This window comes from Pygocentrus nattereri, chromosome 11 (assembly GCF_015220715.1).
Source record: "Pygocentrus nattereri isolate fPygNat1 chromosome 11, fPygNat1.pri, whole genome shotgun sequence".
NCBI classification, from domain to species: domain Eukaryota; kingdom Metazoa; phylum Chordata; class Actinopteri; order Characiformes; family Serrasalmidae; genus Pygocentrus; species Pygocentrus nattereri.
In genome coordinates, this window is record NC_051221.1 from 9,514,915 (window position 1) to 9,587,003 (window position 72,089).

General features: G+C 40.3%; 2 protein-coding genes across 5 annotated transcripts; one reads left to right on the forward strand and one right to left on the reverse strand.

Moving 5' to 3' along the window:
* Positions 1–6,843: 6,843 nt before the first annotated feature.
* eva1bb (eva-1 homolog Bb (C. elegans)) lies at positions 6,844–20,222 on the forward strand. The gene is made up of 4 exons (XM_017715920.2): positions 6,844–7,038; positions 14,401–14,553; positions 17,951–18,127; positions 18,754–20,222. The coding sequence occupies exons 2-4, from the start codon at positions 14,487–14,489 to the stop codon at positions 19,011–19,013; spliced, it is 504 nt and encodes a 167-aa protein (XP_017571409.1). The 5' UTR covers positions 6,844–7,038; positions 14,401–14,486; the 3' UTR covers positions 19,014–20,222.
* A 3,218-nt stretch (positions 20,223–23,440) lies between these two features.
* thrap3b (thyroid hormone receptor associated protein 3b) lies at positions 23,441–47,555 on the reverse strand. 4 transcript variants are annotated; one of them, XM_017715921.2, is made up of 11 exons: positions 47,217–47,544; positions 38,478–38,626; positions 33,935–34,699; positions 32,826–33,425; positions 31,602–31,777; positions 31,283–31,394; positions 31,070–31,145; positions 29,591–29,751; positions 27,350–27,647; positions 26,104–26,250; positions 23,442–24,169 (listed from the first exon to the last, which is right to left on the reverse strand). In XM_017715921.2, the coding sequence occupies exons 2-11, from the start codon at positions 38,600–38,602 to the stop codon at positions 23,927–23,929; spliced, it is 2,703 nt and encodes a 900-aa protein (XP_017571410.1). In that variant the 5' UTR covers positions 38,603–38,626; positions 47,217–47,544; the 3' UTR covers positions 23,442–23,926. The 4 variants fall into 4 exon arrangements, with proteins under 4 accessions (XP_017571413.1, XP_017571410.1, XP_017571411.1 ...); XM_017715922.2 differs by lacking the exon at positions 47,217–47,544 and adding an exon at positions 41,819–41,923 and having other exon boundaries at positions 23,927–24,169; XM_017715924.2 differs by lacking the exon at positions 26,104–26,250 and having other exon boundaries at positions 23,441–24,169; positions 47,217–47,555.
* Positions 47,556–72,089: the final 24,534 nt, after the last annotated feature.

The following is a 72,089-nucleotide window of genomic DNA, read 5'->3' on the forward strand; positions in this document are numbered from 1 at the left end:
TAAAAGGCTTTTCCGCTAGTTGGTAAGCTAGACGTCGTCTTTTTTGTAAGCTAAAAGGCTTTTCCACTAGTTGGTAAGCTAGACGTCATCCTTTTTGTTAGCTAAAAGGCTTTCCCACTAGTTGGGTAAGCTAAACGTCATCTTCTTTGTTAGATAAAAGGCTTTTCCGCTAGTTGATAAGCTAGACGCCGTCCTTTTTGTTAGCTAAAAGGCTTTCCCACTAGTTGGTAAGCTAGACGTCATCCTTTTGTTAGCTAAAAGGCTTTCCCACTAGTTGGGTAAGCTAAACGTCGTCTTCTTTGTTAGATAATAGGCTTTTCCGCTAGTTGATAAGCTAGACGTCATCTTTTTTGTAAGCTAAAAGGCTTTTCCGCTAGTTGATAAGCTAGACGTCATCTTTTTTGTAAGCTAAAAGGCTTTTCTGCTAGGTGATAAGCTAGACGTCATCTTTTTTGTAAGCTAAAAGGCTTTTCCGCTAGTTGATAAGCTAGACATCGTCTTTTTTGTTTGCTAAAAGGCCTTTACGCTACTTGATAAGCTAGACGCTGTCTTATTTGTTAGCTAAAAGGCTTTTCCGCTAGTTGGTAATCTAGACGTCGTCTTTTTTGTTAGCTAAAAGGCTTTTCTGCTAGTTGATAAGCTAGATGCTGTGTTTTTTGTAAGCTAAAAGGCTTTTCCACTAGTTGGTAAACTAGACGTCGTCTTTTTTGCTAGCTAAAAGGCCTTTCCGCTAGTTGGTAAGATAGATGCCGTCTTTTTTGTTAGCTAAAAGGCTTTCCCGCTAGTTGATAAGCTAGACATCGTCCTTTTTGTTAGCTAAAAGGCTTTTCTGCTAGTTGGTAAACTAGACATCATCTTTTTTTGTCCGCTAAAAGGCTTTTCCGCTAGTTTATAAGCTAGACATCGTCTTTTTTGTTTGCTAAAAGGCTTTCCCACTAGTTTATAAGCTAAACGCTGTCTTTTTTGTTTGCTAAAAGGCTTTTCCGCAAATTGGTAAGCTAGACGTCATCTTTTTTGTTAGCTAAAAGGCTTTTCCGCTAGTTGGTAAGCTAGACATCGTCTTTTTTGTTTGCTAAAAGGCTTTTACGCTACTTGATAAGCTAGACGCTGTCTTTTTTGTTAGCTAAAAGGCTTTTCCGCTAGTTGGTAAGCTAGACGTCATCTTTTTTGTTAGCTAAAAGGCTTTTCCGCTAGTTGGTAAGCTAGACATCGTCTTTTTTGTTTGCTAAAAGGCCTTTACGCTACTTGATAAGCTAGACGCTGTCTTATTTGTTAGCTAAAAGGCTTTTCCGCTAGTTGGTAATCTAGACGTCGTCTTTTTTGTTTACTAAAAGGCTTTTCCGCTAGTTGATAAGGTAGACGCTGTCTTTTTTGTTAGCTAAAAGGCTTTTTTGCTAGTTGGTAAACTAGACATCATCTTTTTTTGTCCGCTAAAAGGCTTTTCCGCTAGTTTATAAGCTAGACATCGTCTTTTTTGTTTGCTAAAAGGCTTTCCCACTAGTTTATAAGCTAAACGCTGTCTTTTTTGTTTGCTAAAAGGCTTTTCCGCTAGTTGGTAAGCTAGACGTCATCTTTTTTGTTAGCTAAAAGGCTTTTCCGCTAGTTGGTAAGCTAGACATCGTCTTTTTTGTTTGCTAAAAGGCCTTTACGCTACTTGATAAGCTAGACGCTGTCTTATTTGTTAGCTAAAAGGCTTTTCCGCTAGTTGGTAATCTAGACGTCGTCTTTTTTGTTTACTAAAAGGCTTTTCCGCTAGTTGATAAGGTAGACGCTGTCTTTTTTGTTAGCTAAAAGGCTTTTTTGCTAGTTGGTAAGCTAGACCGTCTTTTTTGTTAGCTAAAAGGCTTTTCTGCTAGTTGGTAAGCTAGACGTCATCTTTTTTGTTAGCTAAAAGGCTTTTCTGCTAGTTGGTAAGCTAGGCGCTGTCTTTTTTGTTAGCTAAAAGGCTTTTCCGCTAGTTGGTAAGCTAGACGCTGTCTTTTTTGTTAGCTGAAAGACTTTTCTACTAGTTGGTAAGCTAGACGTCGTCTTTTTTGTTAGCTAAAAGGCTTTTCCGCTAGTTTGTAAGCAAGATGCCGTCTTTTTTGCTAGCTAAAAGGCTTTTCCTTTAGTTGGTAAGCTAGACGTCGTCTTTCTTGTTTGCTAAAAGGCTTTTCTGCTAGTTGGTAAGCTAGACGTCATCTTTTTTGTTAGCTAAAGGCTTTTCCGCTAGTTGGTAAGCTAGACATTGTCTGTTTTGTTAGCTAAGTTAGACTAAGGTAATGAATTGGCAGCATTAAGCTGTTAAGAAAAAAATAGGCTATCAGTTTTAATCATAGACGGCCTTGGAAAACACGAGGCTCTAAAGTCACAGTTTAACCACTGGGTATGAGCTTCCACTGCTATATCAGCTAATATTAGCTTATTAGCATGTCAGGAACACCTTAAAATATATTACAGATTATTTACCAGGTTTGAGGTGAGTGTGTGATGGTTAGTCATGCACTTAGTGTGATGCTAACTAGTAGGGTGTAATATTTAATTTATTAGCTACATTAGCCTACATGTGGTAGCTACATTGGCCTTGTAGTTTCAGTGCAAAACTTGGGCAAAATTGGGAAATTGGATTCTTCACCAAAGTATTGTCGAGTACCGTAGGTAATGTAGGTTAGGATATTATTTTCTACAGCCGTTTTTAGACAGGCAGGTAGCAGAAGGACAGTTTCACTGCATTAGTGGACTCTCCTGATCCTGAAACAAACCTCAACACAAAGAGCCCTTTTTAAAGGCAGAGTCAGGCTCCGTGCCCACTGCGGCCCTCCGAAACTATTTCCTGCTCCACCCTCGCAGCTTTGGCTCACTTTCACTCCAGCTCAGCTGAATGTAGAGAGTGTAGATGATGGATCCTGTCTTCCTGTGGACACCTAACATTACTTCCAACCCAATGGGCTCCTTGTGCAGACTGCGATGGGTGACAGCAGCTCCAGTGAGATGGCTCCTGGGGCGGAAGCTGGTGCATTTGCGTCCAGATTGCAGTCATTTGTGTGAGCTTGGCTTGGTTCATCTCAGATATCATCTGAATGAGCAATTTAACATAGAAAAATGTAGAGTGCTTGTGTGGGGCTCGTGAATGGTAACCATGATCGCTGCTGATTGCATGCAGGTTTATGATAAAATCATCGTTAGTGAGGAGTCTGATATGGGTTGGTTGAATCATTCTTGGAAGAGGATAGTTTTCCAGCAGCTCGTTTTATGTATTTATTCTTCTTGTAATGAAGAGATGCTTCCTGTCATCCTTCCTACATTGTTTCTCCTTATTCAGTTATAATGCAGCATGGTAGTGCTTGATAATAGCCCTCTGAAGGTATTCAGATGAAAGCCCTCTCTGTGGTCTCTATCAAATCAAAATCAAATCATGTTTATCATCAACCCCATATAATGCTGTTTTTTTTTCTATGAGAAAAATGAATTGAAAATAGCTGCTTACCTATAATATATAGCTAAAAATAGCTAACCCTATGGTAAATAAAACATATGGGCATATTTTCCTATAAATTACAAGGTTGTTAAGAAGACAAAATATGAATCAAATCAAATCAAATCTTCACATTATGTACCAAAACATTTTAGTAGTAGTAATAGTAGTAATATAGTAAATAGTAAAATAAAATTAGTAAAAATTACATTTTATTAGAAGGGGAACATATAGAACTTTAAGTTAGCTTGACAAAGCAATTGCAATGGAGTCCCAGATGGTCCCAGAAGGCGTTACTAGTCTGTTGCTATGTTATCCCAGGTGGTTACTATGGTGTTACGAGGCCACTACTATAGTATCCCAGGTGGTTGCTAAGGTGTTGCTAGGCCATTGCTACAGTATCCCTGGTTATTATTATTATTATTAGTAGTAGTAAGTAGTAGTAGTAGTAGTATTGTTAATAACACAATGTACTTTTTTGATTACATTTGTAGTAGATATAAGAATTGTGGTTTCTGAATACCGACGAGCAATCTTGAAGCATGACGTTTGTCCTTTTTGAGGGGCCCTTATCATGGAAAATCAAATTACATAGTTTTTTTGCAAAAAAAGGTGTTTGTTTCAAAACATGCCGTTCAGTCCCCAGTTCATATGGTCCGTATGTGGAAAAAGCTTGTTTTAAATCCACTGTTTCTGTGATGTCACAAGAACCAACTCATACATCCACCTATTCAGCCGACAGCACTTAAGCCCAGCCCACTCACACTAAAGACAGCTAATCAGAGCAGAGCTTATTTACATAAAACTGTTAAAACTGTTTAATTCTAAGGGATAAAGAGAAATTGGAAAATATACATGTAAAATGTATCATTTTTGGTGCATAAAACCACATAAAATGTCTTAAGTGGAGCTCAAAGAGAAAATTAAAGTACAAGAAAATGTGGGATATGGGCCCTTTAATATATGTACTTTTGATCATTTTAATAGAAACCATGTAAGCAAGTCTACCCAGGATAAAGGGCCCATATCCTGCATTCTCCTTTTATTTGATTTCCCAGACAACCACATCTGTGGGTGTATGTAACAAAATTTGTTGTAAGTAATTTTCTGACCTTTCTTTATTGTTTAAATTAAACAGACTATTTTGGGTATTGGGCCTTTGAGACTGACCTATGTAAATAAGCACTGTCCTGATTGGTTGCTCTGTATTGTCCCTTGTTCAGAAAGCAGTCAACTCTTTATAACTTCAGTGTGAATGGACGGGGCTAAACTGGCACGGCTGAATAAATGTAGTGGTTTTAGTCACATCACAAATGATGTGGCTCAGTTTTCATATGCAAACTGTACAGATTAGCGAACAAACATTCATCTTAAAAAATGTATCATTAAAAATTTGAGGAAAATTCAGATTGAGATGAGCCTTTTAACTGTTTGATACAACTCAACTCTTCTATTACTTGTTAGCTATACAATGGTGCTTGAAAGTTTGTGAACCCTGTAGAATTGTCTATATTTCTACATAAATTTGACCTAAAGCTTCTTCACATTTTCACACGTCATAATTGTAGATAAAGAGAACCAGATTATTCAAATGAAATTAAATAAAATTAAATAAAATTAAATTTCCTAGATGGGGACCATTACAGACCATGACTTGATATAGCCATTGCCAAGGAATCCCAGGTGGTCCCACAAGGTGTTGCTAGGCTGTTGCTATCTTATCCCAGGTGGTTGCGAAGGTGTTACTAGGCCATTGCTATGGTATCCCTGGTGAATGCTAAGGTGTTGCCAGGGCATTGCTATGTTGTCCCATGTGTTTGCTAAAGTGTTACTAGGACATTGCTATGGTATCTCTGGTGGTTGCTAAGGTTTCGCAAGGCTGGCACTATGTATGTTATCCCAGGTGGTTACTATGGTGTTATGAGGCCACTAATATAGTATCCAAGGTGGTTGCTAAGGTGTTGCTGGGCCATTGCAATGTTATCACTGGCAGTTGCTAAGGTGTTGCTAGGCCATTGCTATGGTATCCCTGGTAGATGTTAAGTTGTCGCAAGGCTGTTGCTATGTCATCCCAGGTGGTTACTGTGGTGTTACTGGGCCACTGCTGTAGTATCCCAAGTTGTTACTAAAGTGTTCCTAGGCCATTGCTGTGTTATCTCTGGCAGTTGTTTAGATGTTGCTAGGCCATTGCTGTGTTATCCCGTGTGGTTGCTAAAGCGTTACTAGAACATTGCTATGGTATCTCTGGTGGTTGCTAAGGTGTCGCAAGGCTGGTGCTATGTATGTTATCCCAGGTGGTTACTATGGTGTTACAAGGCCCCTACTGTAGTATTCCAGGTGGTTGCTAAGGTGTTGCTGGGCCATTGCAGTGTTATCACTGGCAGTTACTAAGGTGTTGCTAGGCCATTGCTATGGTATCCCTGGTAGTTGCTAAGGTGTCACAAGGCTGTTGCTATGTTATTCCATGTGGTTACTATGGTGTTACTAGGTCACTGCTATAGTACCCCGTGTGCTTGCTAAAGTGTTCCTAGGCCATTGCTGTGTTATCTCTGGCAGTTGCTAAGGTGTTGCTAGGCCATTGCTACAGTATCCCAGGTGGTTATTAATGTGTTGCCAGGGCATTGCTATGTTATCCTAGGTGCTTTCTATGCTGTTACTTGGCAAGTGCTATAGTATCCCAGGTGGTTGCTAAATTGTTCCTAGGCCATTGCTGTGTTATCCCAGGTAGGTGCTAATATGTGTGTATATACCTGTGTGTTAGTACGTATCTGAGTATGTATGTAATGTCATTGAGGCTCAGTGGAGAAATTTCTTTTGTGATATTATTTGTGGCAATTATATTTGAATTTTATTAGCTTTCGCTACGATCCTGCAAAGTGATTCTGGCTAAAAAACTGCAACCTGTGAAAACAGCACAAAAACGATAGAACAAGATAAAGAAGAACATTTAAGTTGGTCTTGTCGAGCCAACTTAATTAAGATCAAAGTGCCTACAAGGGCTAGTTAAACGTCCCATAAAGTTTGTTGAGTAGAACAAGATCAGAGTATGGAACCAAGTGGTGAAGGAAGGAACTTAAAGAAGGTGTTAAAGGTTGTTCTCAGCAGTGCAGTGACCTGGCCTGGCTGTCGTTGCTGTGTGGGTGGAAACTGCAGTGGATTCCTGAGAGCTACACCATTCCTCCTTTCTTTTTTTCTTCTTAACTGACAGAAAACAACCTCCTTCTGTTCCGAACTCGGTTTGCATCCAATGTGCTTGTGTAGGGGGGGAGAGAGAGAGAGAGAGAGAGAGAGAGAGAGAGGGAGGGAGAGGGGGTGGAGGGAGGCTCAGTGCTGCCGTTTTTGTTCTTTGGAAAGGAAAGGCGTGTTTGTGTTGTCTGACTTCACCCTCGTAAGAAAAAGCACCTCCCAGACTCCTCTCTGTCCCTCCTTTCACTCTTTCCGCTTCTTGTTCCTCTTCTCCTCCTCAGAACAGCATGCTTCACTGTCCTCACCAGCCACTCTGGGTGCGTACACTGATGCGGTGATGACTTTGAGAAGCTTCTTGTGACGCGACTGTAGAAAATGATGCTTTGTCATCAACAAAGGTGAGTGGACAAAGTGCTACTTGTTGTTTTATTCTTTTTTTCCTGTATTAAACATGTACGTTAGTATAAAAATGCTACTGTAGCATGGTTTATTCTTTAATTTTGGTATTAAGTATTAAGATTGAGCATCAAGTGTTATATTTACTGCTCATATGCTTATAAAGAAACCGAATGCAGCTCAAGTCCCCAATTGTTCAGTGAGTTCACAACGTTTATGGGAACAGAATAAAAACTTACTTCATGTTTCATTTAGAGAAGTGTGGATCAAACACAATGTTGGAGAAACCTAAAACAGAAACACTTTAATGAGCTGCAGTGACTCATGCTGATTACTTAATTAGTTTACTTAATTTTTACACTGTGCAAAAGCCATTAAAACTTTTTTAAAACTGTTTTCTCAGCGGGAAGTTTTTTTTTTTACACTAAAACCTTAAATAATTTATGATGTTAGTTAGAAGAACACAGTTATAAGAGTGCAGGTATAGTTCCTGACCTCTAATTGCACTGTCATTTGTTCAATTTCTTCTGCAAAACATCTAATGTAATTTACTGAAGGATTAATTAGCATTAGAAACAGTCAAGATAACACTCACACACATCAAATCACAATATTTTATTACTAAATAAATTAAAGCAGTTAATAGTTGAATCGTTTTAGTAGTTACTGAATAATTCATAATAATTACTGAATAGTTTATAATAGTTACTGAATAATTCATAATAGTTACTGTATTGTTTATAGTAGTTACTGAATAATGCATAATAGTTAATAGTTTATAATAGTTACTGAATAATTCATAATAGTTACTGAATTGTTTATAGTAGTTACTGAATAATGCATAATAGTTACTGAATTGTTTATAGTAGTTACTGAATAATGCATAATAGTTAATAGTTTATAATAGTTACTGAATAATTCATAATAGTTACTGAATTGTTTATAGTAGTTACTGAATAATGCATAATAGTTAATAGTTTATAATAGTTTCTGAATAATTCATAATAGTTACTGAATTGTTTATAGTAGTTACTGAATAATGCATAATAGTTAATAGTTTATAATAGTTACTGAATAATTCATAATAGTTACTGAATTGTTTATAGTAGTTACTGAATAATTCACAATAGTTCCTGAATAGTTTATAGTAGTTACAGTTAGAAAAGTCTGTAGTAGTTACAGAATAAATCATGGTAGTTCTTGAGTAGTTTATAGTAGTTACTGAATCACAGTTCAGACCTCCTTATCATAAATGAGAACTTCTAGGGAAACTGAGTTTCTAGGGTAGACTGATAATGAGATGTTTTAAGACCTGAGAAACAGTGAGTGTGTGTGTGCTGGTAGTCTTTACGAATGACAGATGGTTGCTGCAGGTTCATGGTGCTGTAGGAAATGCTGTGGTTGTGGTGTGTGTGTGTGTGTGTGTGTGTGTGTGTGTGTGTGTGTGTGGGTGTGTGGGTGTGTAGGGGGGTTTGTGTGAATGCTGTTTTTTCTGAGTTTGTGATTTACAGTGGTGTAAACATGGAGTCATGTCTGAGGCTGGTGGCTGTTTGCTCTGATTGAGGTATTTTGAGCTGCTGTGGCTGGCTTCCTAAACAAACACCATACTGACATGGCCCATCTCTCTCTCTCTCTCTCTTTCTCTCTCTCTCTCTCTCACTCTCTCTCTCTCTTTCTCTCTCTCACTGTCTCTCATTCTCTCTCCCTCTTTCTCTCTCTCTCTCTCTCTCTCACTGTCTCTCATTCTCTCTCCCTCTTTCTCTCTCTCTCTCTCTCTCTCTCACTGTCAGTCATTCTCTCTCCCTCTTTCTCTCTCTCTCTCCCTCACTCTCTCTCTCTCATTCTCTCTTCCTCTTTCCTTCTCTCTATGTGTTTGGCTGAGAGCAGCTTTTATGAGCTCTTACTGGGTCCTGTTATTACACTGTTTTTACACTCCTGGTATGTGTTTGTTGTGTGGGCATTTCATTTGCGTGTGTTTGTGTGCTCTTCTAGGGGCAGAGTGTGTTTTAGAGATACGTAGGGACTGTAAAGATTCTGCAATTTCAGCTGACGACTGATGATGAGTTCACAATTTTTATAAATTATTTTTTCACTCATTCCAGATAATATCAATCAAACTGCTGTTAGGCTGTTTTGATTAAGTAAAAATAACTCAATAAAACGACATAACTCCAATGATTATTTCACGTTTCAGAGTTAAACAAAGCCATTAAATGGATACAAGTTTCCTTCAAGTGTAGTATTTAAACAAGCAGATAAAGAGCTGAAAACTGCAGCAAAAATTATTTCCCATTAGTATTAAACATCTATAAGATCAGACCTTGGAAAAGCCTAGGGCTGAATCCCAAATGCCTTGTGTACACATGGCTGAATCCTACGTGGTTCTTGTTGGACACCCTGTGCTCTGTTTAGAGGCAGTAGCCATTATTTTATGACCTACTTGGTGCAGTTTCTAGGGAGAAGGGAGCTGATTCAGATTCTGTCTAAAACAATTTGTGGCGTTGTTGTGTCACCTGACTCAAATACTGTATGCTGATTGGCTGATTGGTTTTATCAGGTTCTGCTCAAGAACAATGCTGGAGTTGAACTGTTTCTGCTGTCAAATGTGAACTTGCAGTGCCTTGACAATGGACAGTAATGGGTTATAATAATTTAGGGTATTCAGAATGTGCTGTGTGTTAAGAATAACTTACCACAGTCAGCTCATTTTTTAAAGGATGGTGTTTGTCGTTTTTTGCAAAGGAACCCTTCACTTGCCCTAAAAATAATTGTGATTAATAATCACAATTCTACAACTTAAGAAAAGTTCAACCAGTTTGCAGATAGTTGCTGAATAATAAATATCAGTAGGTAATACGCCTGGGCGTTTAAGAGTGTTAAGGTTTCCTTGTGATGAACATTCCATATAAATTTATATAAACATATAAACATTGCTACACAGTGTGATGGATGCATCTCTATTCCTGTGGCAGCCAAATCTTCCTGTTGGTCCTTGGCAGTGATGTGGGGATTTTGCTTTGCATACATGAGCACACTGTTAATTACTGCCAGGATGTTACAATATTTAACATGACTTTGTCCACAGTAAAATAGAATAATCTTCATTTTATTGTGAAATCAGCTCATCTTAAGATATTTTCTATAATGACACAGCAAATTATTGTGTTTATGATCAAGCATGACTGAGTGTGACGGAGCTTTTACTGTTTTTTTTTTTATTTTAGTTAACCACACTGTCTGTATAAAACAGAGGAGACTGAGCAGAACACAACAATTAGGGAAGGAGGGGGAGAGAGAGTGTGAGAGAGAAAGAACAGAGTGAGGGAAAAAGAGAGAATAGAGAGAGAGAGAGAGACAGGAAACAGAGAGAGAGAGTGAGAGAGAAAGAACAGAGTGAGGGAGAAAGAGAGAATAGAGAGAGAGTGAGAGAGAGAAAGAACAGAGTGAGGGAGAAAGAGGTAATAGAGAGAGAGAGTGAGAGAGAGAAAGAACAGAGTGAGGGAGAAAGAGAGAATAGAGAGAGAGAGAAAGGAAACAGAGAGTGAGAAAGAGAGAAAGAACAGAGTGAGGGAGAAAGAGAATAGAGAGAGAGAGAGAGAGAGAGAGAGAGAGAGAAAGGAAACAGAGTGAGAGAGAGAAAGAACAGAGTGAGGGAGAATAGAGAGAGAGAGAGACAGAGAGAGAATGAGAGAGAAAGGAAACAGAGAGAGAGTGAGAAAGAGAAAGAACAGAGTGAGGGAGAAAGAGAATAGAGAGAGAGTGAGAGACAGAAAGAACAGAGTGAGGGAGAATAGAGAGAGAGAGAGAGAGAGAGAGAGATGAGGGAAAGTAGAGAGACAGACAGAGAGAGAGAATGAGAGAGAGAAAGGAAACAGAGAGAGAGTGAGAAAGATAGAGAAAGAACAGAGTTAGGGAGAAAGAGAATAGAGAGAGAGAGAGAGAGATATGAGGGAAAGTAGAGAGAGAGAGAGAGAGTGAGGGAGAGAGAAAGGAAGCAGAGAGAGTGAGAGAAAGAACAGAGTGAGGGAGAAAGAGAATAGAGAGAGAGAGAGAGAGAGAGAGAGAGACAGCACTGAGTAGTTACCTGACTAAACCCAGTGTGCAGTTTTAGTCTGGACGTGTTGAGTTTGGTCTGAGGGGCTGCACTGTGCCAGCAGTGTAGATAGGCATCAGGGTGGGAGATTGCTGGGTTTACAGATTGCAGTAATTACAGACTCAGACAGGAAGTGGCCAAAAACAGAACAACCCCCCCCCCACCCACCCACACACCCCCTGTCCCTTGGGTATGCAGTGTTTATGGGTCGCACAGTCAGGGGAGTCATTATATTTATTCATGTCTTGGTGGTATTTCTATCACATTAACTCATTCAGACTGGCAGATTCCAACCAATCAGAGTGAAGCAGCTCTCAGCATTTACAGTTAAACTCAAGGTCAAGAAGAGTCGTGTCCAAGAGTTGTTGTTGAAGTCACATCCTGTGCGCAGCATTTGTTGCCCTTTTCCCAAATATGCGCACACACACACACACACAAACACACACACACACACACACTCACACTCAATATTGTTTTTGTGCTATGTCAGGACGTGGGATCATTCATGTGTCCCATATGTATTTTACAGTTGTATGTAATAGTTTGGACCCCACTTGCCAAACTAAATATTTTTTTATTTACAAATATAAAAGTTTAGACACCCTACTGAGTCAGTACTTAGTAACACCCCCTTTAGCAACTTTCACAGTTCTCAAATGCCAGCTAGGACTAGTTCTGCTCTTGTTTCAGGATCGTTCACCCACTCTTTCTTGCAGAACACTCCAAGTTTTGTGATATATTTATTTGGACAGTCTTTAAGATCTACTCACTGACGTTTCTATGATGCTCAAGTCAGACAACCTTGAGAGCTATACAAAAAACTTCAGCTGGTATTCAGCTGATGTAGTTCTTGGTGGATTTTGAAGTTTTGGATCACTGTCCTGTTGTTGAAGCCAGCCTGTTAATAGCAAGGTGTTCTTATTATCAAATGCTTTTTTTCTTCCAAACATACCTTTTAGTCATTGTGGCCAAATAGTTCCATTTTCACTTCCTCACTCCACAGCACTTGTTTCCAAAATATCTCTGCCTTACTTTTCTTGGTCTTACCTTCACTTCCACAGCTCCTTTTCTCAACGAGGCACTTTGATATCTTGATATCAGCTGCTTAGAGGAGCACATGGTTGTTGTATGTAAGTAAGAGTTGCTTTTTGGAGATATGTGGTGTAGCCACAATAGTGACAAAAATGAAGATTTCTGTACAAGCTATTTTTTTCATGTTTACTATATGTCTATATTATCATGTCTATATTAGTTTCTCACTAATGAAATATGTTACAATAACATAATTACTGTTTTCCATTGACTTACATTTGTACTTATTCATTTTATTCAAATGACATACATATTTAAATCAAGTCAATTCAAAGCAAAATTGACACAATTTTCCTATTTATATATATATATATGTTCAATATGTATTATCCTAACCTCAGTAACCAAAAATGGTCTTGCTCTTTCAGTTTAAAAAAAAAAAAAACATTGATATTTTGTTCAAAGGTCAAGAGAATTTTACATTTATTTTCTTTAATTATTTATTTTGTAAATGCACAAAAACAAACACAGAGCCCTATGCTCACATCCTGTCTTCCTCCTTGGAGAGAGTAACCAAAACTGGGATTAGAACTATTTCCCAGAAAAGGAACCCTCACAGAGAGAGAGTGTGTGTGTGTGTGTGTGTGTGTGTGTGTGTGTGTGTGTGTGTGTGTGTGTGTGTGTGTGTGTGTGTGTGTTTGAAGTTTATTGTAATTATGTTTCTGTGGGAAAAATGGAAACATCTTACTGGCGAGAGCAGAGAACAAGAGTTCATGGCCACAGATACTGACAGCTTGATGGGACACTCGGACATATAAAGCTCCTATAGGCACAGATCATGGAACAAATACCACACATACACACACACTCCACGTACCATGCTTCTACACAAATCTGACTGGGGCCTGGATCTTTGAGACCTGAACTAGGCCCGACTGGTACAGCTAGATTTAAAACCCGCACAATAACCTGCTCACACACACACCAACAGAGATAGACTATCACAGACATGGTCTTACAGAGCTTGAGTTGATCTACATGGAGTGTCATGCTGGAGTAAACTGGTTACCAAAAAGATATTAAAAAGTTTTTATATTATCAGTGTATGTTTGTTGAATTGCTGAATACACCCCACAGAGAACAGCATCTACCCTCATCTAATCAACTGTTAGCTCCACTGCGCCAAAATTCCTCATGCTACCGCTGCTACTATAGAAATTCTTAACACCGTGGGAAGCTTAAAGCTACACTATGTAAGATTTGGGGATTTGGCGACCTCTCTGGTAGAACTGTATAACTGCACTCAATGTCCAGAACTTTTTGTAATGTGGGTTGGTGCTTTGGACCCCTTCACCAAACAGATGAATCTGATGATAGCGAGTGTGTTGAAAGAGATTTAAAAGAGAGCTCAGCCTCGTCCCTCCCCTGTATATGCATCACTCACTCGAGTCTCAGTGCTCATTGTAATGCACAGATCTGATTCGCTGAGTAGCATCACGTGTGATATGTACAAGAGTGGCGATTGGCTTGTTACTCTCCTGGGCCGCTAAACCGGTACCGTAATGATTAGAAAAGCTACACTGATTAAAACAGGACCACCCCATCAAAATTAAATCATTCTCCATAGTTTATCGGTTGTAGGTCCAGGTTTGCATAGGACAGCGTCTGGGTCCGGAGTCGGACCACGATCTGCCTATTAGTGACCTCTGATCTGGAATATAATCTTCCTGAGAGAAAAAAGTACTACAAATTTTCTCTGGAGTTTTCAATGTCATAGTTGCCTTAGTATGCTTAATAGCTTGACAGACATAGCAACAGTAACCAAGAAGTTGATGTGACAGGACTCCCTCACAATATCCACAATACTTTTACTTCCGATACTTTGGTACATTTAAAAATAAGTACTGTTGTACTTTTACCAGAGAGTTTACTTACTTCTACTTACTTCCTTGGGTGATATTTTACAAAGGGTCTCTGTTTTCACTAGAAGAGTTTAGTCCACTATAGAAATAGTGTGTCAAAGCCATAGTAATAACTATCTTGAGCACTAAAGAAGCATCAGTGATGTGTAATAACACTCTTCACCTTAGGGGTCATCATGGGAAGCAAGGCCTCTGCTTTCTTAAACATCTAGTATTTATATCCATGCAGCACATTAAGGCTTGACGTCTGACTTGCGATAACATTCATTACTTATATCATACCGTATACATGACCTCTTTCTCTCTCCTAACTCCAGTGCTCAGAGGGCCGAGGCATAATGCAAGGTGAATAATGGAAGCTAAACTGCAGAGTTGGTGAGCGCAACAGCCAGAGAGGAGCAGAATGAATCCCGTAAGGAAGGATATGGAGCTGCTGAGTAACAGCATGGCCACTTATGCCCATATTAAAGGTAGGATACATACCACAGACAGCTGTTCTATTTATGTGATTATATTGAAGCAATTGTGAGGAATTGTCAGTCAGTCAATGTGAACTTGCCCTCCACTAACTTTCATTAGCAATGTTAGCATTGTTAGGGAACTATGTATTCCTTAAAAGGCAATAGTTTGGCACAAAAAATCAAATTTGCACAATTCTTACCAAGAATGTAGTCAAACAGCCAGAAATATGTGGGGTGTCTGAAATTGCTTCTTTAGTTTTATATCTATGATGCTGTATGACTGTTGTCTATCCACCTTATTTCCCACATGACTGCTATGTTTTGAGATTATGGTCAAAATATCCAGTTGGGTGAGGGAAGTGTCGTTTATGAATGTTTTAGTCAGGGAACGTGAGCATACTTATCATTTCATGTCCCATTAAATATCTCTAAACTGTTTCTGGGACAACATGCAGTTTGTGGTGCCAAAACTGCAGTGATAACTGCAATGTTATGCGTATAAACCTTACAAGAAAGCGTAAAGCTTCAAATGACGTGCACATAAAATCCAACCAGATGAAGAACTGCCAGCTGAACATCACTGGTTGCTGCTAACAGCCTCTCTTTAACTGATTTGCACTTTATTTTCTCTGTAACTGGATACATTCTGCCCTCAGTAGCAGGGATGTGGGAAAAGGTTTAAAGTTGGGAGCGCTGAAATATTAAGCTGCAGATATGTGACGTGACCAGTGATGTCAAGCAAAATGATTTGCATTCATTCATGTATTTATGTTTGTTTGTTTGTTTAGCTGGCTAATTTCCATAAAACAGAACATATAGTGCTACAGTGATGCCAGAAGTAACAATAGATAAATATAACTGACATATCAAATCAATGAGCTGCAACTGTAATCAATTGTGTCTTACCCACAACCACACAATGACATTTAACACTAAAACGCACACACAGCAGAAGACAGCATTAAGACCACCTCCTTGTTTCTACACTCTTTGTCTATTTTATCAGCTCCACTTACTGTATAGGAGCTATACAGGATAGGATACTTTGTTACCCCCTTTTACCCTGTTCTTCAGTGGTCAGGACCCCCATGGATCCTCACAGAGCAGGTACTGTTTGGGTGGTGGATCATTCTCAGAACTGCAGAAACACTGACGTGGTGGTGGTGTGTTAGTGTGTGTTGCGCTGGTCTGAGTGGATCAGAAACAGCAGTGCTGCTGGAGGTTTTAAACACCTCAGTGTCACTGCTGGACTGAGAATAGTCCACCAACCAAAAATATCCAGCCAACAGCGTCCTGTGGGCAGCATCCTGTGACCACTGATGAAGGGCTAGAGGATGACCAACACAACCTGTGCAGCAGCAGATGAGCTGTCGTCTCTGACTTTACATCTACAAGGTGGTCTGACAAGGTAGGAGTGTCTCATAGAGTGGACAGTGAGTGGACAGTGTTTAAAAACTCCAGCAGCACTGCTGTGTCTGATCCACTCGTACCAGCACAACACATACTAACACACCACGTCAGTGTTACTGCAATGCTGAGAATGAGCCACTACCCAAATAGTACCTCCTCTGTTAGGGTCCATGGGGGTCCTGACCACTGAAGAACAGGGTGAAAGGGGGCTAACAAAGTATCAGAGAAACAGATGGACTACAGTCTGTAACTGTAGACCTACACAGTGCACCTATAGAGTAAGTGGAGCTGATAAAATGGACAACCTGTGTGTGTTTGAGCGACGTCCCCAAAACGGCTGTTTTCGGCCCACTGTAATGAAAATGTTTCTGAAAAGGTTTCCATGTTCTTTTCCAAAGAACCCTTGAAGAACCATCTATTTTTTAAATGTGTAGAGTTGGACATCTGAGCTAAAACTGGAGAAACAATGTTACCCTCCTGAACTCAGGAGCAGAATGAAGCCCATTCCAAAGACTTAAGTGTTCTCTTTGATTTGGCTTTGCACCTTTGCACATGGAAATATCCGTTACACTGAAAAGTGTAAGAGTTCATTTTTGGGCCACTTCAAACACAGGTGTGTTAATGCTGCTCTAAAGGATTTCTGTCACAGATCAAACATGCATGAACAAACTCTGTCAGTTATTGTTTTATCTGAACACTCTGAAGGTCAATTGAGAGTGTTTGTTTTTCTGCTGTGCTAAGGGCTCCTTCAAAGTGTTCGCAAGCACTATTAAAGTTTGAAATACCATAAGCAGCCAGTTTTGAATGCATTGTTTTTTTGTGACGTCCCCAAAACCATTGCATTTACATACATCAGCTTATTCAGACTACGGCAGCTCTGCCTTTCACACTGAAGTTATAAGGACTGTTTCAGACTGTCCTGCTGTTCCCATATGCACAATTCAGGAAAGCCAGTCAGTGAGCTCATTTGCATAAGCACAATGTATCCACCCCTTCCAATGAGTGATTTTGCCGACACAAATGCTCACTCAGGGGTTCCAGGGGTTCAGGTGCACATAAAAAGCTTGTAAAATCTCCATAGAAAAGCCTTGACCAATAGAATGGGGCACTCAGAAACAGCCCCACATGACCCAAAGTTCACCATGCTGATCAGAGTTGAGGACACTCTGTGTAAAATCACACACTTTTGATTTTTACTGCTTACACTGTGAAGCGCCTGGGACTGTGCACACATGCATTTTGAGGGTTGCCAGATTTGCGATTTTCCTGCTAAATTGGGCTACTTTGAAAATGCAGTCATGATAGAAAAGCTGTAAAGTTTCAGCATCTAGTGGATGACTTTTAAGCAAACTTGGGACTGGAGGCTTTTGCTGGACCTGGCAACCCTGCCCATCATAAGGAACACAAAAATATATGATCTGTCTATCTTTAAAAAGAAAAACAGTAAGAGATGTTTGCTAATTTGAAAACTGGTGTTTATAATCTTCGGATTATCTTAATGTTTGATCAAATAATAGAATTCAATTAAATAAAAGATGAAAATAATACATAGAGGCACTTCTCAATGCAGAATGAGAATTGTTAAATTCACTTACATATCCCTGCCAGAACAGCAGATGCTACAGTGATGGGTGTAACATCATGCCTGACATTCTGAATATTGTTGCTATGCAGAGTTTTGGTAGAAGGTTAAAATGCTGACTGAACAACCTACATGTGGAGAGGCATCTGTATTTAATATAGGGAGGAGCTCATGTCTTACAGTAGACAGTAGACATTGACAGTAGAACAGTCATTCTCCCTGGCATTTTTCACAACTTGACCCCTGGCTAAAGGGGTATAAACCCCCCCCAGCATTGCTATATTATCCCAGATGGTTGTGTTCTTGTTGCTAGGGTGCTGCTAAGAGGTTGGAAAATAGTCACATAAAAATTGGAAAAAGTAAAATGCAAGAAAACTGAAGTGTACGTCATCTGTTCCTTATTGTCTGGCACAGAGAACATGGAGAGTTTTGCGCTGTACTTCATGCTCGGTGTGTGTTTCGGGCTCCTGCTGGCTCTGACGCTCCTCATCCTGGGCATCGCCTGCAGGCGGCGTCCAGCCACAAAGAAATCCCCTTCACCTGACCGGAGACGGCTCAAAGAATCCAGTGAAGACGAGAATGAAGATAAAGGTGAGCAATTTGGGAAAAAATTTACTATTCAGTAACGCTTTACTTAAACACTGCTACATATAACTGATATAAACATGCCATAAACATGTGATGACAGATGCCATATGATGTCATGAGTGGTCACAGGTTGCTAAGATGTTAGTAGACCATTGTTATGGTATCACAGGTGGATACTAAGGTATTCCTAGGCTGTTGCTAGGAATCCCAGGTGGTTGCTATGGTGTTGGTATTCCAGGTGGTTGCTATGACATCCCAAGTGGTTGCTATGATGTTGGTAGGTCAATGCTTTGGCATCCCAGGTGGTTGCTATGGTGTTGGTAGGCCATTGCTATTGTATTCCAAATAGTTGCTAAGATGTTGCCAGGCCATTGCTATGGTCTATATCTTAAAATTATGTAATTACATAATTACATTTGAGAAGTATAACAAAATGATAACAATAACTCTATAGACTTCTAAGGGCTAAAAAGGTCCTTCATGCTCACATATCATTTACAATAATGGTTCTTTGACAAACCATCAATCGAAAGGTGCTTTAAGGAACCAAAAGTGGTTCTTCTACCATTTTTGGCACTGATAGTGTATTGCAATGTATTTGGGAAGTCATTTCTACCATCCACCTTTAGATGAAGGAGAAGACGAGAGCGGAGGAGAAGGAGATGATGAAGAAGCCGAGGTGCCCAAGGTTACCGTGGCACCCATGAGTGATCAGAGCCAGTCGAACGGGACCCTCAGGAGCGTCAACGTCTTCACCTCAGCTGAGGAGCTGGAGAGAGCTCGGAGGCTGGAGGAGAGGGAGCGGATCGTCAGGGAAATCTGGAGAAACGGACAGCCGGATATTCTTGTCACGGGGACAGGCACGCTGGGACGGGTTCACTACCGCTAGCAGCCTTTTTTTTCATTTTTATACAATATTTAACAGTCCTGAGAGCATATAAATGTCGCCAGCTCAAGGACAGCTCTTGAAGCACTGTAGCCTGGGTGTTATTCCTCTTTAACAGGTCGGATCCAGCCCAGAGTCCAAACAAAGGACAATGGAAACCCTGTGCACTTGGTGCATAAAAGTGAATCTTCTGTGACTTGTGTTTTATTTTATTTGCACATTGTTAAAGAGAAATTACATCATTGTTTTTATTTAATTCATAGTTCATTGGTTGATTGAGAAACAATGATTCATTGACAAACCCCCCACTTTGTTTACAGTGGTGGTGGTAGGAACCAGGGGTCGTGATGGGTACAACACTGATCTAGGCATTTTATTTACTGCACAAAACCACCAAAGAACCTACACACCAGTTCTATATGTAATGTTGAACACACCAACTGGCCACTTCAGTAAGTCCACTTCCAGTGTCTACTCTCATTGTCCATTGTATCAGCTCCACTGACCATATAGGAGCATGCTGTAATTCTACAATTACAGACTGTAGTCCATCTGTTTCTCTGCATGTTTTGTTATCCCCCCTTCACCGTGTTCTTCAGTGGGCAGGACTACCGTGAAAATAAGTTGACTACATTTTAGCTGAAAACATCCTCACAATACTACCATAAAGCAATCTTCAGTAGGTTTTCAATGAATTTCGGAGGTTTTCGGTGAATGGTTTGGAGGTTTTCAGTGAATAAAAACTTCACTAAAATCATTTCTTGTGAATTAAATGGGAGATATGTGTTTCTCTTTAATGAGTTTCATATTGTTTATCATGTAGCAGTCTTGTCTCAGACATCAGGCAGTGTATTTATGACAATTTTATCTAATAACCTTCTGTGAGGGAGCTTTTAGAGGTGGATGTCTGGTTCCTATCACCACCACTGTGAACAATTCAAGTTTCTCTAAAACAGAGCATTTCACACCAAACCACTCTGAATGACTCTGTTTCTTACAGATTTACTTTTGCAGAAATTTTGGAAAGAAAACTCCCTGTAATACTTAAAAGGCACCTGACTTTAACATGTTTAAGTGTAAAACATTGAACGCCCTGTATTTTTGGCCTGTCTGTATATACATTGTCAATAATTGTATTACGTCTGAATCTTCTTATGCAATTTAAAAATAAAATTTCTCTAAAGCATTTTTAAATAAAATTGTACCAAAGCAGCGAGTCCTCTGGTTAACTGCTTAGAGATCTCTAAATTTGGCACTTGGAGCTGATCTCAAAACGACTGTTCTCCAGTCCCACGTCAAGCAAAAAGTCATTTCCAGAAGAAAAACAAACCGCCTTCAACGTCTGACACCCTTTATTTCTTAGGCCTTCGCTTCCTGTGGCTGCTTATCCATGTCTCTGCACTCCCTCTCAACCCAGGAGACAGAAAAGGGACTTAAAATGTCTTCACAAAGAAAAAGTATTTCCTCTAATGCCTCTCCAATGCACTGCCTCTTTGCTAAGCCTGGTTAATTTACTTGTTACCAGTTGAAGTCATTTTTTTAGGTTGAGCTGACAGTGTTCCCCACAACTTTTAAGTTAAAAGTGTTAGATTTTTCATGGGTTTGATTTTTAAATGTTCATATCCGGAAAGATAAGCAGCTTAGAAAATGTGTGTGTGTGTGTGTGTGTGTGTGTGTGTGTGTGTGTTCATGTCACTAGCGAAACAATTTTATTCCCAGAGTTCCTAAAGCTGGCCTGCTGACAAAATGGACAAAATGACCACACGACTTACATGCTTTCTTATTTGTCCCATTTCCATACATTATTGCTAACTTGAACAGAAAACACCAGCATGTGTCAGATCTGACTCATACAGTCAAACTGTCCACTGGCTTCTTCTGTGGGTTTTGAGTCTGTAGGTCCTCTATTCCTTTCTAAGTGCAGGGAAACAAAGCGTCATAGTCTAGCAGCCAAGACTTGCTTGGTGTCTGAAGTTTGCTTCTTTGGTTCTGCCCTGGAGGAGAGTACCTATGTTCCCAAGGTTCTATGTTCCCAGGATTATATCATCCTAGGGCCCTGTGTTCAGCTTTTTATGTGATACTTCACATCTCAAAATGCAACCTACACTCTACATTACATACTACCCTCAGTGAACCTTTTGCATGATTAAAGGGTTCTTTGCCTCATGTAAGGGTTCTTCAGATTGATGGGAGAATGTGCTGTAGATGGTTCTACATGGATCCTTTCTGCAAAGGTTTCTTCTGTTGTTTGATGTCAAGCCTCTAGCAATAGAAGAACTCTGTTTGGTGGTAAATAGAACCACATGCAAGACATTCTCTGTCAATCTGGGGTACCTTTTTTTTAAGATGGCTCTTCCAGGGTTCTTTAGTAAAGAAACTGTTTCTACATAGAACTATAAGCACTCAAATCATGATTAAGGGGTTCTTTGCAACATGAAAGCGTTATTCAGATTGAATGTGCTGCCTCTGCAGCACCAAAAAGGGTTCTTCTACTGCTGCAGGCTTGACATCGTAACAATAGAAGAACCCTTTTCAAAACGGTTCCATATAGAACCATCTACAGCACGTTCTCTATCAATCTGAAAAAAATTTCATCATGCAAAGATCCCTTTAAGCATGCAAATGGCTCTCCGAGGGTTCAGGGAACATAGAACCATTTTCTGTGCTAGGGAACCCTTGAAGAACCATCTTTAAGAGTGTACTCTTATCAAACGAGACAATGAAGACATGTTTAGGTGGATTTCTTACTATAATAGGCTGTTAGCAATCTTACTAATGTGGAAATGTTGTCTTTAATCTCCTCTATGCTGTGTATTAATAATAATGCTATTAACACTTACTGTGATGCTGAGTTCTTTGATAAACTGCTGACTTTCAGTAACTGTATCCTTCAATTATACCTCCCTGTAATTGCCAGCAGCTGACAGTGAGAAAAATAGGCCTTTGGAGAGGCCCAGCATTTGTTCAGCTGTCACATTTCAGTGCGTAACTGCAGATGCTATCAATCTCTGTTAAGTACAGCGATTAAACTTGACCCATTCCCATGACATCTAGTGTCTAATAGTTCCCAGCTGCAGCCCAGCAGCCTTCGGCCTCCAGCGGAAGTCCACAATGTTTTATCAGTGATCGGACATTGGAATAAGCCAAACACGTCTCTCTAAATAAACGGAGGAAAGAGTTTTATTGAAACATAAAGAATGAAAGCACTGCCAGAACTGTATAAATGTAACAAAACTGCCTTACAGACATGGAATTACAAAATCAAAGAGGGGGAAGACCAGTACACAGTGTACAAAGCAGCAATGACAAGATCTTTCAAAAACAACTCCATCTTTTCCAGGTTGTGTGCTGTATTGTAAGGTCTCTGGGACTGTTCATTATCACGAGAAGTGGCTGTAAGAAAGCGTTTGGTGCTGAGGGCGGCTAGACTGAACATCTGTAGCAGCTAAAATGCCCCAAACTTTTATTTTTTTTAAAACAACTACAGTAAACAATTCTAATTTGCATCTTTGTTTACTTGTTTCCTTTGCATACAAAGGCCACAATAAGTTCACCTGTTAACTCTCCACAATCTACGTCCCTTGTTTTCGCCCACTGAACTATCTACAAAAAAAAAACAAAAAAAAACCCAAATTGTGACAGAGGCACAAAAATACATGTTTTTTGTTAAAGCAACCAAATAATCACAAAAAAAAACCAAAAAGCATTTAGTTGCACTCAGGGTCTTGAATTTTTATATTACATAAGAATTCATAACATTAAAAAAATCTTTCAGCAGTTACAGTTGTCTTATTTATGTCTCACGAAGCAGAGCAGTAAACATGTTAAAAGAAAAAAAAATTGCTAAATGATTTTGGGTACGACTGAAGATCACATAGGAAACACAGCTTTATTATGATCTAGATAAACCATTAATTACGCCCTGTAGACGGCGGACCTGGTACACAGTGGACTAGTCCACAGAAAAGGTGCTACAGGCTGTAGTCTAGACGGCAAACAGAGAGAGAGAGGAAATAAAAGCCTGACTTTTATATTATACACCTGCACCTCTAATCCAAAGGTCCAAAACCTCTATACAAAGAGAGAGAGAGAGAAAGAGGTGTGTGTGTAGAAAGAAAGAGAGAGAGAGAGAGAGAGAGAAAAAGAGGTGTGTGTGTGTGTAGAAAGAAAGAGAGAGAGAAAGAGGTGGGGGGGCGCAGAAAGAGAGAGTGAGAGAGAGAAAAAGAGGTGGGGGGGGGACGCAGAAAGAAAGAAAAGAAAGAGAGAGAAAGGTGTGGGGGCGCAGAGAGAGAGAGAGAGAGAGAGAGAGAGAGAGGTGTGGGGGACGCAGAAAGAGAGAGTGAGAGAAAGAGGTGTGGGGGACGCAGAAAGAAAGAAAAGAAAGAGGGGTGGGGGGCGCAAAGAGAGAGAGAGAGAGAGAGAGAGAGAGAGAGAGAGAGAGAGAGAGAGAGAGAGAGAGAGAGAGAGAGAGAGAGAGAGAGAGAGAGAGAGAGAGAGAGAGAGAGACCTAACTGCAGTTCCCGGCTCTAAGGCACAAGTGCATTTCTAGACTGCACTTTGTAAAATGGAAAGCAAAGAAAGCCAAAAAGAAACAAATTAAAAAAGAAATCAACTTTAGTTAAATCAATGAAATCACTACACTGACGACAAAAAAAAAAAAAAAAACAGTTTGTTGTTCTAAGTGTGACTGTTTACCATCTTCAAACAGAAATTAAAACTCACAGTGGTTCAGAGTGACAACAAACACAGTGGCTCAACAGAAAAGCAACAGTATTGTACAATCCAGCTCACTGAGACACCGGTGTTTCTGATGGCTTATGACTGCAGTTTTAACCCCCCATAAAAAAACAAAACAAAAAAAAAAAAACAGAAATGCAAAGAGGTCAGAGGAAAAGAGATGGAGAAGGTGGTGCAGTTTAGGGTTTGGACGTTTCGCTCTCGGCTGTTTTATCTTCCTCTTTGTGGCTGTGATCGGTGCCGTCGTCGGGCAGTTCGCCCTCCTCGGTGGCCCCCTGGAACATGTCGTGGGTCCACTTGGGGCTGCTGCCGCTGCTTCCTCTGCGGACGGTGAAGGAACCCCTACTGCGAGGATAGAGGCCACGTCCCCGGCCACGTCCGTCTGTCCACTTCATCTCTCCTTCTCGGTCACGGTCATCATGCTGAAGAGAAAGATGGAGAAGAGAGTGACTGAGCAGTAAAGGCAGAGAGAGTACTGCTGCAGTGGGCACACAATATACATGGACAACGTATGTCATGTGATAACATTTCATTGTCCATAATCATTGACTTTGCCAATAGTCTCCCTTTTTGACATGAACTGAGCAGTTCTAGAAGTATCCTCACCAATCACAAGGACTGATGTGGCTCCTCCCACCCACATAACAAACTGTGTTCCCCTACAGTCTCTCTGAGTCAGACACAATTAGACACCACGCACAACAGAGCTGTCAAGCTAGCACATCTGTCTACCTGTAGGTTGTCAATTTATCCATTAAATTTGTTCAACAGGTCATGACAGCGTTTGCTTGATCTACCACATCCAGCGGTAAAGTTATATAGAAATATAAAGACCAGATAATGCTTTTTAGTAGCGGCCAAGCAGCTACAGTCTACAACACAGCCTGTACACGTAGTTCCCATTTCACCAATTTATCCCCACTTGGCCTGCGTTGCTTTTAGTTCTGCTTCAGACATAAAAACACTTCTCAGAATATTAGGCCACGCCCAGACAGCTCTAAGATTGGTCTGATCAATGTTTTACTACGTTTCTGTCTTGTTTTTTCATTCAAGCTTTGCTGGATGCTTTATCACACAAAACGTTATTGGGATACAAACATTTCCGACATTTCCTGTGAATTTGTGATCTGATCATGAGTGGACACCTCAGGATGTGGTCAGAGATGCAAATGACCCCATAAGATTTGTAGTGCAAATGCTGAAGTGTTCCAGTGAGTCCTCCTAAGCATCGCGCTAACTGCATGCCTTAATCATACATTCACCTCCAACTGTGAGTAGTTAAGTAACCTCAAACAGACAAAGTGTACTGCTAATTTGTGTACTTTGTGATGCAATGCAGCTTTGCTATATACAGTGTATGTGTGTTTGTATGTATATATGTATGTGTATATACACATGTGTACATACACACACACCTGCCTTTTTATTAGGTACACCTGTTCAGTTGCTTGTTAACACAAATAGCTAATCAGCCAATCACAGGGCCACAACTCAATGCATTTAGGCATGTAGAGGTGGTCAAGACAACTTGCTGAAGTGCAGACAATCAGAATGGGGAAGAAAGGGGATTTAAGGGACTTTGAACGTGGCGTGGTTGTCTAGGGTTTACAGAGAACGGTCCGAAAAAGAGGAAATATCCAGGGAGCGGCAGTTGTGTGGACGAAAATGCCTTGTTGATGTGAGAGGTCAGAGGAGAATGGACAGACTGGTTCCAGATGATAGAAAGGGAACAGTTACACAAATAACCAACCAAAATCTCTGAGGAACGTTTCCAGCACTTTGTTGAAGAATTAAGGCAGTTCTGAAGGCAAAAAGGGGTCCAACCTTTAACTTACAAGGTGTACCTAATAAAATGGCTGGTGTGTGTGTGTGTGAGAGATATATATATGTCTCCATTTGTCGTTTTCTATTTTTTTTTTTTTTTTTTATAGTTCATTTTTTTCCAACATAGTGAACTGAGGAATGACTTTCTACAGTAGAGACCGATAAACTACCATTATAAATTGTCTGACAATATAGCACCATAAATTTCATTTTATAACTTCTTATAAGAAGCCAACTTTCATTACTTGTTATCTACATTAGCATTTTAGCTCCAGCACAAAACTGAAGAAGCAAACTTGAGACACAAAACAAGTCTAGGCTGATTAAGTGGAAACTGTCATGTTGATCTGTGGTTGAATTACTTTAGACATCAGCAAACAAATGGGTGAATTTTGAGACATTGAACGAGCCTCAACGTGCCAAATCCAAATTCCAGTCCAAAATGTCAAACTGATTCATCTTAAGACACAGTAGTCATTTCCACCGGCGGACTACCAGGCAACACCTCCGCTGATATAAATCTGACGGTTACCTGGAAGTACTTCCTGCTTTTAGGAGTATATTCAGGGTCCCACTCCTCATCCTGCGGCCGTATAGGACCACCCATATTGGCAGGGTTTCCATTGTTATTGTTGCCAGGGTAATTTCCTCTGTTCCATCCTCTGCCTCTCATTCTAGGCTAAAAATCAAAACGTCCCATTATTGCCACGTTATGCACAGCAACAATGTTTTTTAGCAAATGTTTAACACCAATTACAGAAACACCAGTCAAAGAATACAGTACAGCCAATCAATAACCAATCGAGACGCCATCATCTATGACTGGGTTCTTGTACTCCAGCCCTGGTGACTACAGACTTTAGTATCATGTCCTGGATGTTTCAGAAAGTTAGTAAAAGGGGAATTTCACTGGATTTTTCAAGATTTCTACATAATTAAATGGTTAAGAGGTAAACTAAGTCATTCAAGGTGCTTTCGAGCAAAATGCTCTGTTCTAGGGAACATGTAGAGTCAGAAGAGTTCACAGTGGTGGCAGTCGGATCCAGACGTCCACCTCTAAAAGCACCCTCACAGAAAGTTATTAAAATGGTTACGAATACGCTGCCTAAGACATTGGTTTCTGATTATTCTGAGATGGTTTTGGCTTTAAAGTGATTTTTAAAGTAAATGCAGTGCACTGTGAGGCAGAACAGTCTCCAAATAAAAACTGAGTATTTCCACTATTTTACCATCATCATTATTACAGACAGAAACCCGTAGACAAGTGTAGGTTCTCTGGTGGTTTTGGAAAGTAAATAAAATGTCTATATTTGTGTTGCAGACATTGCGACCTCTGGTTCCCATCAGCACCACTGTAAAAAATCTGAGCCAGTAAGTTTCTCTATAATGAACCCTTTCATTTTCAAGCCTCATCTATAATATGACGCAAATTCAAGTTGTCATAAGGCTCAACAGAGGCTTGAACCAAGATTTCTGTAAAGCTACATATTGACTGTTGTCTGCTGTAATAAGAGCTCCACAAATATATACTGAACAATTAAAAAAAAAACATGTTTTTACAGGTACTAAGATATCATCTACATAGAGTGCTAGGTCAGAGAGAGATACCACCACCAAATAAACCGAGGAGTTCAATGAAATCAACCCTGCACTGTGCAGTCAGCATGATCTCATTTTCTGGCAGCTGCTAGTTTTCATTCATTATTAACAATCACAATTCTAGACAGAGCTGGCTTCACAACATCAAAGACCAACCACACTAAGACCACTGAACTTACAAATCCCCGGTCGTATCCCCCACGTCCTCTGTCGTATCCCGCTCTGTCGTATCCTCCGCGATCATAACCCCCTCTTCCTCGCTCATAGCCCCGCTCCAGGTGGCCCCCCTCGTAGTCCCGGGGCCCACGGTCTATAAGGCCTGGGTACTCTCTGGGTCCTAGACGGGACTTATCAAAGCCCCCTTTCTCCACATGCTCAACCTCCTCACCATGGTACTCCCTAGGACGGTACGGATGTGGAGAAGGAGACGAGGAGGAGGAGGAGGAAGGAGATCGCTCACGCTTCTTCTTGCTTTTCCTTAAAATGAAGAAAAGAGTTACAAGACCGTGAGGTGGCAATGAAGGACGAGATGGAACAAATAAGCCTAAATGCTATTATAAACCGTGATTCAACTACGATGTTAATATCTGCCTCCGACTATTATTAACTACTGTTCAAAAGCTTGGAATCACTAATCATTTCTACACAACACTAGCATACATTTTTCTGCAAATGTTAGTGTACAATTTATATGTATTTGTCAGTTTTAAAATTTTGGGGGAAAAATTAAATATAAATCATGCCAAAACCTTTTCACAGGCAACATTTTACGTTTTATTTTCCCACCAAAATGTTACATTCAGCAAATAAACAGTGACTGTACATTAAAATGTGCAGACATATGTTCTCTGTAGTGGATGTGTCCCGACGCTCTGTTGATTTTCCAAATGAAACTAGGGGTACACAAACTTTTGCATACAACTGTATCAATTTATACAGTTAAATTTATATATTAATATTCATCAAATTATCTACCACAAGATTTGTTCACCAGCCTTCAAACAAGAGGTATTCTGGATATTCATTTTATTCTCAAGATGTTACACCAATTTTTCTATATTATAGAATCATCCATTTTTCATTCTGGACACATTTCCCAGCAAGTTTCCGTAAGTTGTCAGTCTTTGTACATTTCTACCTAAATTATACATTTTTACAATGTAGATTTAAATATCAAACTAGATGCCAATTTTGTTCAAAATCTTTAAATGATGAATGATATACTGTAATTGTTCATCCCACAATTTTTGGTGGGAAGATTTGATCCCCTCTTAAAACACAAGGCGCTCTGTATTCATTCACACAGATGTTGCACAGCTTTCTCTGTCATTTTAGAACCATACACATCTACTGCGTATCTCAATGCATCATTCTGAACTTCATTCGAAACCTGTGAAGCTGAACATTTTTCGCTCTTAAGAATTGATTATTTGCAAAAAAAATTACGTTTTAAAATGATTAAAAACACTGAATCCAATCTTTTGTAAAGTAATTACAAAACTTTAACAACAGTGCAAATGGTAACAATTGAAATGGTAAAGAAAAACCTCACCGTGATCCAAGAGCATCACAATGACAGTCATTTTAATTGTTAAGTGAAAATGTTGAAAAGCCGCAATGAGCCTACGATTTGGTACATACATCGAGGTGACCAGCAATTAGCTATTGTACACTTTAAATTATGGGACTGTCTCATTCAACTTGTTTTAGGTAGGATTATTTTTACCCCTACCCCTTGTTTTCAAGTATCACCTTGCCCCTTGGAACACATGCAAAAAGAAGGGCTAAGGGTTAAGTGGTACGGGCGAGGGTTGAAATGGGATTTGGTCTAATTTTCTATTTATGAGAAAAACTGGAAATTTTTCAGTTATTGCATCATCGTGTATTGTTTGTACCATACTGGTGATTTTATTTTAAAACTTATTTCCAGATCATGTAATGATTTTACCATCATCATCATCTCGCTGCTGTTGAAAGAATTACCCTGTATCTCCGTTTTTGTCGTTTTTCAGTTTTTAACAATTTCAAAATGCCTGTTGCTCTTTACATTGTGTGCATATTTCACAATGAATGGACCAAAAGAAATGGCCTAAAAATACCTGGAAAACCGTCTGGTTCCATTGACTTACATTAAAAGTAAAGCTGATTTTTTTCCTTCTCCTGTAAAGTGACCATTTTGAAGACAGAAGACCGAGATCTGATGATTTTGCTTTTCATTCTTGCCTTGATGCATTTGGCATTTTAATTACTGACATGGCTTAACAAATACATGTTTCGACACACAGCGTGCACACAACTTTGTGTGAGTGCGCTCCTTCACCTACTGCGTTTCTTCATTTGTCCGCAAATCTATTTGCACTCTCAGACACCATCTATTTGGAACTGAACACTGCTGTCTTGAGAACCCTTGTAGGACTTACTTGGACTTCTTGTGTTTGGAGGGTTTGTCAGGAGACTGTTCGTGGCTGGGGGTGCGTGACCCGGCTGAACCTTTCCCCCCCTCACGTTTGGGGTATTTTTTACGTCGCTCAATATCCAAACGCAGGTCCATTGATTCTCCTTCATATTTTTTACCATAGTCCTGTGGAGACACAGCAATACAAGTCAGAATTCATGTGCGTAAACATTGGATTTATACACCAAGCACAAACATCAAACAGTGCAGTATGAAACCCTGATAAACATTAATCACCGACTGGGGTCAAGTCTCAAAGAAAGCCCAGGCCAACACTGTAAAAAAGAAGACTGGTTTTCTAGACAAAGATCAAGTCTAGTACTAAACCAAAGATGTTTGTCAATGGAATATGTCCACTGACAAAAATTAAGCCCAAAACTACTGGTCATAATCTGTGTTTTTACAGGCCTATAGATACAAAATAAAGCCTTAACTTGCTCTCAGCTGAAACTCATAGGCATGGATTGAGCATAGTCTTGGACTAAATCACATCATCAACAGTGTTTAAAAATCATTTAGTCTAGGCTAAGGCTAAATCTGGGTCTGGGAACTGGATCATAGTGGGCTAAACTTAAACTGTGTCCACAAAACCATCCCATGATGTTTAAACTGTGAATCAAAAATACAAAAGTACAAAAGAGTGACACGGAAGCTGTGAACCACCTTTTAACCAAATTCCAGTTGCAGTGCTCCATCTACTGGCAACTCCGAACAGAAAAATTTAAACCTACTTATTCAGACATGACAATGGAGACAATCCCTTGTGCAATGTTCAGTACCAACCCTAAACCTACAGCCTAATACAGCTGCTTCTGATTTTCAGATTCTGCTGAAGGTGTAAACTGCATGAGAGATTGCATTTGTTTTCTTACACTTGCCTTGAAACTGAATAAAAGAACAACTAAATGTGTTTCCATACAGAACTTCACCTGTTTACAATGTACTATGAAAGTGTAGGACAGTGTAGATCACCCTCTGAAAATGTGTAAAGTAAAGCCAAATCATATGAATGAATAAATAAATAAACAAATAAATAAAAAGTGAGACTACATGACAGAAAACTAGACAGATCTCATGGGAAAGCAGCATGCTCCATGCTTTCCCCATGGTGATTAGTATAGAGCCTCACTTGTTCAAAATGCATTTTCAAGGAGAAATACTTACTATGGCATTTGCTTAGAGGTCCACTGAAAGGCTTGGACAACAGCATCAATAGTCACTTCCATTCTGATTAGCCTTTTGTTTGGGTCATGTATTTACCCACCGATTAATCATATCACAAAAGCTGGAGGGGGAGGGCGTAATGCTCAGTAATACAAAACGGATTTTCGTTCTTGTGTATTAGAATTATGTACCTCCTTTAAACGGGGGGAAAAAAAAGCACACTGCTGTTTCAGCTGGCACACATTTTGGGCTGCAATTTTGGATTTGAAAACGCTGTCACCTTGTACTCGCTCTCTTCCATTTCCTCAAACTGACGAAAGTGTTTCTTAAAAGCACTTGGAGACACATCAATTCTCCTGCAAAGACAGAAATGAGAAAACACATGAATAAATCTCTGAGGAAATCGACTAAATGCCTTTATTTGTACAGCAATTAACAGGTTAACAGGCTACCCAAGCCTTTTTAAAACAGCTGACGTGTAGGCCGTGTTTACCTGTGGATCTCAGGACTCTTTTTTTGCCTCATCATTTCCATCTGTGCCGCTTTTCTTTGGTACATGCCGAATCGCTCATTCAGAGTCATCCCAGACGAGCGAAAGTGTTGAGCTACAAACAGTGAGGGGGGGGAAAAAATAAAAATCCTTAACATGTCGAGTCAAGATGGATAAATAAAAGTAAGCCCAATTCGACTCCACCATGAATACGCACGTGAAAACAGACAGGCGCACACCGGGAGAACATCACGACAGCCAGGAACTGAGATAACCAAGAGAATAATATTTAACTCTTAAAGACTAAAGAGCATGAAGTTACCTTTGATGTGATGAACAATGGTGACTATGTGTTGAGCAAACAGTTCTGAGGGGCTGCGGCGGAGCTGAGCAGCCTGAATGTGCTGGAAAATGGAGCGGAACTCCTCATGCTCTTTCTTAACGGGGTGCACTAGATCCTGAGTCAAACGTCTCTCTTTGGCTAATGCACCAGACGAGCTAGGAAGAAGAAGCAGAACACTTGGCTATATTAGTGATTCCAGGCAATGCTGTACAAGTTGTAGACCTCTGAGGAGATGCTGTCATCATTTGTGTGGTCATCATCATGGCCGGATAAGGCACTCCCAGTCTAAAGAGCTTTTCCTTTTTATTTCCGCATCATAAAAAAAAGTAGCACAGCAGCAGCCTTACTTTCCTGCAACATTAGTGTTCGCTTGGAGCAAAAGGTTTTGTCCTGTTTACATTTCAGTCTCGAACGTAATTTGAATTTCTGAATGAGCTTGATAATAAAGGTAAAATACTTATTACGACATGCAGACTTACGCCGCTGCACGCTGAACTGACATCACAAGACTGGCAACCTCACAAAGATACCCCAAACAAACCAGCAAGCTTTGCAAGTAGTAGACTACAGTTTGAGCAGGTGGTGGTTTTCCCCATAAAGAAAAGCGGGTTAGAGTTCCTTATCCTCTCAATACGAGCATCTTTCTGTAGTTGTTCATATTAGGTCTAACTTCAGGTCTAAGCTGAATCTCTGTACAAGAAAAATGACCCTCATCCCATAGTGAACAAAATGTTCCAAAGCTGATGTTAAATCGGAAAGAGGTTATTTAGCAATTAAAATACAAATAAAGCATACCTATTCCAAGTAAGCTAACACTCCTGCACCCCGAAAGTAGGTCTCCTATAAAATTTCAACACTATCCTGTAACACCAGCTACTCACACTGCACCCTAAAACTGCCAAAGCAACAAAACTACCACAACTGCGGTTGTACTTTGGAGAGCTTGCCAGTCTTATGATGTGAATTCAGCAAACAGTGCTAGTTTGCATTCAGTTCCTTTATGATCCAAAACATTTGGAGGAAAAACAATGATAGCCGTGATCTTCAAAATGGGCTCCATTCCTGTCACACAGAAAACCAGCCAAGACCCAGAGTTCTTAACATGGGCGGGCCAACATGCACCGAGAGGCCCATTTAGTGCCGAATACAATATGAAGCACATCCTCTGAGGTCTATTACCAAGTAATGTGTATTCTCCCTTACCTCTCAGCTTCCTCATTGAAAGTTTTCAGACTAAAATTGAATTCAGGATCTTTCTTCTTAGATGATCTTGCTGGAGGAGACACCTCCCTCGCCGCAGGGAAGAGCGGCCTGCCCCTCTCTGTGCTTCTAGAAGGCGACGGAGAAGATGGACTCACACGATTCTTTTTCTTCTCTTTCTTCTTGGAGGCTTTCTCCTCCTTGCGGGCTGCCTGCTTGCGGCTTCGGTACAGCTCCTCCATCACGTTTTCGTCCTCGTCCACTTCTTCTTCCCGCTGTGCTGAGTCCTTGTTTGAGGCAATGGAGTCGTCATCCCATTTCCCGAAACGTTCCTCAAACAATTCCCGTGCAGACAGAGTCCCTTTGGGCTTGTACTTGGATTCATCCTCAGTCTTTCTTTCCTTCAGGCTTTTCAGGTATGCTTCTTCCTCCTCATCCAGGAATGGGAGTCCTTTATCAGGCTTCGCCTCACCATAGGCCGGCTCCACGTCGAAAAGGCCTCTCTGCTTCCTACTCTTCTCCTTTTCAGCATCTCCAGAATTCACATCTTCATCCTGACCGTTATCCCACTCTGACGATGGCTTTTTCTTCTCTGCCAAAAACCTGGTATAAACAATCCAAAATGATTCTGTTTTATGTTTTTTCAAGCAGAACAGAACCTTCAAATGTTTTAGACTTCATTGCTAAAGGTATAAATCATCGCATTAAAGGTATACACTGTAACTGATGAGAGAACAAGTCTAATTAATTTACATGTCAAAACTCATCACAGGCAAACACTGAGCACTCAAACTGCACCACAGCAGACATGACTGACCAGGACGCATTTTGGAAAATATACTTACATCATCTAAGCTTTATCTCCTAAATTATGGGATTGCAAACAACCTCATAGCACAGGGCAACAGCCAGCAAGATTTGGAATTTATTTGCGTTTCAATTGAGTTGAGTTCCATTTTACCCTCTATTCTCTTCCAAGGATCTTTGTTTGCTGTGCACAGACTAAACACATTTGAAAGAATGATTATAAATCAAACACTGTGTGAGAGAAACAGAAAAGAGAGGGATGTTGGTAAAAAAGAAACCATAAGGCTCTGAGACAGGTCACATACTTTTTGAATGCAGTGGAGATTTGCGCCGATTTGTCTCCCGCCTTCATGTCTTCCTTTGAGAAGAAGCCAAAGCCAGATGAAGACGACGCCTGCTTTGGGGGGCTCTTGCTGCCGTCAATGCTTCTCCAAAGAGAAGCGCCATTGCCAGAAGCTCCAGTAAGAGACACTTTGACTTCGGGCTGAGCTCCTGCTGAAGTCTGCCCCTGGTTAGGCTGTTTGGGGCTGGTGCCGTAGTCACTCAAGCTCTCCCATTTGCTTGGTGGCTCCTCAGGAACCGCCGCCGAAGGTTTAATATCTTCTTCTTTGTTAGGGCCTTTTCCCTCTCCTGGTGACCCTTTGCTCTTAGAGTCTTTAGAGTGGGGTTTTCCCGAGCTCCGTCGGCGTGGAGAGGAGGAACGTGAAGAAGAGCTGGAGCGGCGGGAGCGGGAGGACGACCTGTCAGAATAACGCGAACGGCTGCGGCTGCCTGATCGCTTGCGAGGGGTGCGTGAACGAGAGCGGCCCCTCTTGGGGCTGTGCGAGTGGTGCTCGTAGGATTGCTGCTGGTCACGATGGCCACCGTGCCAGTTGTTGGAGCGGTAACCATAGTTACCACCTCCCCTGTGGTAGCCGCGGGGAAAGTAACCGCGACCCCTGCCACGGTTGTGATAAAAGGGCCTCCGGTAGCCACGGAACCCACGAGTGTATCCATGATTTCCCTGAAAATCTCTGGTGGGGTAGTTTCTTTCTCTGTCCCGGCTACGTGAACGGGAGCGAGATCTAGAGCTAGGAAATAAAAAAAAAAAAAAGGAGGATAAGACAAGAGGGTAAATATGCAGAAAAATGACAGTACATGTTAGAAAAAGTTACCAGAAATTTCATGAAAAAAAAGAAGCAAATAAAGAAGAAGCACTCTAGTCAGCACCAAGGGAAGAAACAACCTGGCTAATCACTCATTTAAAATTAGTTGATACTATTATTTACTTAAAAAATTGAAAATATGGTACTGTGGTGTCATTTCCACTTGGGGGCGCTGTGTAAGTAACTTTTCTCCTTCATGTCATCTCACACATAGCACCCAGTAATGTGCCTCAGACCATCCTAATATGTTTTAAGTCGTCTCGGCATCTACATGTGATTCTCTTGCCGCCAATTCCATCAACGTAGAACTGCCAAACACAGCTTCAACAAAAACTTTTGAACTAATTAGAAAGTTTTCTAAAAAAGTTTTTTTTAATTTATCATCACAGCCAAAACAACAAAGTTAATACTATGCAATAACTTACAAGCCTGCCACTCTCTTTGATACATTCATCACAGATTTACTGGACATTAAAAGCAAACCGTTAATTATAAAATGCAAAGGACATACACACAATAAAAAAAGACAAGAGCAACATTTCATGCTCATGACAGAACGACACTTACCAGCGGTGTTTTTTCATTGAAAAAACAAAAACTAAATTTACTAAAGAACAAAAACTAATTTACAACAAAGCAACTCCTCAACAGCGGAACAGACATCCTTCAGCAAGTAGAACAGCGGGAGTTATGTGGAAAGAGACCGTCATAACGGACAGAGAAGACAAATTTCTGCTCTAACTGTCACAAGCGAGACAGAACGAGTGAAAGCAAACGCAGAGAGAGACAGGAGGAAGAGGAAGAGGAGGAGAGTGGGGGGAGCAGTTTCGAGCAAATCTCAAAAACAGAGCTATCTGACTTTCTATTTGAGTTAGCAATGACATAGTGAGTCATGTCTGTTTGGCGAAGGTCCCAAAGCTGTGCAGCATAAGAGCACCTGCCCTCAGCCAGTCTACCTCATCGTCTCTGTCAAGGTTTTAAAGCTGAAACTCGTTTGAATACGCAACTTAAAAACTAGCTGAAGAAAATAAATACATAATGGAAAAGCACATGTAAGCAATAAAAGATTCATATAAACAAAGTGTAAATTTTCCATGTCACACGCACAAAATGCCAGGATTCCTGTTTAATTTAGCATTCACTGAGCTATAAAACCATGCAGTATGAAGAAAATGAATGATGCTAATTTAAAAGGTGCCTGAAGTAGAACAACTAGTCTCATTACCAGCCCCCTTTAGTTTATGAAGTCTGTACAATTAAATATTATTATTAAGTATTATTTGATTGATTGTGTCTGGGCCGGCTGCTTGTCTATCAGCATAGCGGCTCGCATAACCTTCTCTACCATTAAGGTATCAAACTGATGGGACACTGGAAAATGAATCAAATAATGTATCGTTTCTGAACAATGTTACAGTGGGGAAAATAAGTATTTGATACCCTGCCGATTTTGCAAGTTTTCCCACTACAAAGAATGGAGTGGTCTGTAATTTTTATCGTAGGTACACTTCAACTGTGAGAGACAGAATCTAAGAAAAAAAATCCAGAAAATCACATTGTAATTAATTTGCATTTTATTGCATGAAATAAGTATTTGATCACCTACCAACCAGCAAGAATTCTGGCTCTCACAGACCTGTTAGTTGTTCTTTAAGAAACCCTCCTACTCTGCACTCATTACCTGTATTAATTGCACCTGTTTGAACTCGTTACCTGTATAAAAGACACCTGTCCACACACTCTATCACACTCCAACCTCTCAACCACGGCCAAGACCAAAGAGCTGTCCAAGGACACCAGGGACAAAATTGTAGACATGCACAAGGCTGGGATGGGCTACAGGACAATAGGCAAGAAGCTCGGTGAGAAAGTGCAACTGCTGGCGCAATTATTAGAAAATGAAACACAAGATGACTGTCAATCTTCCTCGGTCTGCGGCTTCATGCAAGATCTTGCCTCGTGGGGTAAAGATGATTCTGATCCTACAAGAACACCGTCCCAACCATGAAGCATGGGGGTGGAAACATCATACTTTAGGGGTGCTTTTCTGCAAAGAGGACAGGACGACTGCACCGTATTGAAGGGAGGATGGATGGGGCCTTGTATCGCGAGATTTTGGCCAACAAGCTCCTTCCCTCAGTAAGAGCATTGAAGACAGGTCGTGGCTGGGTCTTCCAGCATGACAATGACCCGAAACACACAGCCTGGGCAACTAAGGAGAAGCATTTCAAGGTCTTGGAGTGGGTTAGCCAGTCTCCAGACCTGAACCCAGTAGAAAATCTTTGGAGGGAGCTGAAACTCAATGTTGCCAAGCAACAGCCCCAAAACCTGAAAGATCTGCAGCAGGGATTTTGGCCCATCTTCTCCAGTGTGTGCAAACTTGGTCATAGAACTACAGGAAACGTCTGACCTCTGTAATTGCAAATAAAGTTTTCTGTACCAAATATTAAGTTCTGTTTTTCTATTGTATCAAATACTTATTACATGCAATAAAGTGCTAATTAATTATTTAAAAATCATACAATGTGATTTTCTGGATATTTTATATTCCGTCCCTCACAGTTGAAGTGCAGCTACGATAAAAATTACAGACCTCTCCGTTCTTTGTAGATGGGAAAGCTTGCAAAATCGGCAGGGTATCAAATTCTTTTTTCCCCACTGTAGATAAACCTGATCAACTCAAAGAAACCAATTCATTTCAAGAGATTATTTAAGGTTGTTGATGTCTGAACACAGCATGCCTGCCAGCAGAATATGGTAGAAGTGTAACTGACTCAGATCAATTTGATACAGCAAAGGTGTGGCTGAAAACACTGTGTATCAGTTTTCCTATAACAAGGTAATGTCAGCCAATACGCTGCGACACAATACAGCACGACAGAATGAGCGAGTTTACATGCGCTTAAATGTCTGATAACTGCAGAAAATCAGATAATGGGGAAACTCCAGGTCTACATGAGTCAGACAGTAATCAGATTTCTGCTTTGCAACCAGCCAATAAACTCACAGAAGAAGAGCAAAGCAAAAGTAACGTAAAACTCAAAACTTTACGCCGCATCCTTTTTTTCATTTTTAAAATCGCACCACTTTACCTGAAAATATGAAGTTCATCACATCATTTAGAAGCTGAAGAATATTTAAACCCTTTATTTTTTTGAGCGCTGCTCCTAAAGTGTTCTGCTGTGTCTCGTTGCAGCGCTGTTTGCTTATTTCTAAACATACGCAGTCTGAGAAATCCAAAAGAAATCAGCTGTATTGTTAAATCTCTAGAGATTAGATACCAACTGCTGTTATAATACTTCATTATCTTATGTCCATTTCAATGACTGCCATAATCATAAACGGTGCTAAACACACATTTCAACTCGAGATGGACCACAGCCCAGCTGTACAGCTCTGAAATCTACTTATCAGCTATTCATGAAAACCTTCACGAGCAGAATAAATTGTGCCAGATCACAAAAAGCAGAACTCTTCAACATCAGCATCGGGAACACACCAGGGTTGTGCACAAGTACTTGAGTACTCGGTCAACTGGTAGTGCTAAAATTACTATTCAGGTATGTGTCACATTTCATTATAGAAACCAGAGAAAATAAACATATTTCTAGGACGCTCTCTGCACATTCCTAGAACACACTCATCAACAGTACATTTTAAAAACACCCTAAACCATTTGTGTAGATACACAAGCTCAGATTACCTGTAGCGATGCTTTCTGGATCTTGAGCGTGAACGGCTACTGGAGCGAGACCGCGAATAGGACCGCGATCGGGACCTAGATCTGGACCGAGAGCCCCTGGATGGAGAATTGGGCGGCTTGGACATCTTTAAATCACGTTTCCTTTAAACCTGAAAGGAAAGGAACACAGAAAGGAGAAGATTTGTGAGAACTATAGCCAGAACTATTTTATCCCCTCATACATTTCCTTAGCACTCAAAAACATAACCATACATTTATTAAGCACAAGCAAACTATTCAGAAATAATCAGAAACATCAACGCTAAGATCTGCAGCACTTTCCCTCTCCGCTCTTTTTCTCCGTTTTCATTTCTGCCTTTCTTTAGGGGTTAAAGGTGGCATTAAGCCACACAAGGTTAAGATTATGATGAGCGCAGCATGACGCAAAATTATGTAAAAATAATGACAAAATACAGTACAAAATGTTTGATTAGTACGATTTATTGAGTTCAATGTATTCAAGTACATTTTTGAAGGACTTTCCCGAGTATTTCCGGATGATTATACTTTTACTTGTGCTCACATTTGATGGCAAGGAAAGTACCTTACTGTTTCTATTTGTCACTAACAGAGAGTTTCCAATTCCTTTTATCTGATTCTATCTATTGTTTATTTCTGTACTACTGTCCTGTTGCTAACACCTCTCGATCTGGAGCTTCAGCATTTTATTTTAGACAAAAATCATCCAAAAAGAGAAGAATCGAGTAACAGTAAGCACTGCTACTATTGTACTTCTGCTCCAGTGTTGGAAAGGTACTTCAGTCAGCGCTAACGGCACTTTTACAGGATTACAGCTTAAGGCTTTTCTGATTTCTAGTCTTAAAAAAAATAAATAAATAAATAACTAAACAACTAAAATGTTGTTAAGAGTGGTTGCCAAGCAACTTAACATTCAGATTTTTCTACGAACTGCACGTTTTGGGCCAGAAAGTTGCAAAAACTTTGTTATAAGAACCGGACGCATCTGTTTTCTAACGAGAAATACACATTAAACCTGCACCTGATCCAGCTAAGGACCCCAGAGACCAATTAAAGATGACGACAAACAAAGTGTCTCAGCTGTGCTGGAAGTGAACAATGCAGGCAGGCAGGTTTCTAGGAGCTGGCTTGGCTGCTGCTTTGCTGGCATGTCTTAAGGCTCACATGGGAGTATTATACAAGGAACAGGTCTTTTTACTTCAGTAAACTGGGGCACTTTGTCTTTATCTGGTCTTTAGTGCCTCATTGACACTGATGGCTACATGCAAAAATGTCTGAAAAGTAGAACCACTCATCGATCACCAGTTTTAGATCATTAAGACTGATACATAAATAATAGCAAACACTCAAACAGCAGGTCAGTAAATTCTGTTATCCTCTCCGTCCGTCTCTGTGGACAGATTCTAAATGGCACAGCTATAACTGCAGGAATCCTTATCTTGAAAAAGGCTGAAAACTATGTGGGTGAATCATGGGCTATATATAGTTTCTCACTCCCAGTATTAATGCACTGCATAATTACACTAGTGCTGCACAAGTGAATTATACGGGGGCTGCGCACAGTCAACTTGGATTCTGCACATATCTAGTCAGTACTGTCATTATATGCCATTACCAGTGCCGCCTGCTACAGTCATCATTGAACTGCCTCTTTCATCTCAGGTTATAGATTTCATACCAGATTGTTGTATTTTTCTATCTGTATAAATGCCTGTAGACAGGATTTTTACTGTTATCTCTCATACCTACATTCTTCTTCTTCTACCCTTTTCTGCGATTAATACAGTTAGAACCGCTTAACGTACAGACTCTGTTCAAACTGTGTTTCGAAGGTCTCGGCGCTGTGATTAGTGCCATGTATGTTTGGAGTCGATCGGATTGGTAGTTTTTAATAAAATTAAGTTTAAAAATGAAAAACCTCCCATAAGAATGAACGGCGGGAATGTTCAGAACTTCAGATTCTAACTGACCTCGATGACGTCACAGCAGGCCACTCAGTCTCAGACACAGCTGATCACGCAGGGAATCTGCTTTAAAATCCTTAAACTTTCACCTAGAAACTCCATTTCAGTTTTAAATGGTAGAGAAACTTGTCCTTCCTGAAACCTCAAAATATCTCATAATTTTATCAATTAGCTTTAGAGTTATGAGCATTTGTTTGGCACTAGGCCCAGAAAACTGCCCCATTCACTCCCATGTAAATTTCTCAACATCAGAATTATGCTTATTTCAAGATTTTCTCAATGTTTAACTCGTCATAACTCAGACATTTTCTTCTCAATACACACAACATTACACCTAAATAATCCCCAAAGGGTCTTATCTCACACCATCTATCCGGTTAAGCGATAGAGTAAACAATTCCCAAATTATGACTGTTTGTTCAGAGGGTGCAAATCGGACTCAAACAAGGCTTCTCCACTAAGAGCTGCATAACAACAGAGTGACGGTTCATTTGATTGACAGAATATATTTGCTAGTGGTGTTGCACCAATACCAATATTGGTATTGTATTGGTATCACCGCCGTCAATGGCACTTAACCACAGTATTAGTATCGGTCCCATTACTATTTATAAAAGTAAATACTGTATACAGTAAATAACCAAAAATAAGTATTCTTAAGCATCTACTAAATACAATCCAACAGGTAAATGCCATCTAGCCGAGTGGAGTGAGTTTTATTTGTGATACAGAATTTTACCAAAGTAAATATTTTTTTGTAATTGTATAAATAGCAGGACTTATAAACGAGTTAGGTCAGACAGAGTATTGGTATCGGCCGATACTAACGGATCAGGTATCAGTATCACAAGGAAAAAAGTGGGATCTATGATATAATGCTCATTATCTAGAAAACATATGGACAGAAGTGCACACTATACCAACAGCGCATTTTTAATTCCAGTAAGCCATGCTCTCGGTTCAAAATTCTACCTTTCTTCTCAAGCCATGGCTCACTGCTGACAGACCTACAATTTATAAAACTCCCACATTGCTTAAAAGCACACATACTTTCAGATTCAGAATCAGATCATTCATTATAATTAGGACATGGGCCTAAATACTGCTATTAATAAATGTAGACAACTACAGATGCAGTCATTCAGCAAGAAATGTGCTGCAAAGAAGGCTGAAACCACATTTTCACTCTCTGAAGCTGTGTCTTTGAGGCGTGTGCACTTCTCATGAAAACTTTCAGGGAAGTAACAGAAGTTCTAGTAAAACTGAATATCTATTTCCTGTGCTTTTTTAAAAAGCTAAAACCAATTTTAATGCAACTGAGGTGACAAGAAGTATCAAATTGGAAGCATAACTTCTTACCAGGAACAACTGACAATGTAGACGGCTTCACCCGACTGCCAAGTCTTCACAGGCCAAAACAAAGGAAAGTCTAACATATATTACATTGCAACTGCTGTGCGTCTCATTTATGTTGACACATAAATAGATAGAAAGACAAGAACATTTTACATCACAACGAGAAGTGAACTATAATCTTCTGCAGTTAATTATTACCCCCGTTCCCCTAATCTCTAACCCCACTTTCAGCATTCCTGTAAGTGAAGTCAAAGGTGGAATCAATCAATCAGTGTCCTGACAACATCAGGACTCCTCACAGCTTTCTTACATTCCTGCAGCATTACAGGCCAAAGCCAGTCTCTTCTACACTTGACAGATAATCCATATGACCCTGTAAGTAAAGCTCTGCTGCAAAATAAGAATGAGAGATACCAAAATTAACCCGCATCTCTCACAGAAGGGAACACAGAACTTTTGGATGCAAGTAATAGGAATTATTTCCAGGAATCTCTCCAAAGAAATAACCCAATTGTCCAAAACCGTGTATTCTAGGTTTGTACCCAGAAACCCTACTGCTTAAAAGAACATGAAAGCAAAATGGTAGACCTCTGTCTAAATGCCTGGTTAGCACCTTCGGTATAAATATAAGGAGTAAAAGGAAAACTTGAGGCTTTTTTTTTAATATGGAAATTGTTTCTGAATTTTAAGGAGGAAGTAGATTTTGAATCAGCACCCTGACATACATACATACATACATACATATATATACACACACACACACACACACACACACACACATAGGCATTATTTTATATTTATATTTCACAATATGCTTTTTGATTCTGCATCTGTAAAGCCTGGGACTAATGTACTTTGTGTAGTAATGGCAGTTTGAAATAATGTTATAAACTATGAGATAACAGGAAGTTGGGGGGAAGGGGGAAAGGTTAAGGTGTTATATGTAAGTTTCAAAATAAAAATAATAAAATAAATAAATTAAATAAACTAAAATAATAATAATTTTCCAAAAAAAAACAACAACAAATGAGAGATGCAGCCATGTGTCCTACTGCACAGCTCACAACAGAAGTATAAGGCAGTAAAAGTGAAGGCGCTCTTGGGGAAAATAGGCATGACAGATGTTTATCAGGACCGAAATGCGATCAGCAAAACCTGCTAGAGCAGTAAAATGAGAGAACATAGAGGAAGCTTTTAATAGGAACTCTTAGCCACTTTAATTCCAACTAAACTTGTTCTGCCTGTCTGAAGTACTATAGTGCAGCACAGACAAAAATGCTTATCATAGTATAATTAAACTTTCAGAAAGTTTTGGTAAATAGTGTGACATTTTTGTTCAAATACACCAAGTTTTAAGCTCAACTAAAATCAGTTTTATAAATGTATAGTGATTTTTTTGTGTGTCAATTCATTTTTAAATAAGAACTGCATTTAACAACTTAATTATATCTGAAACACTTCTATATAATAGTAAAATAGTAAAAACAGTCCAAATAAAACTGAACCATATATAAATAAACCTGTAAATTGCTGCAGTCAGAACAAAACCTTGTATCTCCTAAATGAAATTTATACCCAATGTAAAAGGACAACAGGTATTTTCAAATTATTAAAAAACTGAAAAACAACAGAAGAGATACAAGGTTTTGTTCCAAGAAACAGGTAATACTGCTTTCTAACACTCAGCTCAGTGGGCCTGGAAAAAAACAGTGGCAAATGTTCAATGTCTCAATTTCAAGGAGGCTAAAGTTTCTACTTCGCCAGCTTTTCCTTTGAATTTTCTGTTGCACCTTAAATGTAACTTCTGCACCATTTAAGGAGGAACAGTAAATCGAAGACAGCAAACATAAAAGAACGGCTGGTCTTTTGGGGTTAGCCTTAGCCTAACATGGATACCAAACAGAAGTGCTTTTCTCCTGCTCTGCCTGAACAGCCATCTGACTCAGTCAGCTGCATCAACGCCACAGTCCTGTCTAGTCTAGTGCGCATGCCAAGCTGTGGACCAGCTGCTACGGAAGTGAGAATAACTACAATGTGGTTCAAATTCCAGCAGAAAAATAACAGTTTTGTTCTTAAGATGCTCATAAAGTACTGAGTGACCTCACCGTCCTTTCTGTGTCCGTGCGCAAACTGTGCGACCCTGAGGTTTAACCTGGAGGTTGGGAATGTGCTGGATTAGAGGAGCTGACCAGATACTCCTTTCAATTCCAGCTTAGGCTTTATCCGTTTTCTTCAACCCAAGACCAGCTAGTTGCTAAGAACAACAGTGGACCTTTCTGTCTATGACTGGGAGTCCTCAGACTAGAGCATCCTGACAACACCAGACATTAGATGAACATATATGGACTTCCTTCCTCTTCATTTATTATGCGTATATGTTAACACTTGTTTATTCACATCATAAATATGTATAACCAATGGACTGTAACTTCTTTGTCCTCTGTTGACCGATGAAATGGACTAACACCCTGTTTAGGGACTACTTAGCCTCAATGCAATGCTTGTTTTAGGGCACCTGTGTCAGGATCCAGTCCTCGCGGTCACACTTCAGCTAATTAACAAGGAACTGAATTCACAGCGTTGGATGAGGGTAAACGCTAATCCCCACAGTGCTCTGGCCTGTAAGATCTCCAGTTTGACAAGCCTGTTGTACGGAGAAGAACTCTGGGTTCTAACCAGGAGAAAAGAACATATCAGCAAAGTAATTCCAAGTGTGACTGTTACCTTACTGTTTTCTGTCTAACAGAATTTTTGACTAGATGGGAGGAAATCAGCTGGATTTTTATTTTTCATTTGAAGCATAAACATCTCTGGCTCATATGTTCAGCCAAGCAGGGTGGTTTGCACTGATCATTTGTGTCCAATTTTGTCATACAACAAAAGTTATGAGGAAACTCCTACCTCAGGAAGAATTTCGACCAGTATACCAGTCCATCCAGTTATACCAGCAGAAAAAAAGGCATGTTACAAGTCTAAGTTGATTACATTTTGTATAATTAAGTGTTGAAATGCCGTACAATTAACATAAAGTGATTCAAAAAGATTAATCCGATTTCAAAGCGCCACATTTTTACAACCGTGAGGCGCCGAGGAACCAATCACATACCAACTGAAAGAGGGGGTCATAGTTTCTGACTCAGTGGAAGAGCTCCCTTCAGTCTGTGAGGAGATGAGACCCCTGGACAGAAAGCTTTCTACGTTCTCCACTTCAATGAGAGTAAATAACTAAGCGATGTGATTTTCATGGGCAGTGAAGCTCCAACAGCTCAGAGCGCTCGTTGTTGGTTCCACAACACTGGATGATCTCCGAAATTGCACTGAAAGAGTGCAGCGACACCTGACATGCTCAATCCAGCGTGGGATGAGTTTGACTCTGGTGTTGATGTCGTCCGTACAGCTGGAGGAAGTTCATCCTGAGCACTTAAACAATTACATAATAAACTTTATGCTCATTTAAACCAGTTTACAGTTTACTGCACTGTTCTGTAATGATTAACCTGTGAAATAAATCATTTTGAAACTGGATGAAACTCTTTGAATCACCCTGCTCTTTTTGGTTACATGCGATTTTCATATTACTATATATTTTTCTTATTACTATCACAAATTTGGATGTTCTATTGCTATTTATCTATCTATCTAATATTTTATATACATCTAAATAAAATAAGTCATACGCATACATAATATTTTTATTAGATATATTTTATTTATATTGAATTAGACTATTTAAATCTGGCCAATAAAACCTACTACAACTTCACTTCTGAAGCAGGGAATCAGACGTGCAAAGCCTCTAACGATCAAAAACAACCTGGTTTGGCACGAGGGATTCTGGCCTGCAAACATCCAGAGGTCGGTAAGCAAACACCCAACAGTCCATGTTCTGTTTACACTCATCTCTTTGCCCCTCACTGCTGCGTGTACGCAGATGAACAACTGGATGAGTGAAACAGGATGTGGCTTGTGTCTGATGCAGCATGATCAAACAGAAAGGGCAATGAACGTTAGAGATAGTCAGAAAAAAACGGACCTCACTGTAAAGACAGCCTGAAAGCTGCAGTATCTGGAGTGGACTGGCCCACTGAGTCTATACGGCGTCTTACAGCAGCTCACCTGTCCAGGTATTTACTATCCAGCGGAGCACCCCTGACCCAAGGTGACATGGTGATCTTTATTTAATAAAACGTGGCCACAAATTAATACACTGAGGCCTAGAGTTACTACACTGAGACCTCAAGTTATTATACTGAGGGCACAAAATAATATATAGACAAAATAAAATAACATATAGAGGCCACAAAGTACTACATTGAGACCATGAGATACTATATCTAGGCGATAACATACTGAGACCACAAGATACTATATTGAGACCACGAGATACTATATCTAGGCGATAACATACTGAGACCTCGAGATACTATATTGAGACCTCGAGATACTATATCTAGGCGATAACATACTGAGACCTCGAGATACTATATTGAGACCTCGAGATACTATATCTAGGCGATAACATACTGAGACCTCGAGATACTATATTGAGACCTCGAGATACTATATCTAGGCGATAACATACTGAGACCTCGAGATACTATATTGAGACCACGAGATACTATATCTAGGCGATAACATACTGAGACCTCGAGATACTATATTGAGACCACGAGATACTATATCTAGGCGATAACATATTGAGACCTCAAGATACTATATTGAGACCACGAGATACTATATCTAGGCGATAACATACTGAGACCTCAAGATACTATATTGAGACCACGAGATACTATATCGAGGACACAAATTAATATATTGGGGCTACGTGTTACTATACTGAGACCACGAGAATCTTAACTCGTGGCCTCAACACAACAACAATATGAGGTCACGCCTTATTAAAACATAATAACCAGGTCATCTCGGGGGATCAAACCGCTCAGAATGGCTTCGTTTCCGCCTCAGCAGAAGCCAAATGGTCAGAAATCCCGAGAAACCGTCTTCGGGTTTCGCGGTGTGAAATCAAACCACCGCGCTGTTTAACCGGCACCGTTAGCGTCAGCTTTAACTAAAGCTTGCTTGGTCGCGTCTTTTAATCGGTGTTAGTGGTTTTTAAACAACAATAAACGAAGTCAGGGCTCAGTCAGCTAACCAGCTAGCTAGGCTAACCTAGCGTTAGCGGTTTAGCCAGGAGTTAGCTGAAGATATTCGCAGCCACGCGCTATTATTTTGGTTCGTAAACGGCTCTGAACTAAAATCCGACGATGAACCGAGTGTTTTAATACAAACAAAGACGACGACTGCAGAGTTTGAGACATGCAGTCGCAGGTCTGAGTTAAAGATTGGACCGTTTCCAGGGTTTAAACTGTAAGCTAATGCAGCTACAGCTAATACATACCTCTCGGTCTTAGCGTGCAGGTCCAGAGTCTGTTAGCGTCTGATGGCTAACCTCGCTAACTCGAGCTGGAGCTGGGGCTGGGGCTGGGGCTAGAGGAGTCCGGGCCGATTAAAGATCGCGGATGATACAGGAAAAATTAAAACACACAGAGGCTTCAACCAAAACACGTCTCACTCAGTGGGTGAACTCGGAGGGGAGTGAGTCGCTGACTGAGCTCAGTCCTGCAGCAGCCATTTGTTTGTGTGTGTCCTGATCATTCTGTCTTCGGGGGAGGGAGAGGGAGGGAGAGAGAGAGAGACAGAAACGCAGCAGAAGGTCAGATTTCCTTCCTGGTTGCTGCCGAGCTCCGAGCTTTCCTCGTTAAAGGTGCAGAAGGCCGACTCTTTGGGCGCGTTCCAATAAGCGCGCTTGTGCACTTCTCAATAGGGCGCTTAGAATTCTGAGCACCCTCGTTGCTGGAGCGTTCCCCCTGTAGACGTGTGCCAGAAATCTATCCTACAGGATTGCTCCTGTGGTCCCCAGTCGAAACATTTTTTTTGCATCTTGATTTTTTAAAGTGATGGTTCCATATAGAACCTTTATGAAAAGGGTTTTATATAGTAACAAAAAGGGTCCTTCTACTGTTATGATTTCAAGCTGGTAACAGTGGAAGAATAATGTTCGAGACCCCATAGAACACTTTTCAAAAGGGCTCTGTGTAGACCGTATTCACACACCATGTAAAGAACCATTCAAGCATCAAATGGTTCTGTGTAGAACCCATGGTTCTAAATGGTACCATTGTCTTTACTAAAGAACCATTTTTTACGAGTCTACACGCAAAATAAAAACGGCTTAATTATTGTGTTATTGTGTTATTTATTTATTTATTTTTCACCATATTTCAATATAATACAGCACAGGGAGGTGGGACGGTGTTTTATGCTGGGGGTCCTGAAATGTTAAGCTAAATGAAGATGTCATGCAAAATAATTTGCCTTTATTTATTGCCTGTTTTATTCAATTTTTTTGATAATTTACATCAAACAGTGCATGCTTTGATAGCGTGGTGTGAGACGACAATAAACCCTCATAGCTAACATGATTATGCAAATAAGTTGAGTGGTATCCAATCAGATTGTTGATGTGTGGTACAGTAACCAATTGCATCACATCCACAGTCACACACTCGAACACACACCAGCAGGAGATACAACAGTTGATAAAACCAACAGCAGTGCATTCAAAGTGCTGGCCATCATTACGGATTATTTTCTACGTTTAAAAAACAATGTTGGGCAGCTTTTGGGCTCAGAAACGGCCGTCAGCTCTGCACACACTTTCCCCTTTTGCACCTCGGCCTGTGAGTGTTATAGTGATGCTCCCCCAAAGTGGCCAGCAGAAGGCGAGAGAAGTGATTTAGCTTGCTGTAATAAAAATAGCATACGTTGTTAACGTAAACAGAGCAACTACTAGCTTAGATATGAAATAAAAGTAGTAACTGCACATTTTTATTGTCGTGTGTGGCTGATTTTAGCCTGCAGTGTTTAGTGTGGCTGACAAAATGACCACGATGTAGTGTACCTATGTATTGGGAGGCCTAGAAGAAATGAAAATAAGGTTTTCAGCTGTATAAGTTGCTTTTAGACAGGTTAAACACACAGCCCTAAAGGCTTAAGGAATATTTCTCACCGTGTACGTTCGAAATCTTGAAATAAAGGGGGTTATAATGGTAAATGTGCAGAGGACTGTTCAATGTTTCTCTCTGTGTTTTGAAAAGATGTCTAGTTTTAGACAGCTGAACTCGGGTCAGTTCTCATTTGGCCTGGCTTGCTTCAAACTGCCCCTTTGCCTGTATTCAGATGCACACTGTCCAGAAGTTTGTAGACACCTGCTTCTCCAGCGCTTTGTGCGAAATTAAGGGTATAATTAGGAAGTTTGTTGCTCCTTTGCTGCAATAACAGCCTCTTCTCTTATGAGAAGGCTTTATACTAGATATTGGAATATTGATGTGCGGATTTGATTGCATTCAGCCACAAAAGCATTCGTGAGGTCAGGTACTGATGCTGGATGGTCAGTTCTGGATCACTCCAACTGCTGGATGGAGCTCAATCACACCAGAGAAAGCACTCTCCACTGCTCCACATCCCAATACTGGGGGGCTTTTATACCCCTCTAGCACACACCTGGCATTGCACATTGCTTAGGTGCAACTGCTCTGTTCTATTGTTCAAAGCTTTTCTATTGAGTTTTTCAAGCAGTTGAATGCTTTTGGTTGTGTCTGCAATGTGTGCGCCGTAAAGTCGTAAGTCTAATCAGAAGGGGGTTCCGGATACTTTTGGACTTGTTGACTCTAACCAGGTAACAGGGGCTTCAGAAATGAGCTTTTCTCAGCTTGTATCTGAGCTATAGTTGGCCATTTTATTTCGGTGGGCCTGTTGTGTTGTGTGGGGGGGGAAAGCACACTTTGCCCACACAAAGTCTAAATTTGAGAATCTCATCGCTGTGAAAATGCGCAAGCAGCATTTCTTTTTAAAGAGTGGAATTTGTGTAACGTGGTTTCTGTGTTGTGGCAAGAGAACGAGTGCATAAGTGCATGAGAGCATGAGAGAGCACGGGCTTTAGGCTTTTGCAGGTTTCGCTGCACAGTTTGCTTCCTGTGGGCTTCACCGCCCCTCACAGCATCAGTGTGGTGAAACTGATATGCACACTCCATTACAAACACCTGTTCCAGGCGTCCTCTTTGACAGCTGCTAATCTCTAAGGACTGTTAGCTCGAGAGACAGTGCCAAATGGCTGTATAAGGACAGAATAGCTCAGCATAACATTCAGGATTACTGAATTTTCCAAGTATATTAAAGCCAGTGGTGGAAAGTGCTTGTGTTTTTGGACAATTTCTACTTTATTCAGATTTTGTTATAATGGAATACTTATCAGTGTACTACATTGAATTTCTTGGAAAAGACACTTTTCACTCCTCATATTTTCATTTAGACATTCAAAGTATTTGTTTTTGCCAATCGTTTGAATTCTTGTGCATTTAAATGTATTGTTTATGTTAAGGCACACAACCAAATTATTTGCACACTGTTTATCTTGGCAATAAGTGTGTTTGTGTTTGTAAGAACCATATGTTATTAAAATAAATGAAAACAAACATAAATAGAGTGGAAAATAATGAGAATTTGTTGCATTCAAAAAATGAGATGTCTTGTGAGCTAGTTTGACGAACGAAGTTTGGTTCCAGATTTCCCATCGATGCCATTATAAAAAATGTATAAACCCCTTAAAATCCCAGGCTTATTACATACTAAGGCTTATTACTCAGTAATTACAGGGATTTCAATATAAACCCGGCTGAGCTATTCTTAGGTTAAGGAAGTGTGCAATAGAAACTGGCAGGCCCATGGCCTATTAAGGGGTTAAATTGGTCACCAGCGCACCTGATTTACCTTGATGATGTATTATTATTCACACCTGGTGCTGGATGATAACTACAGTTAATACTGACGTGTCATGAGAAGAGGTATTGTTAAGGTATTGTTATAAGATGTATATAAAATCACCACCTATTGCATTAATATTACCTGCATTTATTGTAAGTAGAGTTTTTTCCGAGCAAATAAATGCCTGCTGACCAGAAACATTGCTTTTTTAAATATATTGTTCTCAAGTGCACCGTGCTGCATTTTTAGATCTACATTTCAACGTCTAAGACTTAAAATCGTTTATACTTTTACTTAAGTATAAATACTAGCTTTTGTATGATATCTCTTTACTTTTAATGCATTAACAACGTGAACCCCTTAAAATCCCAGGCTTATTACATACTAAGGCTTATTATTCAGTAACTACAGGGACGTCAGTGCGAAAGGGTTGAACTATTCTTAGGTTCTAGAAGTGTGTAATAAAACTTTGGGCCTGATGGCAGGCCAATGACCATGTAGGGGGTTTTCACATCAGTGCTTCTTGAGTACTGCTACTCTAAGAATGACTCTACACTGTTAATAATAAAGGTTCTGTGCTGGTACTGTCTCGATTTTCCCCTCCCAGTCTCCTCATGTGCTTTTGTTTTGATTTATCCCCAGTCCTGCCTCTTGTTTTGTGACTGTGTTTCCGCCTGTCCCTCGTTAACCCTGTTTGTATTTAAGGCCTGTGTTTGCCCCTTGGGTTTGTTGGTCTTTGTTTGATGTATGCTTGTTTTGATGTGCTGTTTGTATGTAATGTGTGGTTTGAAGTGCTTTGTTAAGTGTTTGGATTTCTGTGTTCCTTGTCATGTCTGTCCCTCCTGCTCTTCGTGTTGTCTACGTGAACCTGGACTGTATCGACCATGACCCTGGATTTGCCCAAAAAAAACTCGCTTATCTCAGCACGTGTGTCTGCCTCCTTGCTCCCAGGCGTCACAGGTACATTTTCAGTTTATCAAAGTACAAACAGTGTAAATGTTCCCTCAAAGGTCCAGCAGTGGGTTTAAGGTCTGATTGTGAACCTTAAATCAGTTTATCCAGTTGAAAAGTCTGTATTTGTACATTTCATAACTGAATGTTTTAAAACAGAACAGTAAAGAGTAAAAACCTGGAGGCGAGGCGGGGTGTGGAGTCAGAACAGATCATTTCAGTGGATTATGGTTAAGTTATGTTCCCTGACAAAAGGTACTGAGATGCCTTGAGGGTCCCACCCCAGTGGCAAGAGGGGTCCTGCCCCAGTGACAGTTTCCTAGCTTTTTTTCTGAGAGTGTACAAGAGCATCCTACAAACTTGCCACGTCTTCTTTTAACTGAACTTTTGTTTTGTTGTCTACTTGTAAAATGACACCACACAGTGTATTAAATATAAAGTGGCTATTGGGACACTGCTATTTAATGGAATACCATGCTATTATGGATGTAATAGCTGTTGATAATCAATAAAACGTTTTTTTCAATAAATGGAACGATCGTTTAAAATGTTCCCTCCTGTTTTTGTCATACATTCCATTCTGTATGAGGATCTGAAACCATTTATGTTGTGACTATGCTGACGTAAGTGATGTGTCGCCCAGTGCAAAGAGTTTTTCTCCAGCCCTGGACTCCAAAACCCAAAAGCTAAAAAGCCAATGGATAAAGTAACATTGGTTATTTGGACCACGGGCTGGTTGCACCAACATTAAGTGGCTCTAATCATGACAAGTTAACTGTTTATGATCTACTGTACTGTAGCAAAGCACTGCAAGAGGCAGGCTGAACACTTACAATTATGAATTTCCTCCTTTGGTTTCTTTTTATTTATTTATTTATTTTAAAACTAAGCAAGAAGTTATTTATAAAGTTCTGTAAAGCAGCTACATGGTTTCTGCTGAAGGAAGTGGTTAGAGGTGGTTAGATGTGGTGTAACCTTCAAATTCATTGACAGGGCTCTAGACACCAGAAACAAGTTTGAAAGCTCTTAAAAACTGCTATTTAAAGTGAGAATGAGGTTGAATTTAGAACAAGACACTACTAAATTGCAATTCTGGTTCAATCACCTTTCAAATTTTTGTATAAATTGCATCTGTGACTGTAATCATGAAAATGATAATAGAAATATTTTTATTTAAGCTTATTTAGTCAATCTGTGTTCATTCAGAACTTCAACAGAAGGCCACTCTGCATGGCCATGTTGTGTCATATATCCCTGAAAAGCTTGTTTCTTCTAGAATCTAACTAGAAAATCTAAATATGTAAGTTAGCTCTGTAGTAATGACAACATTCTCACATATAGTGCCTGTTCTCTGAGATCATACTGGACAATGTGGTGTTGAGACTGATTCTTAAATTCATTTTCTTAAAATCAGTTTAAATCTAGATTCAGAACTAAAAAAAAGACCTTTTAGAAAACACTGCAGCTTCCCATGTACTATTCAACTAGGGTTGTCTCAATGCAGTTGAATGAAATTCACTTTCCACGAGGGATACCAGAGTAATGGCCTCGTAAAACCTTAACAACTACATGTGATAACACTAGCTTTCGCCTAACAACACCTTAGCAACCACCTGGGGTACCATAGCTTTAGCCAACACAGCAGCCACTTGGGATACCACAACAATGGCCTTGCAATGTCTTAGCAACCACCTGGGATAACATTTAAATGCCTTGGCAACCACCTGGAATACCCTAGCAACAGCATAGCTACACCTTAGCTACCACTTGGGATTACATAGCATTAGCCTAGCAACACCTTAGCAACCCCCTGAGATAATATAGCAATGGCCTAGCAACACCTTAGCAACCACTTGGGATACTGCAGCAAAAGCCTTGCAATATCTTAGCAACCATCTGAGATAAGATAGCAATGCCTTAGTAACCACCTGGGGTAAAATAATAATGTCTTAGCAACAACTTAGCAACCACTTAGAATTCCATAACAGTGACTTAGGAATATTTTAGCAAGCAGCTGGGATAACATTTCAATGCCTTTGCAACCATCTGGGACAAAACAGTAATGGCCTAGCAACACCTTAGCATCCACCAGGGATTTTTATAGCAATGGCCTAGCAATGTCTTAGCAATCATCTGGGATAAAACAGTAATGGTCTAACAACGCCTTAGCAACCACTATGATTTCATAGCAATGGCCTAGCAATGTCTTAGCAATCATCTGGGATAAAACAGTAATGGTCTAACAACGCCTTAGCAACCACTATGATTTCATAGCAATGGCCTAGCAATGTCTTAGCAATCATCTGGGATTAAACAGAAATGCCTTGTCAAGCCAGCTCAGTTTGGCTTTTCCCTTTCCCTTCTAGTTTTGCCTGTTCTTGTAGCCACGCAGATCTACATGCTAGTCAGCTTTGCCAATGTATTTAGTGAGTCAATGGGCTACGTACTGAGCAAAATCAAGGAAAGCAGGTAGGAAACAAGACTATTCAGAACCAGCCTAGACTGACTAGTCCTGCCACAGTGGTCATGAATCATGACATCACATCGCAAAGCCCTGTTCAGTGAATCTTAAACCTTAAAAAGAATATTAAATGGACGATCTCAAAACTCCAACTTCAGGAGCTGACGTGGTGTGGCAACTAGTTCCATTACTCTAGGTACTGTTTTGATGGGTTTGTAGTGAGAAGAGAAATCTATATATTTTTTTACTCATTTACATTTGAATCATTTAGTTTAACATTTAGTTCCTCGTTCCTTTTTTTGGTGCTCAGTTTTTTTGGGTGGTTACTGTTATGTCGGTTCAGCACCAGCACTGCTTTGCCATTGTTCTCGCTTCTCTCTTTTGAGCTTGAGCACTTGCACTTTATTTTAGATGAAAAAACAAATGAAGGAGATGAAAAACCCAAAGAACAGAGTCTCACAATAGACTGATATATGCTGGGTGCACCACTATCGGTCTATTAGTTACTCAGTAGTTTTTGAGCTGCTAGTTTAGCCTTTCTGCCCCAGTCATCAAGTGACAATACCCTGACTGAAGGATGGGTTCACGCTACTCTACACGCCTCTGGTTATGAGCTATATAAACCATCAGATACCATAAAACAGTTGAAGGCCTGCCAAAGCACTAACTGAAATAGACACCAGTGTGACTGAGTTGGGCGCAATTTGTTGGTGCCACTCCAAATATGATCAACACCTGCTTAAAGATAGTAAAGGTTAGTTTTCATCCAAGATCTAGATATTCGTGCTATTTCTAGGTGGACAGTTTTGTGGTTAAGCGATACCAAAGACCAGCCGAAAAGCAAACAGACGAGACTGTGATAAAGTTGATGATTAAAACTTGGGCAAATTCACCCCATGCTCTGAACTGGGTGAAGATTAATCAATGGTGACACAATTTCCAAACAGCAGTGATCAGTACCCACATAACAAATGTCTTACGCTGACTGAGATGATGTTTTCCCTTTCCTCATCATTATTAATCATGCTCTTATCTCCTGACAGCTTTCCATAGAAGGCTCCGTATCCTTATTCCTTTGAGTAGTACTAAGAACTGCTGGGTTGTGGCCATGAGTTGGATGTTTAAAGGAATATCACAGCACTTTTCAACCTAATCTCTGTCTGTTTCAGCTAAATTGTCCCATCAAATGCATCAAATTATAAGAGAAAAGATTAGGCAGCGGCTAAATCGCTAATTACTGTCGATAATACTACTACTACTAATCAAATACCATTAACTGTAATAATAAAAATCCATATTTACATAGCTCTTTTCATTTTAGTTACAATATATCAAACTTCTTCACACAGTAATATAACGTTAGGATAAACTTTGTATATCCAAATTGGTAACTTTACAGAAGGAAAAATCAGTCTTGCAAAACTTGCTATGAAGGTTAATGCAACAAGTTTTTTTCCATATAATTTTGGACCATTTCTATTGGCCCATTCCTCATGAAATCTTAAAACAATGGACATCTGGAGCTTTCAAATTATGCGAAAAAGTAGAAAATGGCAAAAATGGACATAAAAGGTGCATCAACGACAGATGCGCTCCTAAAGCATGTGTTAACAAACTAGGCAACAGCATCAGTGTGTTCAGTTGGAGATTTAACACAATTTTTTTTTTGTTATGGATATAATATTGTGGGTTGTATCAGAAAACGCTATGACACAAAAGTGTTAAAATAGGCAACAGAAGTCAGTGTGTTGTTATTGAACACATCATTTTTAGAGTGTAACATCATCACATGCCACATGACAATAATGGTGCAATTACAAACGACAGGCAACTGCAGTACTCTAGGTGTATATGAGCCTCAACATACATGCTTTCATTTTAAAACGTCTGTCAATCTTAGATTCCTCATATGCTCTGAAATGCTGTTCCAGAATTTAGAGGCTTCATAAGAATGTCAAAGTCCAACAACTGAGCTGTAAGAGATCTAGTGGGCAATAACATTTCAACAACCAGTAAGATATACAGGAATTTAGACAGGTAGATAGATAGACAGACAGACAGAGACAGGCAGATAGACGAATAGATATATTTTAAGAGTGTATGTTTTAAATGGGTATTTCCAGTAACACTGGGTATATTCTATAATCATCAAAATGTCCTGAAGGAGGACTCCACCAATTTTTTAAATTATGCAGAAATTTTGAAAAATCAGTGGAATTCCCCTTTAAGAGCAGGTTTTGTCTGAATAATGAATGTTTTCTTTCCCAAACTATTGCGGCTCCTAAACTCTCTGGCTCTGTAATCACTGCTTTACTGGCTACTTGTTACTTCATTACTTTGTTTGCTTTGTGGCTTCTGTTACTGAAATATCATGGTTTGATGCTCTGAGCTGAGAGTTCAAAGCATACAGTTGCCATCTGAGAGGGAAGCCCTCGGTGAATTAAACAGGGATTTTACTATTTCACACAAATTGTGTGATAAATATATTCGGCACAGAACTCAAGCTCAGCTCAAACCACCAAAACAGAAAGTGGAAATAATTACGTATTTACATATCACTGTGTGTCTGCCCTGGGACGGACTGGTGGCCTGTCCAGAATGTTTCCTGCCTTCCGCCCAACGACTGCTGGGATAGGCTCAGGCACGCTTTGCCTCTCCATCTCAATTTTTATTTATAGTGTCGAAATAACCTTTTATTTTCTCAAAATAATGATGCTTGGGTTCATCATTATTTTGGCCTACCAAGCGAACATCTTGAGAAAATAGGGAGATACAGTTTGAACCAGAATCTAAAGATAAAACAAGCATATTGGCCCTCGTCCCAAACCACTTCTGTACTTCACACACTACACTAATGAATGCACTTCTAATGGTGGCACTCTGTTTTAACACACTAACGCTTTTGTATACGGTTTGGAACACAACCTTTTTCTCCTACTTGGAGGGGCTCCCATTCAAAAAGCCCATCAAACACACTGTAATACTGCACTGCTCATATGTTAACCACGAAATCACGCCTGTGTTCATTTGCATTGAAGCTCTTAGCTGATAAGCCGCGAAATTAACCACTCCTTCCAGTGGAAAGTGTCGGTAGTCTGTCAGTAATTAGTGCCTCTTTTCGTTAATCTCACCCTTTGAGTATTCTAAACATGAGTTGAGCTGAGCTGAATTGCTTACTCCAATGTACTGAACTCTCTTTGTCCTGATGTTGGTTGGACCCTGAAAGCCTGCCCTACAGTGCCTCTGTCCTGTGTTATTATTAGCACAAGAAAAATCCCAGACAGATGCACTAATGCTGTATATCTCTCTACCATTACCCCTCACACATGGCACATTCCTGATAAGTTAGCTAACTATGTCAGCGACTGACCGGCCAACAGAAGGTTAGTCAGGCCGAATAGTCTTTAGCTATGGGTTAAAGAGCCTGCTGCCATAGTTTGTTACCTGATGTTAACATCTTTAGAGATATTTTGATAGCAATACAGAACATGCAAATACAGTGTTTTCTTTTGTTATAGTCAGTATAACAAAGCCATTTTGGTAAGTACTTTTTTAGTCTAATACAAAAAAATGTAAAGGCCTATGTCATTTTTCTAAAGCCATTAGGTAATCCTAAAGTGGCTCATTTTTGCTCACCTCGCTTTGTGCAACGGGGAAGGGTCTTCCCCAAACTGCCCGTTTTAATAAGTGAAAATTGCTTGCTTTCCTCTTGTGTTTTTTGATGATCAAACAATTATAGGTGATGTTAGTGGTTTTACCTGGTAAACTCTAGTGCGCACTGGTGGAGAAACGCTGCAGTGTTTTAAGGTATGAGTTGAAAGTTGATGAGATTAGTGACGTAAGCTGAGGTAAAAAAAATGATCAGCTCTTTAAATGGACTGCAGTCAGTCTAATGTTAATATGACATCCTGACTATGGAAATTACCCAGTGGGGTAGCTGATTTTGATGTTGCAGCCAGTGAACTACAAGAATTTCCATTGTTCTGATTGGCTCTGAATTATTAGGGAACCATGGGATTCAGCCCAGGAAAACCTGTGCACTAAATTGGCCCTGGAAGTGAGCGATGAAACAGAGAATAAGTGGTTTTTCTGTGTGTTTACATGGTCTACATCTTTGTGGCTGAGCTGTTGTTGCTTTTGGATACTTTCATTTAACAATAACTTACGGTTGACTAGGACAGATCTAGCAGTGTAGAAATTTCATGAACCGACTTGACATGACCATGGCAGTGCCACATTTAAAGTCAATATGGCTCATTCTACTACCAGTGTTTGCTTATGGAATTTGCATGGCAATGTGCTAGATTTTATATACTTGTTAGCAATGAGTGTGGCTGAAACACCTGGACTCATATCTAGTGTTTCTCTTGAAATCAAGACCACCAGCTGTACTTTTCCAGTACTAGTCACCACATCACGCTGTACAAATAAAAGATCAGCAAATAAAAGGATATATTCACTTTTGCTTTCACTTTGTTTAAAATTCATCATGAAACTCTTTCTTCTGCCTGTAGTGTCTCTCTGTAAATACTTTAAACATCCAAAATGGGGCTGTGCTTGTGCTCGGCATCTAGGTAATTGATTTCACCCACAGGGAGGAAGACAATGGATAATTTATGTCTTGCCTTTATGTGATGAGTTAAACATACATTGCAGGGCAGAGCCTGAGGCATTCTGATGTTAATGTGAAATAGAGACAATGTTTATACAACAAAATAATAGTTTGCTAAAAGTACAAACAAATTTAATAAAGGAATGAAGAAATGTAGCTGAAAATGGCAATAAAAGGGGCCCAAGCATTGCTTTATGATCAAAATCCCAGTCCTGCAGATTTGTGGCACATGTGGGGTAGAAATTATAGGAAGAGTGAACCAGGAGTTTGTGAGTTTTACCTGCACTGAACGTTCCAAGGCTGGTGACTCTGGTTGATAATTTTTTCTGTCTGTTTTTGTCAAGCTTCCTAACAGTAAGGTTACAGTGGGCCACTGTCCGCCTGTTGAAAGGTGAAGGACCCCTAGCTTTATGCTCAGCGTTTTCTGGGCAGCCCACTTGTGGTTAAGCAGAGTCACTTGTTTTTCACTAACTGTTCAGTTTACTTACTTTCCTACTTCATTTCTTTCTTTCATTGTTCTTTGTAAATTAGTAAATGATTTCATTCTTATCAAGCCAATGGACTGATTCATTCTTGCTGTCCATGCTGCGCCTGTCCTGTAGGCATATGCTAGCATATAGTAGATATCCACTTGTATGGAACCACAGGCTGCCACACAAGAATGAAGACTGACTGAAATGGAACTGAGTAAAAAGAAGATAACTTACATCAAAAATACACAAAAGAAGAAATAAAAGATGGAACGGTTGGCATGAAATGCTCAGTATAATTAGGGTGAATAATAATAATAATAATAATGATAATGATAATAACTATAATAATAATAATAAGTTACATTTATGTAGCACCTTTCTCAAATCCAAGGTCGCTTCACATAGCACGGGCAAAAAAAAAGAAAAGCAAGGTTATGCAAGGCTTTGAAAGTGAGTAGTAAAATGTTTAACTTTATAAGGGATGAGACCGGTAGCCAGTGTAGCTGAAAGAGAATGGGAGTGATGTGAGCTGAATGCTTAGTATGGGTGAGAACTCTAGCCGCAGAGCTCTGAATGTACTGTAGCTTTTGTATAGACTTTACAGGGAGACCAACAAAGAGGGAGTTACAGTAGTCAATACGGAACATAATGAAGGCAAGAACCAGAGTTTTTGCATCTTTATCGGTCAGGAACGGTCGAAGACGAGCAGTGTTACGTAAATGAAAGAATGCAGACGGCACTAGTAGAAGTAAAAGTAAAAGTATCATTTTAAAATGATCAGGAAGGTACAAATCCATCAACATTTTATTTGAGCACATGGACATGAGTATATGGCTAGAGTTACTGCTCAACTCTGCTCAACAATGATGCAGTGTCATAATGTAATCGGAGCTCAGGCCTGTACGTATCAAAGGAGCTGTATGTATCATAGGAGCTCAGGCCTGTACATATCATAGGAGCTGTATGTATCATAGGAGCTCAGGCCTGTACGTATCATAGGAGCTGTATGTATCATAGGAGCTCAGGCCTGTACGTATCATAGGAGCTGTATGTATCATAGGAGCTGTATGTATCATAGGAGCTCAGGCCTGTATGTATCATAGGAGCTCAGTATCATAGCAGCTCAGGCCTATACGTATCACAGGAGCTGTATGTATCATAGGAGCTGTATGTATCATAGCAGCTCAGTATCATAGGGGCTCAGGCCTGTATGTATCATAGGAGCTCAGTATCATAGGAGCTCAGGCCTGTATGTTTCATAGGAGCTCAAGCCTGCATATATCATAGGAGCTCAGGCCTGAATGTATCATAGGAGCTCAGTATCATAGGAGCTCAGACCTGTATGTATCATAGGAGCTCAGTATCATAGGCGCTCAGGCCTGTATGCATCATAGGAGCTCAGTATCATAGGAGCTCAGGCCTGCATGTATCATAGGAGCTCAGGCCTGCATGTATCATAGGAGCTCAGGCCTGTATGTATCATAGGAGCTCAGGTCTGTATGTATCATAGGAGCTCAGGCCTGCAGGTATCATAGGAGCTCAGGCCTGTATGTATCATAGGAGCTCAGGCCTGTATGTATCATAGGAGCTGTATGTATCATAGCAGCTCAGGCCTGCATGTATCATAGGAGCTCAGGCCTGTATGTATCATAGGAGCTCAGGCCTGTATGTATCATAGGAGCTGTATGTATCATAGCAGCTCAGGCCTGTATGTATCATAGCAGCTCAGGCCTGTATGTATTATAGGAGCTCAGGTCTGTATGTTTCATAGGAGCTCAGGCCTGTATGTATCATAGGAGCTCAGGCCTGCAGGTATCATAGGAGCTCAGGCCTGTATGTATCATAGGAGCTGTATGTATCATAGCAGCTCAGGCCTGAATGTATCATAGCAGCTCAGGCCTGTATGTATTATAGGAGCTCAGGTCTGTATGTTTCATAGGAGCTCAGGCCTGTATGTATCATAGGAGCTCAGGCCTGCATGTATCATAGGAGCTCAGGCCTGCATGTATCATAGGAGGTCAGGCCTATATGTGCTATAAAGCTACATGGTAGGACAGTGCCCAAATAAATCATCTTTAAATTGCCCTCCTGCAGAATAAAATGATGATTTAAGCTGACCACTTCTTTATCTGCCTGTTTTAAGAGAAAAAGATCAGAGTTTTCTAAGCTAGATAAGATTAATACAGAGAAACCGTCACCTTACCTCCAGTGCAATGCAGTGTGAGGAAGAAAATGAAAATGAAAGCAGTGAGAAGCTACAAATTCAAAACACTTCCTGTTTTGAGGGGATGGGGGAGGCTAGAGAGGGAGGCTTCTGTTTGTAGAAATAGTCATTTCACTTTCTAATAGTTGATCTTATGGTTAATTGCACAATACTTATACAATAAAATAATGGTGAATTTTCATTGGCCCTCTTTTATATGTGCAAACTGTGCGGTCCTGAAGGTTAGCTTGAAGTTTTGGACTGTGTTCATGAGTTGAACATCATCTCCTTCACTGTAGATGTAAATTTGATCTCAGTTGTTTCTTCCTGAGATTAGCTAGGGCATAACATGACTCCGGACCATTGTTTATGACCTTGAAGCTCACCGTTAAGATGCCAGAAATGAGGTGAACCATTTAAACATACATGGGTTACCCTGTTTCTCATTTATTAGGCTTATATATGTTAACACTCTCTTGTTTATTCATAACAAATATTTATGGGTTTCTAGATGAAGCTTCTCCTCGGCAATGATTCTCAAATAAACATATTGTGCTGTTGACGCAGAATAAGACACACTAGAGGCCACAATTCTCCAGCGAGAAGTGCTCTTTTATTGAAACACCAGCAGAAAATGTACATACAAACACAGCCACATAGCAGGAAGGTCACATTTAGAATCTAAGGTCACACTTGTCCTGAACCCTGCAGCACAACATGCAGCCTTGAGAGCTTATCGTGTCAAGTTCAGTGAGGCGGTATGAAACTGCTGCAGAGCTCTTCAGAGTTTATCACTTTTTTGCATTACTGTTGTAGCAGTTTTCACACCTGAATCATGTCAAGATGGACAGCAGTGGCAAGAACTGCAAAAAAAGGTGCCGCTGAGAAGACAAGAATGAGAAAGCTACTTAAAGAGGATGAGGACATATCCGAGCAGGTGGACAGTGAGAAATGCTGACCTTACCTTACTTAACCAGCAGTACTTTGATGCATATTGCCTGTCAGGATTATAATTTAACCAGTTTTGCTGTTGAACATTTTCCAGTGTTGACATTAATTGATCATTGACTTTTGAAATTTGAATTATTTATGTCTAGAATTCTTATGGTTTAGCTAGACAACAAATGCATTTAAAGATTATTGTCTTACAGTGTTTCTTCTTTCAAATCTGAAAGCAGACACAGAGCAAACCATTTAAATTGCGTTTTTCTCCACGTTTTGGAGTTACAAGCCTGAACACCCAGCGGAAACTGTGGAACCAGCAGGTAGAATAGACTGTTCTGAATGGAAACTCTGTATACGTTCCCTAGGTCACAGCTGCAGCCTGCAGTGAGAGTGGATTATAGGAATGTGCCCCTGTCCCGGAACAGCAGCCTGGCTTTCCATACATACAGGTATATCCAGTCTATACAGGTTGTCATCCAAATGAGGGGTGTGAGCAGAAACTGCCGTGTGAAGATAAAGAAAAATACAAATCAAATGACTGCCAGCTCACTAACGACCTGCAAACCTGAGTTCTACTGCAAATTTGAATGGGCAAAAACGACAATCTTCAGCTCTTCTCACCCACACCACGCCCACCTCCTCTACACTGGCTCTGTCACCGCTGTCCCCTGCTCATCTCGCTATCAATGAGCAACACATCAACAGGGCCGAACTTAGGCCCGATCGCATTTCACACCTTGCCCCTACCACTTGGCCCTTAGCCCTCTGTTTTATGTGTTCACATCTAGGGTTAGGGTGTCCCAATTTTTGTTGAGATACAGGGGTAGGGCGAAGTGTTAGGGCTGCATGACCCTCCAAACAGAGCTTTTTCAGAGGCTTGCTCCAAACGGAGTGATGTGAGAATAAAAACTGGCAAGATGGCTGCGCGAGTGACCAAAGAAGCCTGCAGATGTGAAAACGTTCTCCATTAAAAAATTACAATAACCGCTGTTTTATCTTAGTTTAATGTTACTTCAGTGTATTACGGTCGTATACTTGTTTATTTTGAGGATTGTCCCATTTCATAGGGCAAGATTTCAACCACTACCCCTAGTAACTCTGTTCCAAGGGTTTAGGGTGACACTTGAATACAAGGGTTAGGGGTAAAAAGAAGAAATGGGATTGGGCCTTAGTCTCTCAATTCTCTCTAAAGCACTGCTCTGATCAGCTAACCAATTTTCATAAACATCTTCAGAAATCACTGGAATTTTATTCTGTTCCCACAAGCGTTAAAACATCAATCATCATACAAATCACAAAACAATGAACAGCATTGGACTTATGACTCTAGGCCAATAGCCCTGATCAGTAGCCCGGTCTTTGAATGCCTGGTCCTAGCCCACCTGAAACCATTACAAACCTTCAGCTGGATCCCCTACAGTTTGCATAGACAGCTAACAGGTCTGTTGATGATGCCATCAACTTAGCCCTGATTTTTTTTCTACCACAACGGCTCCAGAGACAAATGTGAAAGAAGAAGAAATATTATAATTCCAATAATATTTAACAATTTGATAGATCTTTTTTTTTTGTAAGTTAAAGTCCTTGGTGCATGCCCCGTCGTTGGCACTGGTCTCCTAACGTCTAGACACTTGCAGATCGACCTGTATAGGGACTGGACCTACCCACCCACCCACACACAAGTAAGAACGTGGGTGGGTGGGTGGATATGTTATATATCATAATAACTAATTATGATGTATAGGTACTTGCATCTTGTGCCACACACACATGTACACACACACACACACACACACACACACATATATATATATATATATATATATATATATATATATATATATATATATATACACTTTTTAAAAAATGCTTAATAATGTAGTAATGTAGTAATAAGCAGCCAGTTAATTACAAGCTATTGGCTTGATGAGGCTTAATAAGAGCATTAGCAAAGTAATATAAGGTCACAGGACAGCCTCATCATTGTTTTCGTTTATTACTTTTTTTACACAAACTGTAGTCACCATGTGCCATCAGGCCCCTACACTGGGAAAAAGTGTTGATTCAAATATTTCAATCAGTTGCGCATGAACAAAATGTGTTACATCGACCCACTTATTACCAAACTGTTTAAACGGAAGGAAAGTTATTATTCAGGCCTCAAAGTAAAGGCTGGGGCCAAGGTGGAAGAGACCTGGGTACAAAAGCTTCTCTTTAGAGCTCATTCTCACACAACTGAGATGGACTTGCGAAGTGGTTTTGACAACAGGCCGACACATTCGGAACACACCCCATTTTTTGCAGCTGCTGTTTTGGTACATTTGTTAAAGCCAAGATGCTTTTCTCCTCAATGTGACACAACAGTACAGCATCAATATGCCTGTATGTATGTAGCTCTAGAAAGTAAGTATGGCATGTAACCTTTTCCACCCACTGTGAATGAATGAGTTGTTGACCGGCTGTAAAGAGAAAACAGCCTATGAAAAATGGCCTACAATAACATATGCAAAGTGGTCATATATGCAAAGCTAAACTGCTGAGAAGCAGTGCCTATTTGAATCCTATTTGTGTCCTCAAACAGACATGCTGGTGTGAAGAACACCAGTACTGACTTTGTGTAAAATGATAGTGCCTCAAATGCAGAACATGATTGTGGGAGAGGGAAGTGTGACCATGTACAGTTTCCTCACTACTAAATATTCCACAGTCAACTGTCAGTGGTATTATAACAAAGTGGAAGAAACTGGGAACGACAGCAACTCAGCCACGAAGTGGTAGACCACGTAAAATGACAGAGCGGGGTCAGCAGATGCTGAGGCACATAGTATGCAGAGGGGCCCCTTAGTTCCAGTGAAAGGAACTCTTAAAGCTTCAGCACAAAGAGATTTTGGACAATTTCATGCTCCCAACTTTGTGGGAACGGTTTGGGGACGGCCCCTTCCTGTTTCAACATGACTGCTCACCAGTGCACAAAGCAAGGTCCATAAAGACGTGGATGAGCGAGTTTGGTGAGGAAGAACTTGCCTGCACTGGCCTGCACAGAGTCCTGACCTCAACCTGATAGAACACCTTTGGGATGAATTAGAGCGGAGACTGGGAGCCAGGCCTTCTCGTGCAACATCAGCGTCTGACCTCACAAATGCGCTTCTGGAAGAACGGTCAGAAATTCCCATAAACACACTCCTAACCAAGATGGCGCCACGTACGGCAGCCCTGGCGTTCGGGTGCTCTTTGTTTTGTTTGTTTTTGTGCGTTATTCGTGTGTCTACGTGCTCCTACAGCCGCGAGTATTTATTTATGTGGACTTAATTTTGCATGCCTATTACTACTTGTTTTTATGTTGCACCTTCATGTCGAAGCAAATTCCTAGTCTGTGAATCCTGTTCATTGACAATGGCAATAAAACATCTTCTGATTCTGATTCTAAACCTTATGGAAAGCCTTCCCAGAAGAGTTGAAGCTGTTATAGCTGCAAAGGGTGGGCCAACATCATATTAAACCCTATGGATTAAGAATGGGATCTCACTCAAGTTCATATGTGTGTGAAGGCAGACAAGCGAATACTTTGGGCAATATAGTGAATATTCATTCTTACTCAATTTTATACAATTTTATATAATATCTCTGTGTGTGTGTGAATAGGTACATATATATATGTATATGTATATGTTCATGTATATGTATATGTATATATGTACCTGTACTAATAATATGTTTCATGTATTATCATGTAAACCTCTATATGTAATATTTATTATACATATGTGTATTATATAAATAATAATAATAACAATAACAATAATGGGAACAACAATACATAATAATATGTCTCTTGTGTATTTGTTGTTTCTGTAGGTTTGCAATGTTTTTCTAACGTTTTGTCCCAAAAATGTATGTAAACAAATGTGCTCAGACACACAAAAGTCCAGTTTGAGTGAGTGAGGGGCTGTTAATCCATTAATGACCGCAACCAAGACAACATCACAACAAATAAAGAGCTCTAAAAGAGGCTCACAGTCAGTTCCAGCAAATAGTGTGTGCCGAGTCCCATTTGAAAGGCCTGCAACCTTTGTAGGTCAAAGGTCAGCATGAGGATGTACACATGTGCTACATACCCATGAGGCATCTGGTTCACACAGTAGTTGCTGTCAGTGACTGTCCGCATTTTAACTCCTGAGAATAATAATAATGATAACAACGAAACCAAGACGTATTTGGGGTTCAGCAAATGTGCTCCTGGTCAAATGATATGTTTTGTTGATTTTCTAAGAGAAAATTAGTGAACAGGTCCTCTACAGAGAACACATATATGATATGCTCCCCTTCGGAGAATCAGCCTCTAAAATAAACTGAGGCGGTATGTAGTTTGTGTCTCTGGGTTGCAGCTGCATTGCTTTGACCTTGAATAGCTGTGTTAGAAATGAATGTCCTGCCCTCTTCTGGCTGAATCTGAAATCTCCCACCATCCAAACAATGCTGCCCCACACACAACTACAGTCCAGTTTTGGGCAGAGAATAAGTAACTTGCTTGGCCTTATGCTGTGCTGATGTTGGAAGAGAGGAATGGGATGTCTACCCTATACTTCTCTATCACTACCTCCCCCCCCACACCCCCCATACTTCTGTTCAAAATCCTTAATCTTACATGATTATTACTTTAAATCAGACTTGTACGTACTCCTTCTGTTTCTTCTGTCTGCAATCAGTTTCCTCAGTTATATTATGTAATGTGGCCTTAAGTTACAGCTGATCTCTCTGTACCAGAGAATGTGACAGTGTCTCCTTTCCAGAGAAACAGGCTCACTTTGCATTAGCCCACCCCGGTTCTGGCTCCTCTCTGGCTTTGAACCGTTCAGTATCAACCACACCTGTTTCTATGAATTATTAAGGGCCTGTCCCAAACTCTGCACTTGCAGTTTGTGGTTTTGAGCACCTCAGAGACTCAAGACTCGACTCTGATTCATGTCACAGATATTCAAGACTCACACCACAGACTCGAACCTGGGATTTGTACCTCAGGGTCGCGGGACTTAGCTCGAACTTACACCACAAAGACACAAGACTTGACTTGGACCCACACCACAAAGACCTGAGACTCAGACTCACACCTCAGAGTTTCAAGAACTGACTCGGACTCGCATCTTAAAGCGTGGAGACTTGACTCTGACTCACACCCCAGAGACTCAGAACTCAACTTGGACTTGCACCTCAGAAACCCGAATCGGACTTCCACCTCAGAGTCTCAAAATGTAACTCGGACTCTAACCACAAAAACTCAAGACTTAACTCAGACTCGCACCTCAGAGGTTTGAAACTCAGCTCACATGAAGCAACTTATGAACATCTTTGTTTGTTAAAACAAAACATGTACTTGTATGGACTCACAAGCGGCATGTCAACGCTGAGTGTTGAGCTGGGCACCTGGGAGAACACAAGACATGAAGTAAAAGAGACTTCCAATGTGTAAATAGCTGTTGTTGGGCAGCGTTTGTGCCTACCACCCTGTAGAGGTATGTGGATATTGATGATCTGCCTGCTATCCTGACCATTCAGTAGTGCTGGGTGGTGAGTTCCTCAGCTGTGTGTGTTCCTAGTCTTTAAAGGTGCTGTGTGGAGATCTTTGGAGATCTATTAGTGGAAATGGAATATAGTCTAAACTATGTTTTCATTAGTATATTATCACCTGTATCTACGATTCATTGTTTTTTACAGTAGGGAGCAGCTCCTCTTCCAACACAGGCCACCATGTTGCACCACCATGTTTCTGCATGTCACGTTTTACATTGAAGCAGCAGCTAAAATTTGGTGATGTTATGGTTGAAACACATAGAAAGAAGAAGAATCAGTAGTTGCTGCCAGTGCAGGCTGACCATTTTGTGTTGTAAAAAGTTTTATGACTAAATTTGGCAGGAAACCTGATGTACTTCGTCCAGTGGTGGATGAAGTACACAAATCATGTACTTGAGTAAAAGTAGAGATGCCCAAGGTAAAATATCACTCCAGTAAAAGTAGAAGTTCCTCCCTTTAGACCTCCACTGGAGTAAAAGTACAAAAGTACTTTCCCTCAATTGTACTGAAGTATCTAAAGTAAAAGTATTAAAAGATTCATTAACTTAATCTTGTAACTAAGTTGCATTAAGTTTAGTTAAAAACTGGCTTTAAACTCAGGATCACAAATGAGTTTCCTTTACTATGTTGATCTGTAGGTCTCTGTTCATAAATATAAAGTAATTTACTATAAAATGAAATGGTGTTTGTATAAATTCAGAAAAAAAGCTGCGTCAGTCTCGACTGTATATGTGGACATATTTCTATATTGTGCTCTATTTACACAAAGTTAGGTTAGTTCATCATTTATGTTGGAATAGGCACTTCCAAAATTTTACACTGCTGCACTGACGTTGAACCATGTGCTGCACTCGGTCGGTATGACCAACAGGTCAAAACAAGCTCAAAACTTGGATCAGCTCCAACCTATAGTCCAGCCTTTTCTGAACCCCCTCCAGTTTGCATATCAGCCCTGCCTGGGAGTTGAAGACGCCATCATCTACCTGCTCAACCAAGTATACACTCACCAGGATAAGCCAGCCAGCACTGTGAGGGTCATGTTTTTTGACTTCTCCAACGCATTTAACACCGTCTGGCCCGCTCTTCTGGGTGATAAGCTCACAGTGATGCAGGTAGATGCCCCCCTCGTGTCCTGGATTGTTGACCACCTGACTGGCAGACCACAGTATGTACGTCTGCAGCACTGTGTGTCGGACAGAGTGGTCAGCATCACTGGAGTTCCACAAGGAACTGTCCTCTCTCCCTTCCTCTTCACCCTCTACACCACGGACGTCAGCTACTGCACAGAGACTTGCCACCTTCAGAGGTTTTCTGACCACTCGGCAATAGGTGGATGTATCAGCAAGGGTGATGAGGATGAGTACAGGGTGAAGGACTTTGTCGCATGGTGTGAGCAGAACCACCTGCAGCTCAATGTGACAAAGACAAAGGAACTGGTGGTGGACCTGAGGGGGGACAAGGCACCAGTGACCCCTGTGTCCATCAGGGGGGTCAATGTGGACACTGGAGGATTACAGATATCTGGGTGTATACAGTATATTGACAATAAACTGGACTGGGCTAAGAACACTGACGCCCTCTACAGGAAGACGCCTGAGGTCCTTCAACATCTGCCGGACTATGCTCAGGATCTTCTGAGTCTGTGGTGGCGAGTGCTATCCTCTATGCTGTTGCATGCTGGGGAAGCAGGCTGAGGGTGGCAGATGCCAACAGACTCAACAAACTGATCCGCAAGGCCGGTGATGCTGTGGGTGTTGAGCTGGACTCGCTGACGGGAGTGTTGGAGAGGAGGACGCTGTCTAAGCTGCAGGCCATTATGGACAATGGCTCCCACCCACTCTACGACACAGTGATGAGACACAAGAGCTCATTCACCTCAAGATTCATTCTACCGAAATGACCACAGAGCGCCACAGGAGGTCATTCATACCTGTGGCCATCAAACTCTATAACTCCTCCCTCAGTGTGTGATTCACAAAGTGTGGCTCATCTGTGCAAAAGTCATTACCACATTGTTCATATGTGTAATAAGAATAATTGTGTGTGCAGAAACTCAGAGGTGCTATACTTTTGAACTGCTTTATACTATCCATCCATTTTCTAAGCCGCTTCTCCGTCAGGGTCGCAGGGGGGAGCTGGAGCCTATCCCAGCAGTCTTTGGGTGGAAGACACAGACAGACAGTCAGACACTCTCTCACTCACACACACACACACACACACACACACACACACACACACACACACACACACACACACACACACACACACACACACACACACACACACACACACACACACACACACACACACACACAATTGGCCTGACTGCATGTCTTTGGACTGTGGGAGGAAACCGGAGAACCTGGAGGAAACCCACGCAGACACGGGGAGAACATGCAAACTCCACACAGAGAGGACCCCGGTCACCCGGCCGGGGAATCGAACCCAGGCCCTCCGTGCTGTGAGGCAACAGCGCTACCCACCACGCCACTGTGCCGCCCCCTGCTTTATACTAGATGTTTCATATTTATTATCACAGTCACCGCTACTTTACTGTATTCGTAAGAACTTAAATCTTGTGTACATATAGCAAATTTCTCTTTATCTTTGTTTTAAATTATTAAAGTGTTTACTCTTTTACATAAATGGTTGCAACTGTAACAACTGCAATTTTCCTCTGGGATCAATAAAGGATTCTGATTCAGATTGTGATTCTGAAAACAATGTGACCGCTGTGACCTGATTGGTGTTCTTGCTTTGTGCTTCTTTCGTTTTGATGAAAAATGTTACATTTTTATAAACACATAAACCAAAAGGAACAACAGATTTCTCAAAATGTAGTGGAGTAAAAAGTAAGATATTTGACGTTGAAATGTATTAGAGTGAAAGTAAAAAGTTGCCCACAATGGAAAAACTTCAGTAAAGTACAGGTACACAAAAAATACTTACATACAGTAACCAATTACATTTACTTAGTTACTGTCCACCACTGCTACTGACTGCACCTTTAAACGGCTATCTCACTCTAGAAACTACTGCAGCACAGCTGTGAAAATGTTTACAACAGATGTTATGAAGGGAACATTTATCATTTTGACCAGAGTTTAGTTCATCAGTAATCTACTCCGTATCTAATCTGAAATATTGAAGTGGACTAGCTGGCTGATTTCTGCTCCATTCCTCATGTTCCTCCACTCCTCCACAGCAGCAGTAGTAAATGTGTAGGAGGAAAAGAGTGGTAGCAGGAGAGGTGGAGAAGAGTGATAGGAACATTTTGAGGATGCTGTGGAAAACTAAGTGGAACAATTGCCTGGAACACTTATAATTTCATGACAGGTGTGAAACCCTTCTTTAACTCAGCCTGGTCTACTCCTGGAATTAACATGGTTCATGCTAACTTTTCTCAAGAAGGCATTTGTTCATTTCATGCCATAAATACAGTCTGCCATACCTACGTTGTTTCGTGCGACAAACCATTTTCAACTCATCCCTGGAACAGACTAGCTACAACATCTCATAAAACTTATAATGGTTTAATAACATCCCCAACACCTTTATATAGTCTCTGTCTGCATCATTCTACTGACTAAGTTCAAACTGTGGTCCCACAGAAATAAAAGAAAAACAATGAAATATTCAGAACTTCAATGATGTTACGTATTTAACCTCTTCAACTCCTTGAGACCACCACTAGTTCCAAAACGCAGTTGGTCATGTTCTTCATAACTTTCATATTTCACAAGCTACATTCAGAAGCTGGGCATCGTCTGAGGCTGTAACTCTTCTTTCCAGTCAAATAGATGGTGATGTCATTTTAAACCCTTATAATAAAAGAAGCTGAACTCATAAGTTCTTTAGTACTGAAAGTCGACCCATTTTTCCACAAATCTGGGCTATAAACTGTAAACAGACAGCGTCTCTTCGGTGATCTGCTCTGGAAAATTTATTTTTATACAGTAACACAAAGGGCGTCTGAGATTTTTGGCTTTCAGCAGTAAACGGTAAGCATAAAGCAACATGAGTAGATCATAAAACACATTTACTGTTCATTTGAGATTATGTTACAAAAATCATTTTAAAAATAAAATAAACGTTTACATTTATTTCATGCAGTTATTGAATAATTTGCCTTGTGATTTGGTCACGTAAATTCAGACGGACAAACCAAAATATACCCTGGTCAATAAGAGTTTAAACACAGGGCATTAATGGAGGTAGTAATAAGCTGAATATAT

Coding starts and splice junctions, on each gene's coding strand:
- thrap3b (XM_017715921.2), bottom strand. CDS start 38,602: ATGTCCAAGCCGCCCAATTCTCCATCCAGGGGCTCTCGGTCCAGATCT. Junction 31,778..32,825: donor TTCAATGAGGAAGCTGAGAG/GTAAGGGAGAAT, acceptor TCTTCTTCCTAG/CTCGTCTGGTGCATTAGCCA. Junction 29,752..31,069: donor TGGAAGAGAGCGAGTACAAG/GTGACAGCGTTT, acceptor GTGTCTCCACAG/GACTATGGTAAAAAATATGA.
- eva1bb (XM_017715920.2), top strand. CDS start 14,487: ATGAATCCCGTAAGGAAGGATATGGAGCTGCTGAGTAACAGCATGGCC. Junction 14,554..17,950: donor CACTTATGCCCATATTAAAG/GTAGGATACATA, acceptor TGTCTGGCACAG/AGAACATGGAGAGTTTTGCG. Junction 18,128..18,753: donor AGACGAGAATGAAGATAAAG/GTGAGCAATTTG, acceptor ATCCACCTTTAG/ATGAAGGAGAAGACGAGAGC.